Source organism: Lasioglossum baleicum, unplaced genomic scaffold (assembly GCF_051020765.1).
Source record: "Lasioglossum baleicum unplaced genomic scaffold, iyLasBale1 scaffold0120, whole genome shotgun sequence".
Lineage (NCBI taxonomy): Eukaryota > Metazoa > Arthropoda > Insecta > Hymenoptera > Halictidae > Lasioglossum > Lasioglossum baleicum.
The window spans coordinates 80,852-152,940 of NW_027469180.1; the positions used below are offsets into that span (position 1 = coordinate 80,852).

The window sequence follows — 72,089 nt, forward strand, 5'->3', positions numbered from 1 at the left end:
ACAGAATAATTTACATTCAGTGAACCTAACCCGCTGTAACGAGAGTGTAACTTCGTAATAATAGAAACGAATTAGTATACATTAGAGTGACGGACAGTTTAATTTATTGTTTTCATTAAAAGATCGAAAGTCAAACCGTTCGATCACGATACCACCTTCTTTGAGAATCGGACGGCAATGTCAATTGCTTCATCCATCCGGTGATTCCGGGAGCCAAACCAGGAATTTTTGGTGCAAGTCCGCTTAAGAGTTATGGCAATAGACACCTTAATTAACGGTTTGAATATTACAGTAGAGCGTCAAACCATTTGAGAGCGTTACCAATTGGTATAATATGAAACGCTTTACCGATGGTACTACCTCCGCGAATATCACCTGCCTCATCGAGAATATAACTTCGTGTTCAGGGAAAGAAGTTAATATTCATTTTAGTGACGGGCACCGTAACTTCATGTGCGAATTAGGTGATCGACGTTCAAACCATTCGAGATCGTTACCACCTTTTTTGCGACTGGAAGGGCTAAGTCAATAGCTTTTCCTATCCCGTGATTCCGAAAGACAGAGGAAGAATTCCGGGAGTAAATCCGTTATACCGTATTGGCATCGTACACCCTATTTCATAGTATAAATATTAATGTCCAGCGTCAAAGCTTTGTAGGAGGTTACGTATTGATATCGAGTCAGGCATCATAGAAAGGCCTTATCTTCTGAAATGCGAATCCGCTGAATCAAGAGTATATCTTTGTGTTCAGAGGTCAAATTAGTATACATTTTAGTGACGGGCACTTTCATTTCATGTATGAATTAGATGGTCGTGTGTCAAACCTTTCGAGAACGATACCACCATCTTTGGGCGCCGAACAACTAAGTCAATAGCTTAGTCTATCCTATGACTACAAGAGGAAAACCAGTTATTACGGGATTGAATGCACTGTACAGTACTGGAATAGACAATATAATTCACGGTTTGAATTTAAAGTAGGGACTCAAAAATTATGAGAATGTTACCAATTGGTATATATTCAAACGCATTATTGATGGCCCCATCCACCAAAAGCCTATCCCGTTGTATTGAGAGTATAACATCGTATTCGGGAAAACAAATTAATTTACAATTTATTGACGGTCACCTTAATTTCATGTATTAATTAGAAGATCGAGGGTAAAACCGTTCGTGATCATTAGCACCGTAGTTGAGAATCGAACGCCATAGTTATTAGCTTCGCCTATCCAATGATTCCGAGAGTAGAATCAGGTACTCCGGGAGTAAATGCGCCGAAAATTATTGGCATTAGGCACCTGAACTCACCGTATGAGTATTAAAGTACAGAGTCCAACCGCTGGATGAACGTTACCAATTGGTATAAGGTCATACACAATACCGGATACCATACCTTTCGTGAACATAACCCGCTGTATCGAGATTATAACTCAATGCTGAGAGAAGCAAACTAGTACATATTTTAGAGCCGGAAACCTTATTTGCATACATGGATAAAAAAATCATGAGTAAATGCTTTCGAGAATGTTGCCACATTCCTAGAGATTCGAACGGCTAAGTCAATAGCTTCACCTATCGTGTGATTCCGAGAGTCAAACCAGGTACTTCGGGAGTAAATGACCAGTACAGTATTTCCAATAAACGCCTTACTTCACGGTATGAATAATAAAGGAGACCGCCATACTGTTGTGCAATGTTACTTATTCCAATAAAGTCAATCCTTCTACAGAAGGCCTTACCATCCGAGAAGCTGACTCCACATATCGAGGGTATTACTTCTTGTTCAGAGACGCAGATTAGCATACATTATGGTCACATGCTCCTTAATTACAATTATGAATTTGAAGATCGAGTGTCAAACCGCTCGATAACGTTGGCCCCATCTGTTACAGTCAAAAGATTATGGCAAAGCTTGATATATCCAGGCATTGAGAGAGCGAAACCAGGAATTCCTGGTCTAATCCGCTGAACAGTATTGGCAATAGACAGCTTATTTCACGGTAGGAATAATAATGCAGATCATCAAACCGTTGTAGAGCTTTACCTACTCGTATAGAGTCAAACATTTAACCGAAGTCCTTACCTTCCTAGAAGTTAACATGCTGTATGGAGGGTGTGGCTTCGTGTTCAGAGAAGCAAGTTAGTAGCAATTTTAGTGACAGGCACCATAATTTCATCTATTATTTATAAGGTCTAAGGTCAAACCGTTCGGCAACGTTACCACTTTCTTCTAGACACGAACAGCTAAGTCTATAGCGTGACGTATTCAAATATTCTAAGAGTCAAACCATGTATTCCCGGAGTAAATGTTACTAAATTGCTACCTTGAACACTGAGCAATCACACTTGCTGCAGCGGTTTGTGCTTCTCGGAAGGCATAGCCCTCTGTAAAAAGTTTGACTCTAAATTAAAAGATAAACCTCTATAACCGTTGGACGCTCTACCTTCTTATTCATAACGTGAAATATGCTGTCTATTGCCAGTATTGTACAGCGGATGTGCTCCCGGAATACCTGGCTTTACTTTCGGAATCACAGGATAGCAGATGCTATTAGCCGTTCCACTCTCAGGCGAACGTGGCAAAGGACTCAACGGTTTGACCCGAGATCTTCTAATTCATTCACGGATCAGTGGTGCCCGTCTATATTATGTATACTAATGTGCTCCTCTGGTCACAAAGTAATACTCTCGATGCAGCGTGTGATGTTCGCGGAAGGTGAGGCCTTCGGTAAAACGTTTGACTTTACGCTAATTGGTAACGATATTATACGGTTGGCCGCTCTACATTAATATTCAAACCGTCAATTAAGGTGTCTATTGCCAATACTGTTCAGCGGCCTTAGTTCAGGAATACCTGGTTTGTCTCTACCAATCATAGGATAGGTGAAGCCATTGGCGTAGCGGTTAGGGTCTAACAGAAGGTGGCAACGTTCCCGAGCTATTTGATGCACGATCTTCTAATATATACATGAATTTAATGTGCCCGTCACTGAAATTAATACTAACTTCCTTCTCAGAACCCGAAGTTATAGTCTCGATGGCGCCGTTCAGATTCGCGGAAGTAAACACCTCCGGTAAACGTTTGACTTTCTACAAATCGGTATCGTTCTCAAACGGCTTGACAGCCTATTTTAATATTCAAGCCGTGAATTAATGTGTTTTTTGCTAATACCTTTCAGCGGATTTACGCCAGGAACACCTGCTTATACTCATGCTATCACAGGATAGATGATGTTATGTCGAGGTCTTGTAGTTGTGCACGGCAGCTCGAAGCGGCATTACTGTATGGCTTCAGTCAATTCCTTATCCAGGATTTCGTACCATATGCATTCTGTCACAGTTTTCTGTTTATTTATAGATACTGCAATTTACTGTTGTTAAATTTTCGTTCTTGTTCGAAATTTTCAATTTTTATATTGAAAAATAGTATTTCTTAGTAAAAGTGCCTTAGAAATTAGATGAATGTACGTTTGTGACATTATCATGCTGAAAATAATGTTATTTTACATGATTGTCTCCATTCGAACCTACGGTGCCAGTGTAACACGACGGTCGATGCCTTGTAGTTGTGTACGGCAGAGCAGAGCAGCAGTACTGAGTGATCATCGATAATTTCTCTATCTTAGATATTGTACCGCATGCATTTTATCCAGTCTGCATTTATTTATATATTCTGTGATTTGCTGTTACGATATTTTCGATTTTCTTCGATATTTTCAATTTTTCGTCGAAAAAATTGTGTTTGATAGTAAAAGCACCTTTGGAATTTGTTGTGTCTACATGTATGACATTATTATGTTGACCCTATTCGAATTTAATATGACTGTCTGTATACGTACCTACACTGCCGGAGAGACACTAATGGCGATGTCCTGTATTTGCGTACGACAGATCGAAGTGGCACTACTGGAGCGTCGTAGTTAATATAGTTAAACATAATTTTGTATGGTATGCATTTAATCCCGGTGATCCATTTATTTAATCATTCAGTAATTGACTGCTTTCATATCTTCGATTTTTTTTCAAAATTGTCAATTTTCCTATTGACATTGCCGTTCGACTCTCAGAGTGGGTGCTAAAGTTCTCAAACTGTTTGGCTCTCCATTATGTCTTCATTCATGGAAATGTGGTGCCCGTCAGCTACTATGTCTACTAATTTGTTTCCGTGAACAATAACCAAGGCACTCGCTGCAGCGCGTTAGGTTCTCGGAAGTGATGCTATTCTGCTGGAAGTATGACTGCATTCGAATTGGTAATATCCTCCAACGGTTTGACTCCCCATTTTAATGTTCATTCCGTGAATTAAGGTGTCCATTGCCCATATTGCCCAAAGAATTTACTGGCGCAATACCTGAACTGACTCTCGGAATCATAGGATTGGTGAATATATTGACTCTGACGTTCGGTCCCCAACGAGTGCGTTATCGACGCCGAAAAGTTTGGCCATCGATATTCTAATTCATACATGAAGTTAATATGCCAGTCACTAAAATGCATACTAATTTGATTCTCCGAACACGAAGATATAATGACGATACAGCTTGTCAGCTTCTCGGAAGGTATGGCCTCTGGTATACAGTTTGGATCGATATCAATACGAACGTCCTGCAAAGGTTTGCCATTGGACTATAATATTTACACCATAAAATAGCGTGTACGATGCCAATACTGTATAGCGGATTTACTCCCGGAACTCTTGCTTTGACTTTCGGAATCACAGGGTAGCTGAAGCTATTGACGTAGCCGTTCATTTCTCAGAGAGTGTGGTAACGATCTCGAACGGTTTGACCATAGATATTCTAAGGCATTCGGTGAAACGATTGACTTCATAACATTTAACATCGTTCTCACGCGGCGTGACGCTCTATTTTAATATTCAGGGCGAAAATTAAGGTATCTAATGCGAATCCACTTCAGCGTATTTACTCTCGGATTACCTGCTTGACTCCCGGAATCGCAGGATTGGCGAATTATTTGACTTGGCCGTTCGTCTCTCACAGAGAGTGGTAACATTCTCGAACGGTTTGATACTCGATCTTCTAATTCGCACATAAAGTTAAGGGTCCCGTCACTAACATGTGTAGTAATTTGCTTCCGTGAACACGAAATTCTGCTCTCAATGCACCGTGTTCGGTTCTGGGTGGGTAAGGGCTTCGGTAAAAGATTTGACTTTATACCAATAGGTAACGTTCTCAAACGGTTTCACGTTCTACTTTAATATTTAAACCCACAATTAAGGTGTGGATTGCCAATAGTGTACAGCGGATTTACTACAGGAACTCCAGGCTTGATTATCGCAATCACAGTATAGGTAGAGTTACTGACTTAGCCGTTCGACTCTCACCGAAGGTGGTAACGTTATCGAACGGTTTGACCCTCGAACTTTTAATTCATTCACGAAGATGCGGTGCCCCTCACTGAAATGAAGACTAATTTCTTTCGCTGAACACGAAGTTAAACACTCGATACAGTGGGTTTGGCTCGCGGAAGGTAAAACTATCTGCAAAATGTTTGACACTATACCAATAGGTAACGTTCCAACCAGCGTTGACGCTCTACTTTATTGTTCATACCATGAATTAAAGGGTCCATTGGTATTACTTCAGTGTGGATTGTCTCGTGGAATACCTCGTTTGACTGTCGCAGTAACAGGATCGGTGAAGGTACAGACTTAGCGGTTTCACCCTCAAGGAAGTTTGCATCAGTTTCGAACATTTTGAATCAGATTTTCCTGTCCACATATGAAATTGAGGTGCCCGTCACTAAACTGTGTGCTAATTCGTTCCGCTGAACACGCTGCTATACTCACGATGCAGCCGGATATATTCTCGGATGGTTATGTATCCGCTAGAGATTTCGACGTTATAACATTTGGTAACATTCTCATACGGTCTGGCTCCCAATTTTAATACTCACACCGTGAATTAATGTTACCACTGACGATACTATTCAGCTGATTTACTCCTGTAATACCAGGTTTGACTCTCGGAATCACAGGATAGGATTGACTCCGCTGTACGACTCTCATAGATGGTGTTGACGTTCACGAACGGTTTGACACTAGATCTTCCATTTCATATATAAAACTAAGATGCCCGTCATTAATATTTATACTGATGTGTGTCCCTGATCACGAAGTTATAATGTCGATACAGCGGGTTACCTTCCCAGAAAGTTAGGCATTCCGTAATAGGTTTGTCTCTATACTAGTAGGTGACGTTTTACATCGGTATGAAACTGTACATTACTATTTATACTGCGAATTCAGGTCTCTATTGCCAATACCATACTGCGGATATACTCTCGGAATTTCTGGTCCCCCCCTCAGCATAACAGGATAGGTGAAGTTAGTGACATAGCAGCCTTACTCTAAAAGAAGGTGCTAACGATCTCGAAGAGTTTGACTCCCGATTTTGCTATTCATACGCGAAACAGAGGTGTCCGCCTGCTGAAATGTCTACACATTTCTTTCCGTGGACACTAAGCTAGAATCTCGCTACACAGGGTTAGGTTCCCGGAACGTAAGGTATTGTGGAAAAAGTATTACTTTATTTTAATTGATTATGTCTCCGGCGGTTTGACTCAGTACCTTAATATTTATACCGTTAATTATGGTATGTATGGCCAATACGCTTCAGCGGATGTACTCCCGGAATACCTGGTTTCACATTCGCACGCACAGGATAGCTGAAGCTACTGACTTGGCCGTTCGTCTCTCACAGATTGTGGTATCGCTCTCGATCGGTCTAACACCCGATATTCTAATTCATACACAAAGTTAAGGTGCTCGTCACTGAAATGAAGACGAATTGCTTTCCCTGAACTCCAAGGTATAGTCTCGATGCAGAGGGTAAGGTCATCACTAAAACCTTTGACAATATACCAATATGTAACTTTCTACAAGGGATAGACACAGCACCTGAATATTCATACCGTGAATTCAGGTGTCCATTGCCAATAGTGTACAGTTTGTTATCTCTCGGAATGCCTGGATTGTCCTTCGGAATCACTGAACAGGTGAAACTACTCACTTATCCGCTCGACTCTCAAAGACGGCGGTAAAATACACGAACTGTTGGACCCTCGACATTCTAAATCATTCCGGAAATTATGATGCCAGTCATTGAAATGACAGAGCACCATGTTATACTCTCGATCATTGCGTTATGCTTTCGGCGGGTAAAGTTTCCAGTAACACGTTTGTCTTCATACGAATTCGATAACGTTCACAACCGGATTGACGCCCTACCTCCATATTCACACCGTAAATTAAGGTGCCTAATTCCAATAATATTCAGCGGACTTACTCCCGGAATACATGGCTTGTCACTCGGAATCACTGGTGAGGTGCAGCTATTGACTTAGCGACAGTCAAAAGTGGTCAACACGTTCTCGAACGGTTTGACTCTCGATCTTGTTATTCATACATGAAAATAAGGTGTCCGTCTGCCAAAATGTCTTCTAATTTGCATCCGTGAACACTAGGCATGGCACTTCGTCCAGCGGATTAAGTTCTCGGAAGATAATGTATTCGGTTAAAAGAATGACATTATAGCCATTGGTAATGTTCTACGACAATTTGCCTCCCTACTTTAATACCCATGGCGTGTATTAGGGTGTCTATTGCCAACACTATTCAGGGTATTTACGCCAGGAATACCTTGTTTGGCTCTAGAAATCACATGATGTGTCTCGCTCGGTTTGTCACCCGATCTTCCATTTAATTAATGAAATTATGGTGCCCGATGCAAAAATGTATATTCATTTGATCCTCTGAGCACCTTGTTATGCACTCGACACAGAGCGTTATGCTTTCGTACGGTGAGGCCGTCAATATAACGTTTGACATTATACCAACTGCAAACGTTCTCAAACGGTCTTTAGCATTATTTTAGTATCTACCCTTCAATTATGGTGTCCATTGCCAATTCTGTTCTGCGGATTTACTCACGGATTACCTGGTTGGGCTCTTGGAATCGCAGGGTAGGTGAAGCTATTGACGTAGCGGTTTGTCTCTCACAGGCGGTGGTAACGTTCTCGAACAGTTTGAACCTCGATCTTCCTATTCATTTTGAGTTTAAGGTCCTCGCAATTAAAATGTTTCTGATGCGCTTCCCTGAACACGTAGCTATACTCTCGATACAGCGGGTTAGCTTCTCGGACGGTAACCCATTCGGTAGAACGATAGACTTTATTGCAATTAGTAACGTCCTCAATCAGTTTGTCTCCATTTTAATATTCAAACTGTGAATTCAGGTATAAGTTGTCAATACGGTTCAGTGGATTTACTCCCGGGATACCTGGATTGACTCTAGGAATCGGAGGATTGGTGAAGCTGTTGACTTACCTACCGCGAAACAAACCCACCGCATCGAGAGTATAACTTTGTGCTTAGAGAAAAAATTTAGTATTCATTTCAGTAACGGGCACCTTGACTTCATGTATGGACTAGAAGATCGATGGTCAAGCAGTTCGAGAATGTTACCGCCCTCTTTTATGTTCGAAGGGCGAAATCAGTTGCTGCAGCTATGCCGTGTTTCCGAGAGTCAAACCAATTATTCCGGAAGTCATTACGCTCATCAGTATGGACAACAGACACCTTAATTCACGGTCTGAATGATAAGAAAAGGCCGTCAGGCCGTTGTAGAGAATGGCATATACGTGTCAGGTCAAACTTGAATCAGGATGGTTTACCCTCCGAAAAACTAACTCGCTGTACGTGAGTACCACACCGTGTTCAGAGGAACAAGTATTTAATCACTTTAGTCGCGCGCAGCTTAATATCATGTATACGAAGATAAAAAGACATACCGTCTGAGAACGTTGTCACCTTTTCTGTGAGTCGCGCACCTAAGTCAATAGCTTCACATATCCTGTGATTCCGAGAGTCAAACCAGGTATTCCGTGATTTAATACACTGAACAGAATTGGCAATAGACACCTTAATTCACTGCATCAATATTCAGGACGATAGCCAAACCGTGGGACAAAGTTACCAAATGGTGTATAGTCATTCTTTATGCCGAATAACTTGCCTTCCGAGAACCAAACCCGCTGTAGGGAGTGTCATGTCTGCTGTTCAAGCATAAACAAATCAGTAGACATTTTGGCACACGCAGACCTTATTTTCCTGCTTGAGTATCAAAATTGGGAGAGAAACCGTTGAAGAACGTTTCCACCTTCAGTAGCTTCACATATCCTGTTATAGCAACAGTACAAGCAGGTACTCCGGGATTAAATCAGCAGTACAGTATGGGCACTAGACACCCACGTTCACGATATAAATATTAATGTACAAAGTCTACCCGTTGTAGGATGTCACATATTGGTATAGTGTCAAAATATTTTACCGTAGGCCTCACCATTCGAGATCCAAGATCGCTGTATCGAGAGTATCTAGAGTATAGCTTCGTGTTCAGAGAAACACATTAGTAAACAGTTTAGCGAAGGACGTCATAATCTCATGTGTGGCCTAGAAGATCGAAGGTCACACTGCTCTAGTACGTTCACCTACGTTGAGGGTCTCACGGATACGCCAATAGCTTCACCTATACTGAGATTCCTAAAGACAGGACAGGCATTCCGCGACTTATCCCGCAGTGCGTTATTGGAGTTAGACACGCTCTTTCATAATATAAATATTAAAGAAGAGAGTTAAACCATTGTAGAACGCAGCCTATTGCTATATAGTCAAGCTTTTTACCGAAGCCCTTACCTTACGAGAACATATCCCGCTGCATCGGGAGAATAACTTGGTGTTCAAGGAAGAAAATTAATATATACCTTAATGGCGGCACCCTTAACTTCATGTGTCAATTGTTAGATCGAGCATTCGAGACCGTTGCCACCTTCTGGGTGAGCCGAAAGGCTAAGTCAATAGCTTCATCCATCCTGTGATTCCGAGAGCCAAGCCAGGTATTCCGGAAGTAAACGTGCTGAACAGTTTGGGCAATAGACAACAATAATTCACTGTTTGAATATTAAAATCGGGTGTCAAACCATTGTAGTACGTTACATATTGGTGTAGAGTTAAACACTTTGCACATGGCCTTACCTTCGGTGAAGCAAAGCCGCAGCTTCGAAAGTATATTTTCGTGATCAGGGAAGATAACTAGTAAACATTTTAGTGACGGGGATCTTAATTTCATTATGAACAAGATCGAGGGGAAAACCATTCGAGAAAGTTGCCAGCTTCTTTGCGATTAGAACGGCTAAGTCAATAGCTTCAGCTATCTCGTGGTTCCGAGAGGCAAATCTGGTACCCGGAGGTAAACCCGCTGAAGCGAATAGCCAATGCTCACCTTAATTCACGGTATGAATATTAAAGCAGTCCGTCAACCCGTTGAAGATCGGTTCCCACTGGTATTTATACAAACCTCTTATCGAAAGCCTTACTTTCCGAGAAGCTAACAAGCCGTATCGCGAGCTTACCTTCGTGTTCAGAGAAAGACATTAGTATACATTTTACTGATGAGCCGGATAATTTCATGTTTGAGCTAGAAGATCAGGTGTCAAACCGTTCCCGAACGTTACCACTTTCTTAGAGAATCATACAGCAGTGTCAATAACTTCTCCAATCCTGTGGTATCGAGAGTTAAACTAGGTTTTCCGGGAGTAGATGCTCTGTACAGTATTGGCAGTAGACATTTTAATTCAAGGATTTAATATCAAAGCAGACCGACAACCCGTAGCAGAACGCTACTCATTTGGTATACAGACAAACCGTTTACCAAAGGCCTCACCTTCCGAGAAGCCTAGACTGGTGTAGAGAGCGTTTTTCTCATTGTTCTCTGAAAAAGACTAGCACATACTTTATCAGATGAACACATTATTTTCGTGCAAGAATAGCATAATCGAGTGTCAAACTGACCGAAATCGTTACACCCGTCTTTGAGAGTCGTACAGCTGAGCCACTATCATCACCTATCCTGTGATGCCGAGAGTCAAAGCAGATATTGCGGGAGTCATTCTCCTGTGCAGTTTTCGCATCATGCACCTTATTCAACGGTATAAATATTAATGTCCCAAGTTCAAACGTCGTAGAACGTTACGAATTGGTATAGAATCAAACTTTTTGCCGAAGGCCTTACCTTGCGAGAAGGTAACAAGCCGCATAGTGAGTATAACTTCGTGTTCAGAGAAACCAAGTAGTATCCGTTTTAGCGACGAGCACCTTAGTTTCCTGCATGAATTAGATGGCCGAGTATCAAACGCATCGGGAAGCTGACCACCTTCGTTGAGTGTCGAACGGCTGAATCTATAACTTCACCTATCCTGGGTTTCCGAGAATGAAACCAGACATTCCAGGCATGCGCTGGCTGAAAAGTACTGGCAATAGACACATTAATTCGCATTTTGAATATTAGAGTAGAGCGCCAAACCGTTTGAGGGCGTTACCAATTCATATAAGGTCAAACATTTTACCGAAGGCCTAACATTCCGCGAACCACACGGGCTTCATCGAGACAATAACTACGTGTTCAGAGAATAAAGATAGTATTCATTTCAGTGACGAGCACCTTAACTACAACTACATCGAGGGTCAAACCGCTCGAGAGCGCTGCCATCTGCTGTGAGAGACGAATGGTTATGCCAGTAGCGTCACCCATCCTGCAATTCCGACAGTCAATATAGGTATATAGGAGTAACTCGGTTGATCAGTATTGATAATGGACGCCTTCATTCACGGTTTGAATATTAAAATAAAGCGTCATCCCGTTTGAGAACGTTACCAATTGCAATAAAGTCAAACTTATTACTGATGATGTCAGCCTAACCCATTGTATCCGGAGTATAACATCGTGTTCAGACGAAAAAATTAATTTACATTTTACAGGCGATCACCTTAATATCGTGTATGCAATAGAAAATCAGGCGTCAGACAGTTCCAGTTCGTTACCACATGCTATGAGAGTCGAACGGATAGGTCAATTGCTTCACCTATCCTGTGAATCCGAGAGTCAATCTAGGAGGAATGGGAGTCAATCTACTGTGCAGTATTGTCATCATACACCCTATTTAACGGTGTAAATATTATTGTCCCGAGTTAAACCGTCATCGAAAGTTACGAATTGGTATAGAAACAAACACTTTACCTATGGCCTTACCTTCGGAGTAGCAAACTCGCCGTTTCGAGAGTATAGGTTCGTATTCACAGAAAAAAATTCTTACTCATTTCAGTGACGGGCACCTAAATTTCTTGTACGAATTAGAAGATCAAGGAACAAACCGCTCGATAATGCTGTCGCTTTCTGTGAGAGACGAACGGCTAGGTCAATATCTTTCCCCATCATGCAATTCCGTGAGTCAGACCAGGTATTCCGGAGTAAGTCCGCAGATCAGTATTGATAATGGACACCTTGTTTCACGCTTATTTTAATATTCAAACGAATATTAAAATAAACGTGAAACCATATGAAAACATTACCTGTTGCTAGAAGTCAAACGCTTTACAGAAGACTACACCCTTCGAAAAACTAATCCGCCATATCGAGACTATAACTTGGTGTTCAGAGAAAGAAATTAGTCTTCATTTCAGTGACGCGCACGTTAACTTCATGTATGAATGAGAAGATCGATGGTCAATCGGATCGAGAACGATACCACACTCTTTTAGAGTCGGAAGCTAAGGCTACAACTTCACGTGTCCTGCGATTCCGAGAATCAAATCAGGAAATCTGGGAGTAGGAACGCTGAAGTTTCTTTGCAACTGACACCTTAATTCACGGTATGAATAATAATGTAGAGAGTCAAACCTACGTAGAATATTCCAAATAAGCATAAGGTCATTCCATTTACCTAATACCATACCTTCCGAAAACGTAATCCGCTGTAGCGTACGTCCTGCTTAATGTGCACGGAAACAAATTAGTAGAACTGTTGGCGGTAATACACCGATTATATGTGCATAAATATCAACAGAGATGGTGAAACCGTTAGAGGACCTTGCAACCTTCTGTGAGATACGAACGGATAAGTCAATAGCTTAGCCTATCCCGAGATTCTGAGAGCCAAACCAGGTATTGCTGGAGTCAATATGCTGTACATTATTGGTAATGGACACATTAATTCACAGTTTGAATATTGAAGTACAGAATCTAACCCTTGTTGAACGTTACCTATTGGTATAACGACAAAAGTTTCACCGAAGACTCTACCATCCGTGAACCTAACCCGCTGTGCCGAGAGTATATCTACGTGATCAGGGATACAAATTCGCATACATTTGAGTAGCAGGTACCTTAACTTCGGGTAGGAATTGGAAGATCTACTAGCTATCTGCTCGAGATCGTTACCAACTTCTATTAGAGTCGAACGGCTGAGTCAACAGTTTCACCCGTAGTTGTGATTCTAAACGTCAATCCCGGTATTCCAGAAGTGAATCCGCTGCGAAGGCTTGGCGATAGAAACATTAATTTACCGCATGAATATTAAAGTAGAGAGTCAATCTGTCGGTGAACAATAAAGGTAGGTATAAAGTCATTCTTTTTACAGATTACCTTACCTTCCGTCATCATAACTGGCAGCGGGGAGTGTGTTGCTTCGTTTTCGATGAAGCAAATTAGTATTCATATCAGTGAAGGGATTCGTAATTTCATGTATGAATGAGAGGTTCGCGAGACAAAGTGATCCAGAACATTACCAACTTCGTAGAGAATCGCACTAGTATGACAATAGCTTCACCTGCCCTGCGATTCCGAGAGCAATTCCTGGAATCTCACAAGTACATCCTCTGAATATTATTGGCAATGGATACGTTAATTCACAGAATGTATATCAAAGTTGAGCGTCAAGCCCTTTGAGAACGAAATCAATTGATATGAAGTCATACTCCTTACCGTACACATTACCTTCCGAGAACATAGTCCGCTGTATCGACAGATTAACTGCGTGTTCAGAAAAAGAAATTAGTACACATTTTACTGACGAGCAGATTAATTTCTGGTATGAATTAGAATATCGGGTGTCAAACCGTTACAGAACGTTACCACATTCTTTGGGAATCATACAGCAATGCCAATAGCTTCACATATCCAGAGATTTCGAGAGTGAAACCAGTTCAGTCAGTCTGCTGTGCAGTTTTGGCATTAGACACCTTATTTAACGGTATAAATATTAATGTCCCAAGTTAAACCGCCGTAGAACGATACGAATTGGTATAGAATGAAACTTTTGGCCGAAGGCCTTACCTTCCGAAAAGATAACACGCCGCATAGTGAGTATAACTTCGTGTTCAGAGATGCAAGTTAGTATACATTTTAGTAACCAGCACCTTAATGTCATGTGAGAATTCGATGATCCAGTGTAAACCAGTTCGAGAACGTGGCCACCCTCCATGAGATTCGAACAGCTAAAACAATAGCTTCCTTGTGATTCGAACGGCCTTGACAGTAGTTTCTCCCATCGTGTGCTACTGAGAGTCATACCAAGTATTCGGGGACTATATCCGCTGAAGGTTATTGGCCATACACACCATAATTCACGGTATAAATATTGAGGTACTGAGACAATTCGCCGGAAAACATTATCAATTAAAATAAAGTAATACCCTTTCCCAATACCTTACCTGCCGAGAACCTAACCCGCAGTAGCAAGTATCAAGCTAAATGTTCACGGAAATAAATGAGTAGACATTTCAGCAGACGGACAATGTAGTTTTACGAATGGATAGCAAAATCGAGAGACGAACATTTCCAGTGCGATAGCATCTTTTCTGAGAGGCGTAAGTCAATATTCACATATCCTGTTATTCCGAGAGACTGTCAGCAGTATAGTCTTTGCAATGAACACCCCAATTCACAGTGCAAGTAGTACAGTACAGTGTAATAACGTTGTAGAACGTTACCCACTGGCATAGAGTCAAACTTTTTGCAGAAAACCTAACCTGCCGTGAAGCTATCCCGCTGTATCGAGAGCATAACTTCGCTCCCAGAGAAGCAATGTGGAATGGATTTTATGGACGGAAATATTAATATCATGTATGAAATTGGAGGTCGAGGTTCCGACCTTTCGGAAACGTTACAACTTTCCTTTAGAGTCGAACGACTAAGTCAATAACTTCACCCATCCTGCTATTCCGATAGACAAACACAGCAACAATTCAGAGGGTTACCAATTGGTATAAGGTCTAACGTTTAACCTAAGGCCTTACCTTCCCCGAACCTCAGCGGCATCATCGAGAGTGCAAATTCCTGAACACAGAAAAAAATTAGAATTCGTTTCAGTAACCGGCACGTTTACTTCATGTTCAAATTAGATGATCGAGGGCCAAACCGCTCCAAATCGTTGCCAATGGTATTCAAAAAAGGCATGGCTCTATACGAATTGGTAATGATCTCCGACGGTTTGACTTCAAACATTTATATTAATGACGTGAAATGAGGAGTCAATTGCCAGTAACTTTAAGCGGATTTACTCCGGTATTGCCTGATTTGACTCTCGGAGTCGCAGGATATATGGAGCTATAGACCAAGCCGTTTGACACTCCAAGAGGGTGGTAAAGCTCTCCAACGGATTGATCATCGATATTCTAGTTCACGAAGTCAATGTGCCCGTGACTGAAAGGAAGACTAATTTCATTTTCTGAACACGAATTTATACTCTCGATGCGGCGGGATAGCTTCGCCAAATGTAAGGCCATCTGTAAAGTGTTTAACCTTATACCAATTGACAATGCTGTGAAACGGTTTGGCGATCTGTATTAATATTCAAACCGTCAATTATGATATGTATTGAGAAGATTGTTCAGCGGATTTACTCCAGGAATATCAGGTATGGGTCTCGGAATCAGAGGAAAGGCGAAGATATTGACTTAGCCGATCGACTCTCACGGAAGATGGTCAGGTACGCGAATGGTTTGACCCTCGATCTTCTAAATCATGCATGAGGGTATGGTGCCCGTCACTCAAATGTATAATAATTTGTTTCTCGTATCACGAAGTTATACTCTCGATGCTGCGGGATAAGCTCTCGGATCGTAACGTATTTTGTAGAAAGAATGACCTTGGAACAATTGGTAATATTCTCCGCCGATTTGACACCCCACTTTAATGTCGATGCCGAGAATTTTGGTGTCCATTGCCAATGCTATACAGCGGATTTATTCTCGGGTATCTTATTTGTCACTCGGAATCTCAGGATGGGTGAAGCTATTGACTTAGGCGTTCGCCTCTCACAGATGGTGGAAACGTTCTCGAACGGTCTGTCTCCCGATTATATTATACAGACATGAAAAAAATCTGTCCGCCTGCTAAACTGTCTACTAATTTGTCTCCGCGAGCACTAAGCATGATACCCGCTACTGCGGATTAGGCTCTAGGAAGGTAAGGTAATCGGTATGAAGTACGTATTTATTCCAATCGGTTGTGTTCTCGAACGTTTTGACGCTCTACTCTAACATGCAAACCGGGAATTAAGGTGACTATTACCAATACTGTTCAGTGGATTTACTCGAGGATTACTTGGTCTGTCGATCAGAAAGACAGTACGTGAAGCTATTGAATTTGCCGTTCGGATCACAAAGGGGGGGGGGGGATGTCCTCGAACTGTTTGCCCACGGTCTTCTAATACGATGGTGGCCGTCAGAAAAATGTTACTAATGTGTTTCTCTGAACACGACGATATACTCTCGATACGGCGGGTTAGGATCACCGATGGTAACGCTTTCTGCAAAATGTGTGAATCTACACCAATGAGTAATTGTCCACAACGGCTTGACGGTCCGCCTTAATAGTCATTCCGTGAACTAAGGTGTCTATTGACAATACTCTTCAGCGGATTTACACCCAGATTACCCGGTTTGACTTTCGGAATCACGGGGTAGGTGTTGCTATTGACGTAACCACTTGACACTCATAAAGGTGGTAAGGGTCTCGAAATGATTGACCCTCGATCTTCAATTTCATACATGAAATTAAGGTGCCCATCATTGAAACGAAGAGTATCCTCTTTCTCTGAACACGAAGTAATTCCCTCGAAACGGCGAGTCGGCTTCTCCGAAGTTAAGGAAATCGGTAAGGTGTATGATTATATACCAATTGATATTGTTCTATAACGGATTGACCCTCTACCTTAATATTCTAAACGTGAATTAAGGAGACCATTGCCAATACTGCTCAGCTGATTAACTCCCGGGACACCTGGCATAAGTCTCGGAATCTCCGGATAGGTGAAGCTATACACTTAGCCGTTCGTCTTTCGCAGAAGGTGGTAACGTTCTCGATCGCCTTGATTTCCGATATCCTAAATTATGAATGAAATTAAGGCGGTCGTCACTAGAATGTATACTAATATGCTTCTCTGACCTCGCAGTTATACTCTCAATACAGCGAGTTAGCTTCTCGAAAGGTAAGTCATTTGGTAAAACGTTTGACTTTATAGCAATTAGTAAGGTTCCCATACGGTGTGACGCTCTATTTTAATATTTACTCCGCGAATTAAGGTATCTCTTGGCAATACTGTTCAGCGGATTTACTCCAGGAATACCTAGATTGACTCTCCGAATCACTGGCTATGTGAAGCTATTGACTTATCCGTTGGACTCACAAAGAGCGAGGCAACGGTCTCAAACGGTTTGACACTCAACCATCAACCTCATTGATGAAGTTATGGTGCCTGTATTTAAAATGTATTGAAATTTGTTTCAATTAACCCGACGTTATACTCACGATACAGTGGGTTAGCTTTTGGGAAGGTAAGGACGCCCGTAAAATGTATGACATTATACCAATAGGTAACGATCTACAAAGGGTTGACTCTGTACTCTAATATATGTACCGTGAAATAGGGTGTCTAATGCCTATACTCAGGAGCTGATATCTCCCGGAATACCGGGTTTGTCTGTCGACACCACAGGGTGGATAATGCTACTGACTCAGCTGTTGTATTCTCGTAGAATGAGGTAACGTTCTCGAACGGTTGGACTATCGGTTTTGCTATTCATGCATGAAAATACGGTGTCCGGTTGCTGAAATATCCACTAATTTGTTTCCGTCAACAGCGAGCAAGACACTCCATATAGCGGGCTAATGTTCTCGGCAGGTAAGGGATTCGGTAACCAGAATGACTTTATATAACTGGTTATGACCTCCGAGGGTTCGTCGCTCCACTCTAATATTCATACCGTGAATTATGGTTTCCATTGCCAATACTTTTCAGCTAATTCCCACCCGGACAACCTGGTTTGGCTCATAGAATCAAAGGATTGATGAAGCTATTGACTTAGCCGTTCATGTCTCACAGAAGGCGGCAACGTTCTCATGCAGCTTGATTCTCGACATTCTAAATCATACATGAAATTAATGTGCGCGACACTAGAATGTGTCATAGTTTGTTCCTCTGGCCGCGAAGTTATACTTTCGATGGAGCGGGTGAGTTTCTCGGAGAGTTAGGCCATCGGTGAAATGCTTGACTCTATACCAATTGGTATCGTTCTAGAACGAGTGGACTCTGTATATTAGTATGCGGACCGTAAAGAGAGGTGTCTATTTCCAATACAGTTCAGCGGATTTACTGCAGGTATACGTGCTTTGACAGTCGGAATCACAGGATATGTGAAGTTGACGAACTTATCCTTAGGCACTCAAAGGTGGTGGCAACGTTCACGAACGGTTAGACACTCCATCTTCTAATTCATCCATATATCTAAGGTGCCGTCTCTAAATTGTATACTAATGTGTTTCCCGAAAAACGTAGCTATAATCTCGATGCGGTGGATAATCTTCTCGACGGTAAGACATTTGACTCTGTAGCCATCAGTAACGTTTTCTCTCGGTGTGACGCTCTATTTTAACATTCGCTCCGAGAATTAGGGTACATAATGCCAACACTCTTTAGCGGACTGACCTTCGCATTTCCTGGTTTGACTCTCGCGGTCACAGGATAGGTGGAGCTGTTTACTTAGCCGATCGTCTGCCACACAAGGTAGTATCGTTCTGGAACGGTTTGACGCTCCATATCCAATTTATACATGAACGTAAGTTGCCCGTCACTGAAATGCAGACTAATTTCTTCCTCTGAACATGAAGTTATACTCTCGATGGAGCGGGTTATATTCCTGGAAGGTAATGTCATCACTAAAGCTTTTGACAATATTCAAGTAGGTACCGTGCTACAAGGGATGGACTGTGTACCTTGATATTCATGCCGTGAATGAATTTGTCCATTGCGAATAGTTTACAGTTTGCTGACTCCAGGAGTGCCTGGTTTGCCCTTAGCAATCACGGTACAGGTGAAACTACTGACTTATCCGTTCGAATCGCAAAGAAGGCTGTAACGGTCTCTAACGGCTTTCAATCGATCTTCGAATTCATTCACGAAATGAGGGTGCCCGTAGCTAAAATTTATAGTATTATGTTCCACTGAACACGAAGTTATACTCTCGATACGGTGTGCTAGCTTCGCGGAAGGTACGGCGTTCGATGAAAAATTTAACCCAATACCAATAGGTAACGCTGTACAACTGTGTGACTCCCTACTTTGAAACCTATACGAGGAAGTAGGGATTCTGATGCCGATACTGTACAGTGGATTTACTCCCGGAATACCTTGTTTGACTTTCGGAATAACAGGATCGGTGAAAATACAGACATAGATGTGCGAATCCCAAAAAAGGTGGTAACGTTCTCGAGCGGATTGACTGGCGATCTCCTTATTCATCCATTATATTAAGGTGCCCGTCACGAAAATGAAAACAAATTTTCTTCTATGAGACCGTAGTTATACCCTCGATACACCGTGTTTGGTAATCAGAAGGTAAGGCCTTGCGAAAACGTTTGACACCATGACAATAGGTAATGTTCTACAATTGTTTATCGCTCTACTTTAATATTCATACCGTGAACGAAACTGCCGATTGATAATACTGCAATGCGGATTGACTTCCAGATTACCTGGCTTGACCCTCGGAACAGCATGATAATTGTATCTACTGACTAGGCGGCTCGACTCTAAAAAAGGTGATAGCGTTCTCGAAAGGTTTGACCTTCGATCTTCCAGTTTATACATGTCACTAAGGTTCCCGTCGTTAAATTCTATACTAATTGGGTATACTCAGTATGCGGCGGGTTAGCTTCTCGGACGGTAAGGCACTCCGTAAAACGTTTGACTTTATAGAGATTAGTATCGTTATCACACGGTGTGACGCTGTATTTTAATATTCACTCCGCGAATAAAGGTGTCTATTGGGAATACAGTTCAGTAAAATTACTCCAGCATCACCTGGCTTGACTCTCCGAACCACTGGATAGGAAAAGCTATTGACATAGCCGATCGAATCACAAAGAAGGTGGTAACTTTCTCGAAAGGTTTGACCCTCGATTTTCTTATTCGTAATTGGAATTAAGGACCCCATCATTGATATGTTTACTAATATGATCCTCCGAACTCGAAGTCATACTATCGATGAAGCGGGTGAGGTTCGCGAAGGCTTCGGTCTTCGGAAAAACATTTGACTTCATAGCAATTGATAACGTTCACAAATGGTTTGACGCTCCATTTTAATATTAAAGCCGTGAATTAAGGTGCCTTTTGCCAAAACTGTTCCTCCGATTTACACCCAGAATACCTGGGTTTATGTTCGGAATAGCAGGATACGTGAAAGTATTGACTTAGCCGTTCGTCACTCGCAGAAGGTGGCTACGTTCCCGAAGGGTTTGACACTCGATCATCCAATTCATACATGAAGTTAAGGTGCCCGTCACTGAAATGGAGACCAATTTGTTTCTCCGAACACGAAGTTATACTCAAGATACATCTGGTTAGGTTCATGGAGGGTAAGGTCTTCGGTATGACTTTTAACATTACAACCAATATGTAACGGTCTACAAATGGTTGACACTGTACTTTAATAATCAAACAGTGTACTATGGTATCTATTGCCAATAATCTACAGCGGATTGACTCTCGGATTACCTGGTTTGCCTATCGGAATTGCAGGATAGGTGAAGTTATTCACTTAGCCGTTCCAGTCTCAAAGAAGGTGGGATCGCTCTTGACGAATTGACAGCCGATTTCTCTTTTGATACCTGAAATTAAAGCATCCATATGCTAAAATGTCTACTAATTTCATTCCGTGAGCAGAATGGCACTAGCTAAATCGGGTTTTGAACTAGGCCGGTAATGTAATCGGTAAAAAGAACGACTCTATAGAAAATGGTACTGTCCTCCGACGGACTGACCATCTGCTGTAATCTTCGTACCGTGAAATAATGGGTCTATTGCCAGTACTATCCAGCGAACTTACTCCTGGAATTCCACGCTTGACACTCAGATTCACAGGATAGGTGAAGCTGATGACTCAGGCGTCCGACACTCAAAGAAGGTAGAAACGTCCTCGAACGGTTTGACACTGTATCTGTTTATTCATATGTGAATTTAAGGCTACCGTCACTAAAATGTATACTGATTTGTGTCCCTGAACACGAAGTTATACCCATGATACAGGGCGTCATGCTTTTGCACGGTAAAGTCATCAATGGAACGTTTGACTTTATGCCAATTGGTAGCGTTCTTACACGTTGTGACGCACTATTTTAATATTCACTCCGCGAATTCAGGTATCTATTGCCAATACCCTTCAGCGGATTTACTAGCCGATTACCTGGTTTGACTCTCCGAATCACAGGATAGGTGAAGCTAATGACTTAGATGTGCGAATCACAAAGAAAGCGGTAACGAAATGGAACGGTGTGCCTATCGATATTCTTATTCATACAAGAAATGAAGATGTCCGTCCCTAAACGGAATTATAGCTTATTTCCCTGAACACGAATGTAGACCACCGATGCAGCAGTTAATAACTCGGAGGGTAAGGCCTCCCGTAATGTGTTTGACGCTATACCGACAAATATTTGATACTCCACTCGTATATTCGTACCGTTAATTTACGTGTCCATTAGTAATATTGTACTGTGAATTCACTCCCGGAAGACGTGGTCTGACCCTCGGAATCACCGGATTGTTGTATCCACTGATTTAGCAGTTCGACTCTCAAAGAAGGTGGTTACGTTCTCGAGTGGTTTGACTCTCGATTTTGCTATTCACATATAAAAATAAGGTGTCCGTATGCTTAGGTGTCTGCTAATTTGTTTCCATGAACCGGAAGCATGAAGCTCTATACAACGGGCTAGGATTTAAGAAATTAAGGCCTTCGGTATAGGTTAGACACTATATCAATAGGTGACGTTCCACAAAGGTTTGACGCCCTACTTTAATATGCATACCGTGAACTATCGTGTCCATTGACTATATGGCACTGTGGATTGACTCTCGGAATACCTGGTCTGACCCTCGGAATCACAGTACAGGTGTAGCCATTGAATTAGCGTTCGTCTCTATAAGAAGGAGGTAACGTTCTCAAAGGGTTTGGCCCTCGATCTTCTAATATATACATGTAATTATGGTGCACGTTACGAAAATGTCTACTACCTTGCTTCACCGAACACGAAGTAATACCCTCAATATAGCAGGTTAGCTTCTCGGTAGGAATGGTAAAGTGTTTGACTCTACACCAATCGGTAATAATCTACAGCGGCTTGACTGCCTGCATTAATATTCAAACCATGAATTAAGGTGTATACTGCCCGTACCGTCCAGGGGATATACTTTCGTAATACCTGGTTTGCCTCCCCGAATCTCTGGATAGGTCAAGCTATTGTCGTAGCGGTTCCACTCTCATAGATGGTGGCAACGTTTTCAACCGCTTGGACCCCCGATCTACTAATGCATACGTGAAGTTAAGTTGCCCACCACTGGAATGAAGACTAATTACTTTCTCTGAACACGAAGTTATACTCTCGATGACGCCGGTGAGATTCGCGGAAGATAATGCCTTCGGTAAACGTTTGACTTGATACCAATTGGTAACGTTCTTAAACGGCTTGACGCTCTACTTTAGTATTCGAACCATGAATTAAGGTGTCTATTGCTAATAATACTCAGCGTATTTATACCCGGAATACTTCGTTTGTCTTTCGGAATCGCAGCATACGTGAATATATTGACATGGCCGTTCGGCACTCAGGGAAGGTGGTAACTTTCTCGATATGTTTAACACTCAATCTTAGAATTCATGCATGAAATTAATGTGCCTGTGCCTAAAGTATATACTAATATGCTCCTCTAAACACGAAGACATAATCTCGATGTAGCGGGTTAGCTTCTCAGAAAGTAAAGCCTTCGGTAAAAAGTTTGACTATATAGCAACAGGGAACGTTCAACAGCGGTTTGATTCTGTTAATTAATATTCATACCATGAAATTGCGTGCCTAATGCCAATACTGTTCAGCGGGTTCAGATACGGACTACCTGGTTCGACTAAAATTGTGGCGAGTTATTTTTATTGCATATATAATATGAAAATTTGTTCTATTGAAATTTTCTACTGTTGACAAATTCTATTGCGGAAAATTTGCTTCATTGATATTTTAGGCTAGTATTGTGGTGGGCTAACTATATTGCATATATAATAAGAAAATTTGTTGTATAGAAATTTTCTACTGTAGACAAATTTTATTGTGTAAAATTTGCTCTTTTGATATTTTCGACTTGTATATAATAAATTATTCAAATTATTTGATATATATATATATATATACATATATTTATCAATTTAATTAATTGTTCAAAATTCAAAATTTTATATGCTTTTACGTTTAAAAAAAAAAATATATATATAATAACAATATTCGTGAAAAAGGGAATATTTTGTCAGGATATTTATGAAAATTTATTTACTATTATTAGTTACAAAAATTTTAAAATAATTTTTAAAATTATGGTATAATTTAATTATAAATAAATTATGAAAATTAATTTTAAAATATATGATATATCTATTTTATAAATAAATTATAAAAATTATTTAATTATTTTATTTCTATTAATTTTATTAATATATTCAAAATTGCCAATTTTTTTTCTTTTATTATTAAACGATTATTAATTAAAAATGTTATATATATTATTCAATATAATATTTTTATTAGACTTCTAATTTTATTAATTAGAAATATTAATTTATATTGTTATATAAAAATTATTATATTCTTATTTATAAATATAAATTTCTTTTTTTTATTTTTTATAAAGTTTAATTTTAAGTTTAATTTTATAATGCTATTTTATTCAATATTTATTATTAATAGATATAGAAAGTATTATGTCTGATAATAGAAATAAATTGTAAATTTATTAATGAAAATTTTAAAACAAATTTTTAATACTATAAAAATTGAAAGTTAAATTAAAAACAATTAATTTTCAAAATTAAAAATAAATTTTAATTTTAATTTTAATTAAGTGATTAATATCAACAAATCATAAAGGTATTGGCATTTGTTATTTTACATTAACTATACGATCAGGAATAATTGGTTCATCCTTGAGATTTTGAATTCGTGTAGAATTAAGAATTCCTGGAATATTTTTAAATAATGATCAATAATATAATTCTTTAATTACCAGTCATGCATTTTTAATCATTTTTTTTTATAATTATACCTTTTTTAATTGGAGGATTTGGTAATTGATTAATTCCTTTAATATTGATATCATCTGGTATATCATGTCCTCCAATAAATAATATTAGATATTGATTACTACCTCCTTCATTATTATTATTATTAACTAGAAGAATTTTTAATTTTATATCTGGAACTGGTTGAACTGTATGTCTACCTTTATCTAATTATGTTTTTCATTCATCTCCTTCTGTAGATTTTACAACCTTTTGTTTACATATATCTGGTATTTCATCACTTTTAAGAGCTACAAATTTAATGACTACAATTATATTAATACAAAATTTTAGATTAAATTTAGATATAATACCTTTACTTCCTTGATCTCTCTTTATTACAATAATTTTATTACTATTATCTTTACCTGTAGTAGCAGGAGCTATTAAAATATTACTATTTGATCGTAATTTTAATACATCTCTCTTTGATCCTATGGGAGGAGGAGATCCTGTATTATATCAACATTTATTTTGATTTTTTGGTCATCCAGAAGTTTGTATCTTAATTTTACCTGGTTTTGAATTAATTTCTCAAATTATTATAAATGAAAGTGGTAAATAAGAAGTATTTGGTGATTTAGGAATATTTTATGCAATATTAGGGATTGGATTTTTAGATTTTATTGTTTGAGCTCATCATATATTTACTGTTGGATTGGATGTAGATACTCGTGGTTATTTTACTTCAGCAACTATAGCTATTGCTGTTCCTACTGGAATTATAGTTTTTAGATGATTAGCAACTGATTACGGTTCAAAATTTGAAGTAAATAATTCTATTATATGATCTTTAGGTTTCATTTTGCTATTCGCAATTGGAGGATTAACCGGAATTATATTATCTAATTCATCTATTGATATTATTTTACATGATACATATTATGTTGTTGCTCACTTTCATTATGTTTTATCAATAGGAGCTGTTTTTCCTGTTATTTAAAGATTTATTCACTGATATCCTTTAATTACTGGTTTAATATTAAATAAAAAATTATTAGTATATCAATTTTTAATAATATTCATTGGAGTAAATTTAACATTTTTTCCTCTACATTCTTTAGGTTTAATAGGAATTCCTGGTCGTTGTTCTGATTATTCTGATTCTTATTATAGTTGAAATCTATTATTTTCAATTGGTTCTATTATTCCATTAAATAGAATAATATTTTTATTATTTTTAATTTTAGAAAGTTTAATTTATAAACGTTTATTATTATTTAAATATCTTCAATCTTCTTTAGAATGATTAATAAATTTCCCTCCATTAAATTATTCTTTTAATGAGTGTTGAATTTTAGTAACTAAAAAATTTTTACATGGCAGAAATGTGCAATGAATTAAAAATTCAATTATATAAAATTTAATTTTATTATGGAAAAGAGCAACGTGAAATATGTATATTTTTTTTCAAAATTCAAATTCTTTTTACTATGATAATTTAATTTATTAACATAATTTTATTATAATATTTATATTAATAATTATTGTTCTTATTCCATATTTAATTGCTGATATTTTAAATAATAAATTTATTAACTTATATTTATCAAAAAATTATTTAATTGAAGTAATTTGAACAATTATTCTAATAATTACTTTATTATTTATTTGTTTTCAATCTTTAAAGATTTTATAATATATTGATGAATTATTAAATCCTTTTTTTCAATTAAATCAATTGGTCATCAATGAGATTGTTCTTATTAATATTCTGATTTTAATAATATTGAATTTCATTCATACATATTAATATATGAATCAATAAATCAATTTCTATTATTAGATACAGATAATGGAATAGTTTTTCCTATTAAATTACCTTTACGTTTATTAGTTTCATCAATTGATGTAATTCATTCATGAACTGTACCATCTTTAGGTGTTAAAATTGATGCAATTCCAGAACGAATTAAACAATTTAATTTATTTTGTTTACGAGCTGGATTATATTTTGGACAATGTTCTGAAATTTGTATTAATAAATCATAGATTTATGCCTATTACTGTTGAAAGAACATCTATAACTAATTTTATAAAATGAACTAAATAAAGTTTAATTTAAAAATTAGTTAAAATATATAACATTAAATTGTCAATTAAAAATTAATATCCTGTATTATTTTTTAAGTATTTAAATCATTAAGTATCTTAAATTTAAAAGATTTGATCTTTTAAATCAATAACAGTAAAAATTACTTTTAATGAATTCCACGAATAAGATCAATTTTTTTTGTGTGAACTTTATATTATTGTAATTTTTAACTTATTGTATTTAATAATTAATTTAAATTATATATTAATTAACTTAAATTATAATAAAAAAACTTAATTTTAATAAATGAGTATTAATTTTATAAATTAATTTGACATATTTGATCCAATAATTAGAATAAATAATTATAGATATTTTATTTCTAATTGAATATTTATTTATTTTCCTACTATATTTTACATAATTTTATTCAATAATTATTATATTATTTTAAATTGAATTAATATTTTATTTATTAAATTATTATGTAAAGAATTCATTATAAATTATAAATATAATTCAAATATTATTATTCTTATAAGTTTATTAATATTTATTCCTATTACTAATTTTTTAGGATTAATTCCTTATGTACTTACTCCAACAAGACATTTATCATTTAATTTAATATTATAATTAACATTATGAATAGCTTTAATTTTATATGTAATAATTAATTCTTATAAATTATTCTTTATTCATTTAGTACCTTTAAATTCACATTTATATTTAATATATTTTATAGTAATTACTGAATTAATTAGAAGTATTATTCGTCCTTTAGCTTCATCAATTCGATTATGTGCTAATTTAATTTCTAGTCATTTAATTTTAACATTATTAGGCAATTTTATTTTAAATTTTCTAAATTTAACCTTTATTTCTTTTTGAATTCAAAATATATTAATAATTTTAGAAATTTTTATTTCACTTATTCAAGCTTATGTATTTTCAATATTAATAATTTTATATTATTCTGAATATTAATATTTTATGACAAAAAATAATTTTCCTTATCATTTAGTTACATTAAGACCTTGACCTTTATTAATATCATTAAATGTAATAAATTGAATAAATGATTTAATTAATTTAATATATTTCAAATTTAATTATCAATTATTAATAATAATTTTTAATATCATTTTAGTTTTTACTTTATGACTACGAGGTATTATTCGTGTAAGTACTTATCACGGACATAATACAAATTATGTAATAAATTTTTTAAAATTTTGTTTAATTTTAATTAGTTTATCTGGATTATTTTCTTTCGTTTCATTTTTTTGAAGTGATTTTCATATATATATATATATATATATATATATATATATATATATATATATATATATATATATATATATATTTCCTCCTCAATGGAAATTATAAATATATGATCTCCTAAGGGTGTTGTCATATTTAATTATTTAGAAATTGCATTATTGAAGTCAATTATTTTAATCCATTCAGGATTTACTCTTTCAATGTGTTATAATTATATATTAGAACATAATTTTAAAAAATCAATTATATATTTAATTTATACATTAATTTTAGGTTTATTATTTATAATAATTCAATTATTTGAATATATTTATTCATATTTTACAATTAATGGTAGAGTTTTTGGTTCATTATATTTTTTAATAACTGGATTTCATGGATTTCATGTATTAATTGGATTAATTATATTATTTTATACATTTTTACGATTACAATTTAATCATTTTCCAAAATCTCATCATATTATATTTGAATTTTCAATTTGATATTGACATTTTGTAGATTTACTATGTTTATGTTTATATTTTAATTTATATTTATTAGACTTAATTTATTATATACAGTACAAATAAATACATTTAATTTCCAGTTAAATAATTATTATATAATTAATATATATAAAATACTTATTACAATAAATTTTATATATTTATATTTATTAGTAATATTAGTTTCATTAATTTTATTTTCTCTAAATTTTTTATTTCCTATAATATTCAAAAATAAATTAGAAAAAGAGTTATCCCCTGAATGTGGATTCAATATAATTTCTAAAGCAATTTTACCATTTTCTTTTCCTATTTATATAATATCCTTAATATTTTTAATTTTTCATGCCGAAATTATTGTATTAGTACCAATTATTTTTATATTAAATAATATAGATGAATATTATACAGAATTATTAATTTCTTTTTTCAATTTCCTTTATTTATTATTTTATTAATTAAATGAATAACTAAATATTTTAATTGATAATATTATTAAAATTTAAATAGTTTAAAAAAAAAATATTGATTTGTGAAATCAAAGATATAGGAAATTATGTTAAATTAGGAATTATTTTGAACATAAAAAAAATATTTAGAAAATTAAAATTTTTCTTTAATATTTTCAACATTATACTCCTTTTATTAGCTATTTAAATATTTAGTGAAATAAAAATAAGTAAAGCTTCTAACTTCATAATTAAAGTTAATAATACTATTGTTTCTAATATATATATATACAATTTAATTTAAAAAATGAATGATAAAAATATAAAAATATAAATATTATCAATATTATAAATTTTAAAATTAAAATAAAAATTGATTTTACTTAATAATAATATGAATTTACTTGTAATTAATTTTATACTAATTTTTTCAAATATAACTTCATATAAATAAATATATTGTAATGATTTTAAATAAGATTTTTTATAAATTAAACTTAAATTTATAAAGTTATAATAAAATATTATAATATTTTTTTTAATATTAATTTATTTAAAATTCTATTTAAAAAAGTCTTAATTTAAGTATTTTAAAAATTAATATTTTTACATTAAAGTTTAAAATTATAATTTCTAATATAAATATTAGATTAAAAATAATTTTACTTTATAAAATTCTAAAAATGATTATAATTAAAGAGCAAAAATTTATTGAACTATCATCTTTAATGTGAATAAAATTTAAATTAAAATTTTTATTTAATAAATTTATTATAATTCGGAAGGAATATATAATGGTTAATATTGTTCTAATAATTAAGTTTGAATTTCTAAATAAATTTATTTTTGAAATAATATAATTAGCAATTATTAAATCCTTAGACCAAAATCCAACTGAGAAATGAAAACGTATTAAACTAAATAAAGAAAATCTAAAAATTAATCTTTTTATTGTATAAATATAAAATATTCCAGTATAAAATTTTAAATTTTGATTATTAATTAAATAACGAATATATCTTCCTACACATATAAATATTAAAGATTTAAGTATTGAATTAATAAATAAATGTATAAAGGATAAATCCTTTAATTTGGAGATATAATTCTTATTATAAAACATAATTGACTTAAAGTTGAAAATGCAACAATTTTTTCAATATCTTATTCAAAATTTGCAGAAATACCTGAATATAATATTGTTAATCTAGAAATTAATAAAATAAAATTTTTATAATTTATTTCTAATAATTCTAAATATCGAAATAATTAATATACACCTGCCGTTATTAATGTTGAAGAATGAACTAAAGAGGAAACAGGTGTTGGAGCTATTATAGCTATTGGTAATCATGTACATAACGGAATTTGTGCTCTTTTACTAAAAATTAATATAATACATAAAATTGCTATTAAAATATTAAATTTACATAATAATGAATTTCATCTACCAAATATTATTATTATAGAAATTAATATTAATAAAGAACAAACACCTAAACGATTTCAAATAATTGTTAATATTCCGGAATTAAGGGTATTATTTTTTTGATAACTAAATAAACAAAAAGAGATTAATCCTAATCCATCTCAACCAAATATAATAGTTAATGTATTAAAACTAATAATTAACAAATATATAGAAATTGAGAATAATGTTACTAAATAATTGAATAATTTTCTAAATTTATATAACTAATTCTATATAATAAAATTATTGATCTAATTAATGATACTAAAAAAAAAATATTATTCTTTTTGAATCGAAATAAAATATAAAATTAAATTCTATAGAATTTAATAAAAAAATATTTCATTCTACAATATTAATATTACTAATTAATAAATAATAAAAATTTAAAGTTTAAACAAACAAACTTTAAAAGAAATAAAAATTCTATTAATATATAATTTAATTATAATTTAAAATTAAAATTTTATTAATAAAACTAAATTTTAAAATTATTATTTTATAACTATTTAAATTAAAATTAAAATTAAATTAAATACTAAACTATTTAAAGGAATTCAATGTATCATTAAAGTAAAATAATTAATTAATTTACAATTTAATAAGTTAAATTTAAAATAATAATTACCATGATTAATAAATGAAAATAAGTAACTTGAATAAAAAAATCTTAATAAATAATATTATAATAATATTAATAATAAAACTTTATATTTATAAATTAAACTTACTAATAAAAAAATTTCTCTAATTAAATTTATTGAAAAAAGAGCAGATCTCTTTGAAGAACATAGTATAAATTACATTAAAGATATTGAGGATATTAAATTAATTAAACCTTCATTAATAAACGCTTATTCGTTTGTTTATAAATCATTTCAATTAAATAAAATAAACCAGATGATCTTAATCCATGAGAAATTATTATTACATATCTACCATAAATACCTAATTTAGTAAAAGTTATTATTCCTATTAATATTATTCCCATAAGAATAATAGAAGAAATAGCAACATTTAATTTTATATCTAACTGACGAAAATATATAATTCTTAAAATTAAAATACCTGAAATTCTAATTATTAAAATATAATTATTTATTTTAAAAGAATAATATTTAAAAATAAATATTAATCATAATAATCCATGACTTCCTAATTTTAAGATAATTGATGCTAAAATTATTGAACCAAAAAAAGATGCTTCTACATGAGCTTCTAATAACCAAGAATGTATCACATATATAGGAATTTTAACTAAAAATGATAATAATATATAAACAAATATAAATTTTGAAATATAATTACCAGCTAATTCTATTAACCTAAAATTTAAATTATTATTTTTTATGTATAAACTTAAAGGAATAAATAATAATGGCAATGAAAAAGATAAAGTATAAGATATTAAATAAAATCTTGTTAAAATTCGATTTATAGAATTGCCTCAATTTATTAATAATAAAAAAATAATTAATAATCTAGCTACAAATATTAGATAAAAAAATAAGTAATTCAAAGAAATCAAAAAATATATACAAATATGATTATTATATAATTAATTAATAAACATAATTTATAATCTTTATTTAAATTTTAAAAAATTAAAGAAAAAATTCATAAAGTTAAAATTAATAAATTAAAAGAATAAAATCTTAATCTTAAATTTATAATAATAAAATCTAATAATAAAATCTAATCAAATTAATTTTATCATTATAAAAAAAGTTACAAAAAATAATAAATTAGAATTTGAAATTAAATTAATTTTAAATAAAAAAAATTATTAATAATAAAATGAATAATTCATTCATTAAAAAATTTTAATCAATTAATCTAATTAGTTTAATTTTTTGATGACCATATATATAATTTAATCTTACTATTATAGATAATCCTAAAACTGCTTCCTTTACTGAATAAATTAAATATATTAAATATATTCATCTATTGTTATTACAAATTAAATATATTAAAATAGTAAAAGAAACGTATTCAATTAAAATAAAAAATATTAATAAATAATTATTAAAATAAAATAATATAATAAATTTAAACACTAAAATAATAATTATGATTTCAACAGTTAATATAGTCTAATAAAAACATTAATTCTGTAAATTAATAATAATAATTAATTATTTAAAGCTAAATTATATTTTTATATTAATAAAATTCAAAAAAATTTTTAAATAAAATTTTTAAATACAATTATTATAGAATCCAAAACTATTGTTTCTAATAAACAACTTTTTGGAAATTAAACTAAATATTATAATATACATATACATATATATATATATATATATATATATATATATATATATATATATACATATGTATAATTTATAATAATATTAAATATAATAATTATAAATTTAACATCATTAATTATATCACTTTTAATTATAAATTTAATATTAGAAATTAATAATTTTTATTCTCCTATAACAAATTTATTATTTTTTTTAATTTATTCCATAAGAACAAATTTGTTTAAATTATTGTTTTAATTGTAATATATTTTTTATATATAAATTAATTACATCTATAAATATTTACATTTCAGGTATTATAATTATTTTTTCTTATATTATTACTTTATTAAATTTACCAAAATTTAAATGTAAAATAGTTAATATTCTATGATTATTTATTAATTAATAAATAATTTATATATATGCATTAATTTTTATTTAAAAATTATTTATTTAATAATTTAAATTTAAATTTAAATATTAATTTATTATTAAAAATTCAAATAAAACAAATTTATTCAAATATTAATATATTATTTTTTATAATTATAATATTACTTATTACTTTATATTTTCCAGTTAAAATAATATCCATTATAAAAAAATGTTTACAATAAAAAATATAAATTAATATGAATAAATATATGAAATTAAAAAGTAATAAAACCGTAAATAAATAAAACTAAAAATGAATTTTAATGTTTTATAACTTTTTAATTTTTTATATAAATATTAATATTACATATTTTATATAATATATAAAATTATTAATATTTTACATAAATATTAATATTATTATTCCTATAAATATTAATATTATAAGAAACTTTGGATCAATTCTTGGTTTATATTTATTAATTCAAATTATTTCAGGATTTATTTTATCATTAAGTTATTGTCCAAATATTAATTTTGCATTTATAGGAATTTCTCATATTATAAAAAATGTAAATTCTGGATTACTAATTTGATTAATTTATATAAATGGAGGATCTTTTTATTTTATGATAATATATTTACATATTGCACGAAATTTATTTTATTAATCATTTAAATTATATATAGTTTGAAATATTGGAATTATAATTTTTTTACTATCAATAATAACAGCACTTATATGTTATGTTTTACCATGAAGACAAATATCCTTTTGAGGAGCTATAGTAATTACAAATTTAGTATCAGCCGTTCCCTATATTGGTCAATTATTAGTAGAATGAACTTCAGGAGGATTTTCAATTAATAATTCAACATTAAATCGATTTTTTTCATTACATTTTATTTTACCATTAATTAATATAATAATAATAATAATATTACATTTAATTATTTTACAAATTACAGGATCAACAAATCCTGAAGGAACAAATAGAAATATTTATAAAATTCATTTTTCTCCTTATTTTATAATTTAAGATTTAATAGGATTCATTATTATTCAAACATTATTGATGCTTATTAACTACCAATATCCTTATTATTTTGGAGATCCTGACAATTTTGAAATAGCTAATTCAGTAATTACACCAATTCAGATTAAACCAGAATGATATTTTTTACTTGCTTATTCAATTTTACGACCGATTCCTAATACATTTGGAGGAGTAATTAGATTAATATTTTCAATTTTAATCCTATTTGCATTACCTGTAATAAATAATAATTAAATAATAAATTTTCAAAATTGTCCTAATAGACAATTCTATTATTGATATTTTATTAATAATTTTTTAATATCAACATGACTCGAAGGACAAATTATTGAATATCCTTATATTAATTTAAATATTTTTTTTACATTATTATATTTTTTATTCTACAATATTTCATTTAAATTAAATAAATTTATAGATTATTTAATTTATTAAAGTTAATAAACTTGAATAAGTATATATTTTGAAAATATATTATAAAAATTAAATTTTTTATTAACTTAAAAAAAATTTTAATTTTTTTTATTGAATATATTAATATTAAACAATTTAAAATAGTAATTAATATATCAGTTCATCAAAAACTTATTAACTGATCAAATCGAATACGTGATAATAATGCACGAATTCAAATTAATAAAATTAAATTTAATATATAAATAACAAAAAATATTAATGATTAATAATTATAATTAAAAATGTAATTACCAATATTAATATTACAAATATAATACTCAAGTATTCCGATAAAAAAATTATTGTAAATATTCTTCTATAATATTCAATATTAAAACCTAAAACTAATTCTGATTCTCCTTCAATTAAATCAAAAGTTAGTCGATTTAGATCAACTAATTAACTAATAAAAAATACATAATATAAAGGATTTAATAAAACAAAAAATATAATATTTAATTGATTTAATTTTAAATCCATTAAAGAAAATCTTTCAATTAGAATAAAAAAAAATTATAGTTATAGAAAATATTCTAATCTCAAATGAAATTATTTGAGAAACTGATCGAATAGTACCTAATATTGCATAATTATTATATGAGAATCAACCAATTGAAAGAACTGGAAAAATTATTAATATTATTATAAAAAAGTAAAAATTATTGAATATTTAAATTCAATAAATATATTTAAATTAATTCAAGGATAAATTAATCATAAAACAAAAGAAAAAATAAATATAATTATTGGACTAATAATAAATATCAAACTATAATTAAAAATAAATCATTCCATAGTTAATGATATTAAAGCATCACTAAAAGGTTGTAGTAAACCTAAAAATCCAATCTTATTTGGTCCTTTTCGATATTTAATATATGATAATAATTTACGTTCAAAGAAAGTTAAGAAGGAAACCCAATTAATAAAAGAATTATCATAATTAAAAAATTTAATATTCAAAAATAATTATAATTTTAATAAAATAAAGTTATTATTAATTATATATCTAATGCAATTTATTTAAGCTCTACATTTAACACACTTTAATTTGTTAAATGAATTATATTAATTTTAATTTTAAAATATTTATTATTTACAAAAAAATTATTTCTCAATGAAAGTCCTTTCGTACAATTAATTCATCAAATTATTATACATAGAAACCTATCTGACTTACGTCGATCTGAACTCAAATCATGTAAGACTTCAAAAGTCGGAGAGACATAACTTTTAAATTTCTGCATTTAAAATTTATCTTTATTCAACATCAAGGTCGCAATCATCTTTATTAATTTGTTCTTTAAGAAGTTATTACGCTATTATCCCTAAAGTAATTTATTCTTTTAATTAGTATTATTATACCAAATTTAAATATTTCCTTAAATCAAAGTTTAATAAACATTATAATATAAAGTTTAATAAATTTATAAATCCTCCCAATTAAATATTAATTTAATAATATTAATTAAATATATTATCAGTTATTATTAAATTAATATAAAATTCTATAGGGTCTTATCGTCCCATAATTTAATTTTAGCATTTTAACAAAAAATTTATATTATTCAATTATAATTGAGACAGTATATATTTCATTCATACTTTCATTCCATTCTTTAATTAAAAGACAAATGATTATGCTATCTTAGTTCAGTCAATATACCGCATCTATTTAAAAATTCATTCAGCAGATTTGACTTTAAATTAAATTCTAAAAGACATGTTTTTGATAAACAGGTGAATATATATATATATATTATTATTTAATTAAATTTATGTTAATAAATAATTACTAATTTAATCATTATAATAAATTTTTATTAATTTAAAATCTTTTTTGAAAATTATTATATAAATTATTAAATTCTTGTAATATTAAATTTAAATTATTATATATTTTTTATTAATAATTATTTTTAAATTAATAAAAATATAGAATAATAAATTTAAATTATAATTTATAAATTTATAGTTTATCCCATAAATTTATAAAATTAAAATTTTAATTATATATTAATTATATAATAAAAAAAATTATATTTAAATTAAATTCAATTTTTCAAAAACTAGATATCAATAAATTCGAATAACATTTAATTTCTAAATATAAATCTATAATTTTTTTCTACAAAAAGTTATTTATATTTGGCTCATTTATTTTCGAAATAATTAAATATAATTAAATTAAATTAATTAACCCAGATACAAAAGGTACATAATAAATATAATTTTATATTATATAAATTAAATTTCAATTCCTTCACTTACTATATATATAAATTTAATTAATTCTAAATAAATACTTAAACATTAAATATTAATTATAATTTTAATTCTTATAAATCTATTTATAAATTAAAAAATAATTTATAAATTCAATAATTTTAAAAGAAAAATATTTATTTTATAAAAATTTAATTTATAAAAATAAATATTAATTTAAAAAATTAATAATTATTAAGTATAAAATTTTAAGATCTAAAGACACTTTCCAGTATATTTACTATGTTACGACTTATTCAATTTATAATGAAATTCACGGGCAATTTGTACATGTTTTTTACTACATTCAATATAAATAATTATTTACATTTGCAATTAAATCCTCCTTCAAATTAATATTAAAACTAAATTATTCAAAATTAAATATTATTCTAACTCATTTTACCTTAAATTTCCTATATTCTGATTGGAATTTATATTATATTAAATTTTATTAAATTTATAATTTATTATTTACAATAAATCTAAAAACAACAATACATATGGAAAATATTTAGGTATACCTTACCGTGGATTATCAAATTGAGAAACAAGTTTCCCTAAACAAATAAAAGGACTGGAATATTATTTAATTTTAATGATTTACATTTAATTATTGAATAATTAATTATTTTTTATAACAGGGTACCTAATCCTGGCTTAAGTTTCCCTAAATAAATAAAAAGACTGGAATGTTATTTAATTTTAATGATTTACATTTAATTATTGAATAATTAATTATTTTTTATAACAGGGTATCAAATCCTGGCTTTTAATAAAATTTTTAAAATCTATTTATTTAAAAATTAAATTTAAATATAATTTAAAAATTTCACCTACAAATTATTTATTTCATTAATTGATAAATATAAAATAAACAATTTCAATTGATATAATTAATTTTTAAAAATAGTTTAACCGCTACTGCTGGCACTAAATTTGTCTTTATTAAAATTAATTTTCAAATCCGATTTTCATTAATTGTTATAGAAATTAAATACTAAAATAAATATTTATTTTGAATATTTTGAATATTTTTATATATTATATTAATTTTTAATATAAATTGAATACATAATTTACTAGTTTAACTAATTATTAAAACTATAATAAAATTTTCATATATTTTATTTAAAATTAATTGAAATTTAGATTTAAAACTTGAACTTTAACTTAAAATAGCAAATTTTATATTATAAATTGTAACTATAATCCTATTTAATATTATAAATTTAATTTTATTCCTCTCTATGTAAATAAATATTTTATTTATAAACTAAAATTTTGTAATAATTATTATACTAGTAATAAATTTTATTAATATACACACACATATATATATATATATATATATATATATATATATATATATACAAATTACTATAAAATAATTAATAAACCTATAATAATTAAATAAGGTATATTTATTAATATTTATACATTTTAATGAAATTACTATAAATAATTGAATAGCCATTAATATTAAAAAATTATTAATATTTATATCCTTAAATAATTTTTTGCAAAAAAATAATTAATAAACCTATAAATAAATAATATTAATAAAACTATAGAATAATAAAATAAATTATAATTTATATATTTTATATTTTTAATCAAATTAAATAATTAATATACCTGTAAATATTAATAAACTATATTCATTTAATATTTATAGGTTTTCTATCCCAAAATAAATCAAGTAAATAATAAACCTTTAATATTAAAAATTTTTTAATATTTATATCCTTAAATAAATTATTATGAAATAATTAATAAACCTATAAGTAATATTAATAAAACTACGAAATATTAAAATAAATTATAATATTTATAGATTTTATATTCTTAAATAAATTAAATAATTAATGAACATACAAATATTAACTATATTAATTTAATATATATAGGTTTTGTATTCATAAATAAATTAATACATATATTTAATACACCTATAAAATATTAATAAACCATATTCATTTAATATTTATAGGTTTTATATTCTTATTAAATTAATAAACCTATAAAATATTAAAATAAATAATTTTTAATATTTTATAGGTTTTGTATCCGTAAATAAACTAAATAATTAATAAACCTATAAATATTAACAAACTATATTCATTTAATATTTATAGGTTTTATATTCTTATTAACTTAATAATCGTATATAATATTAAAATAAATAATTTTTAATATTTATAGGTTTTGTATCCTAAAATAAATTAAATAATTAATAAACCTATTAATATTAAAAAAATTTTTATTATTTACAGGTTCTGTTTCCTTAAATAAATGAAATAATTAATAAACTGTATGGAATAAATATTTATTTAATATTCATAGATTTAAATAAATTATTACAACATAAGTAATAAACATATAAATAATAAATAAATTGTATTTCAAATTATAATTATTTAATAAACTAATATTATAATTATATATAATTATTTTCTACTCAACTAAAATAATATAAAATTAATTATTTATACTACTCGACTGAAATAGTATAAAATTATTTATAATAGATTGATTTATAATACTCTACTAAAATAGTATAAAATTACTTTCCTATAATAAATTAATTTATACTACTCGTCTAAAATAATATAAGATTAATTATTTATACTGCATAAATAGTATACAATTAATTGTAAAACATAAATTTCATATAAAATACTATTTTATAATATATCGATAGATTATCAATCTATAAGGATAATAATTTGCTTATTTATATTTTAAATTTAATAAAATTTGTCAACAGTAGAAAATTTCAATGGAACAAATTTCCACATTATATATGCAATAAAATTAGCCCACCACAATACTAGTTGAAAATATCAATTGAGCAAATTTTACACAATAAAATTTGTCAACATTAGAAAATTTCAATAAAACAAATTTTCATATTATATATGCAATAAAATTAGCTCACCACAATACCAGTCGAAAATATCAATAGAACAAATTTTACACAAAAATATTTGTCAGCAGTAAAAAATTTCAATGCAACTAATTTTCATATTACACATGCAATAAAATTATCTCACAGCAATACTAGTTGAAAATATAAATAGAGCAAATTTTACTCAATATAATTTGACAACAGTAGATAATTTCATTAGAACAAATTTTCATATTATATGTACAATAAAATTAGCTCATCACGAAACCAGTCGAAAATATCAATGCAGCAAACTTTACACAATAATATTTGTCAACAGTAGATAATTCTAATTAATTCTCGCTATGAATATTAAAGTAGCAGGTCAAACCGTCGGAGAATATTACCAACTGGTATAGAGTCATTCTTATTACCGAAAACGTACCCTCCCTAGAACCTAACACGCTGTAGCCTGTGTCATGCTTAGTTCTCGCGGAAACAAATGAGAAGACATTTTATCTGATGCACACCATATTTTCTAATATGAATTAGTGGATTGAGAGTCAAACCGTTCTAGATCGTTACGACCTTATTTGAGAGTCGAACGGCTGAGGCAGAATCTTTATATGTAGTTGTGATTCCGAGCGTCAAGCCTGGTATTCCTGGAGTAATTTCGTTGAAAAGTATTGGTACTTGTCACCTTAATTCACGGTTTGAATATTAAAGTAGAGTGTCAAACCGTTCTAGATCGTTACATATGGGTATGAATTAAACCTCTTTATCGAAGGCCTTTCCTTCCGATAAGCAAACCCGCTATATCTAGAGTACAGCTTCCTGTTTAGTGAAACACATTAGTATACATTTTAGTGATGTGGGCTTCAATTTCATGAATTGCGTAGAAGACCGAGGGACAAACCGATCTAGAACGTACCCACCTTCTTTGCGAGTCGCTCAGATACGCCTATAGCTTCACCTATCCTGCGATTCCTAGAGACAGACCACGTATTACGCGGCTTATCCCACAGTGCAGTATTCGAATTAGACACGATATTTCACAATATAATTATTAAGGAACAGAGATAGCCATTGCAGAACGCTTATTGCAATACAGTCAAACTTTATACCGAAAGCCTTACCTTGCGATAACCTATCCACCCGTATCGAGCGTATAACTTCGTGTTCAAGGAAGCATAGTATTATGTATCTTAGTGACTGTAACCTAAGCTTCATGTGTGAGTTCCCAGATCGAGTGTCAAACATTTCGTGAACGTTACAAGCTACATTCAGAATCGAACAGCTATGTCAACAGCTTCACCTATCCTCTGATTCAGGGAGCTAAATGAGGTATTCCGTGAGTAAGCATGGTCATTAGACACCGTGGTTGCACGTTACGCCTTGGTATAATGCCAAAAGTTTTACCGCAGTTTGACCCTTCAAGAATATAGCCTGCTCCATCGAGAGTGTAACTTGGTGATCAGTGATACGCATTAGCATATATTTTAGTGGCAGGCACCTTTACTTCATGTATGAATTAGAAGGCCAGGTGTCAATCCGTTCAAGACCGTTAGTATCCTCTTAGAGATTCGAACTGCTGAGTCAATAGCAGCACCTATCCTGCGATTCCTAGAGTCATAACCGGTATTCCGGGAATATATCAGCCGTATATTGTAGGCAATGGACGCCATAATTCACGGATTGGATATTACAGTGGAGCATCAAAACGATTAAGAACGCATGAAGGCAAATTTAATTTTAATTTAACGAAGTTAAATTCGTATAAAGTCAATCGTCCTACCGAAGAGGTTAACTTCCCCGAATCTAAGCGGCATCATCGAGAGTATAACTTCTAGTGCACAGAAAGGAATTACAATACATTTTAATAACGCGCACCTCAATTTCATGTACGAATTAGATGGTCGAAGGTCAATCTTCTCGAAAACGTTATCACGTTCTGTGAGAGGCAATCGGATACGCCAATAGCTTCACCGCGATTCCGAGAGTGAAACCAGGTATTCCTGGTGCAAATCCGCTGAACAGTATTGGCAGTAAATACCTTAGTAAACGGCATGAACATTAAAGTAGAGCGTCAGACCTTTTGATTGCGTTACCGATTGATATAAAGTCAAACGTTTTACCGATAGCCTTACCTTCCGCGATCCTCAGTGGCGTCGTTTAGTGTATACTTCGTCCGAAGAACAGGAAGGCAGTATTCATTTCAGCTACGGAAACCTTGACTTCATGTATGAATTAGGAGATCGAGTGTCAAGCATTTCGAGAACGTTACCGCACTACTTGATATTCGAAAGGATAGGTCAATAGCTTGAGCTATCCTGTTATTCCGAGAATTAGATCCTCTGTCACGGGAGTAAATCTGCCAAACGAATATTGGCAATTGACACCTATTTTCACGGTTTGAATACTAATGTAGAGAGTGAAACTGTCGGAGTACACTAACAATTCGAATAAAGTCATTCCTTTTACCGAATACTAACCTCAGAAGAACCTAACCCCATTTATCCGGTGCCTTGCTTAATGATCACGAACGCAAATTAGTCGAAATTTTAGCAGACGGACACGCTATTTCCATGTTTGAGAAGCAAAAGGGAGAGTCTAGCAGATCGAGAACGTTACTACCTTCTCTGAGAGTCGAACGGCTACGTCTATTGCTACTCTCATCCTGTGTTTCGGAGAGCCAAACCAGGTATTCCGGGAGTAAGTTCGCTGAACAGTAATGAGAATAAACACCTGAATGCACGGTTTGAATATTAATGCAGACCGTCAATCCGTGGTACATCGTTACCAATTCTTATAAAGCTAACGTTTCACCCAAGATCTTAACACCCGAAAATCTAACCCACTGTATCGAGAGCAAAACATCGTGTTCAGAGAAAAAAGTTAGTCCCCATTTCAGTGCCGGGCACCTTATCTTTATGTGTGAATTAGAAGGCCGGTGCTTAAACCGTTCGAGAACGTTTCTATCCTCCTTGAGCGTTGAACGGATGAGTCAATAGCTCCATCTATCCTGCGATTCCGAGTGTCGAACCTGGTACACTGGGAGTAAATCCGCTTGAAGAATATTGGCAATTGACACCTTAGTACGTGGACTGAATATTAAAGTAAACCGTCAAAACGTTTTAGAGCATTGCCAATTGGTATAAAGTGAAATATTTTACCAATGGCCTTACCTTTGGGAAAGATAATCCGCCGTTTCGAGAGTATATCTTCGTGTTCCGAGAAAGAAATTGGTCATCATTTCAGTGTTCGGCACCTCAAATTCATGTATCAGTTAGAAAGACGAGGGCCAATCCGCTCGAGAACGTTGCCACCATGTGTGAGAGGCAATCGGATACGTCAATAGCTTCATCTATCCTGAGATTCCGAGCATCAAGCCAGCTATTCCGGGAGTAAGTCCGCCTGAAGAGTTTTCGAAATTGACTCCTCATTTCCGGTTTTGAATATTAACGCAGAGCGACAAATCGCCTTAGAACATCACCAGTTGGTATAAAGTCAAACGTTTTTCCGATAGCCGTACCTTCCGCGATCCTCAGTAGCTTCATCTAGAGTATAAGTTCGAATTCACTACAGGAAATAAGTCTCCATTTCGGAGACGGACGCCTTAACTTCATGTTTGAATTAGGAGAGCGGCTGTCAAGCATTCCGAGGACGTTACCGCATTCTTTGGTGTCCGGAAGGGTAGGTCTATAGCTTGAGTTATCCTGTTATTCCGTGAATTAGATTCTGCAATAAGGGAGTAAATCCGCTGAACAAATATTGGCAATTGCCTCCTATGTTCATGGTTTGAATAATAATGTAGGGAGTCAGACGGACGGTGTAAATTACCAATTAGAATAAAGTCATTCCTTCAACCGAATACTAACCTTAGGAGAACCTAACCCCCTCTAGCGGGTGCCATGCTTAATGTTCACAGACGCAAAATAGTCGAAACTTTAGCAGACAGACACGTTATTTTCGTGTATGAGTAGTAAAATGGAGAGTCAAACCGTTCGAGATCATTACCACCTTCTTTGAGTACCGAAAGGTTAAGTCAGTTTCACCTGTCCTGCCATTCTGAGGTCTAGCCGGATATATCTGTAGTAAATTCTCTGTACAGTATCGGTAATAGTCACCCTAATTGGCAGTATAAGTATTAAAGAATGGAGTCAAACCGACGTACAATGTTACCTATTGTTACATAGTCAAACTTTTTACCGATGGTCTTACCTTCCGCGATCCCAACCCACTGTATCGATAGTATCACTTCGTGCGCCTGTGAACAAATTGGTACACACATTCGTGACGGTCGCCCTTATTTCACGTATGAATTAGAAGATCGAGCGTCAATCCGTTGTAGGACGATTCAAACTTCTTCGAGACACGAACGCCTAAGTCAATAGCTTCTCCATCCTGTTATTCCGAGAGTAAAACCAGGTATTGATGGTGTTAATTCACTGAACAGCATTGGCCATAAGTACCTCAATTCACGGTATGAATATTAAAGTACACAGTCAAACCGTTGTAGAACGTTACCCACTGGTATGCAGTCATACTTCCTGCCGAAAGCATTACCTTCCGAGCAACAGACCCGCGCTATCGAGAGTATAACTTCCTGTTGAGAGAAGCATATTTGTAAACACATTAGTGATGGCAGGTTAACTTAATGTACGAATTAGGAGATCGAGTCTCAAACCGGTAACTAACGGTACCACCTTCATTGAGAGTCCGGCGGCTTAGTGACTAGCTTTACCTATCCTGTGATTCCGAGACTTAAACAAGATATTCCGAGAGTCAATCCGCTGTAGACTATTGCCAATGGACACCTTAATTCACGGTATAGATATTAAAGTAGTGAGCCAAACCGATTGACAACGTTCCCAATTGGTATAACGTCATACACTTTATCGCATACCTTACCTTCCGAGGTCATAAGCCGCTGTAGCCAATGTCATGCTTAGTGCTCACGGAAACAAATGCGTGGCCTTAATAGTACACGCACACCTTATTTTTAAATATGCACTAGATGATCGAGTGTCAAACCCTTCCCGATCGTTGTCACCTTCCTTGTAAAATCGCACATATATCACAATAGCTTCACCTATCCTGTGATTCCGAGAGTCATACCAGGTAGTCCGGGAGAAAATCTTCCGAGCAGTACAGGAAACAGATACCATAAATCACGGATTGAAGATTGAAGTAGAGCGTAAATCCAATTGTGATCGTTACCAGTTGCTATAATGTGACACGTATTACCGAAACCTTACCCTCCGGGAACCTAATCCGCTGTATCGACAGTATGACTTCGTGATCAGCGATATAAATTAGTATACTTTATAGTAACCGGCACATTAATTCCATTTACCAATTTGAAGGTCTTGTGGCAAATCGTTCGAGAACGCTACAACCTTCTTTGACACGCGAACGGCTGAGTCAATAGCGTCAGCTTTCCTTGTGATTCCGAGAGCCAAACCTGGAATTCTGCTCGTAAATCTGCTGTTCAGTATGAGCATCATCCACGCAATTTCACGGCATAAATGTTAAAGTACACTGTCAAACCGATGTGGCACGTCACGTATTGGTATTGAGTCAAACTTCTATCCGAATGGGTTACCTTCTGAGAAGATAACCCTCCGTATTGAGAGTAAAACTTCGTGTTCAGCGGAACAAATTAGTATACATGTTAGTCATGCGCACCTCAATTTCGTGTATGAATATGAAGATCGAGCGTCAGACTGTTTGGTGACGTTACCACTTCTACTGAGAGACGCACGGCTAACTCAATAGCTTCATCTATAATGTGATTCCGTGTATCAAATCAGGTATTCCACGCCGGTGCCGCACGTTACCCATTGGTGCAAAGCCAAACTTCTAACCGATGGCCTTACCTTCCGAGAAATAAAGCCGCTGTACAGAGAGTATAACTTCGTGCCCAGAGATGAAAATTAGTATACATTTCAGTGGCGGGCACAGTAACTTTATGTATAAATTTGAAGATCCAATGTCAAGCAGTTCGCGAACATTGCCACCTACTGTGAGAGACTAACGGCCACATGAATAGCTTCACCTACCCCGAAATTCCAAAAGTCAAACCAGAGATATTCCCGGAGTAAGTCCACAGAACAGTATGGGCAATAGACACCTTAATGAACTGTACGAATGTTTCAATAGAAGGACAATCCGTCGGAAGTCATTAACAATTGGTATAGGGTAATCATTTTTCCGTTTACATTACCGTCCTAGAACAAAACCCGCCTTTGCGAGTGTAATTATTAGTGTTCGCGGGAAAAAGTTGGACGAAATATTAGAATACGGATGCCTTATTTTCATGCATCAATAGAAAAATCGATGGCCAAATATTTCGAGAGCCATCCCACCTTCTTTGAGAGTCGAACGGCTTAGACAGTAACTCCGCCTATCCTTGTGATTCCAAGAGTAACACCAGTTATATCAGGAGTAAATCCTCTGCATATTATCGGCATTGATTACCTTAATTGGCGATCTGAATATTAAAGTAGAGCATGAAACCGTTTGAAAGCTTTACCAGATGGAATAGAGTCAAACGTTTTACCAAATTCCTTGCCGTCAGAGAAGCTATCCCGCCGTATCTATAAGCTTCGTGTTTAGGGAATCACATTAGTAACCATTTTAGCGACGGAGTCCTTAAATTCATTATGAATAAGATGATCGATGATCGAACCGATAGAGAACTATTCTGTGATTCCGAGAGCGATGCCATATACTCTGGGAGTAAACGCCCCGCACAGATTTTGGAAAAGGACATCATAATGGACAGAATAAATAAGAAAGTAGAGAGTCAAACCGTGGAGGAAAAATAAAAATTCATATAAAGTCATTCTTTTTACCGAACACCTTACCTTCCGAGAACCTAACCCGCAGTAGCGTGTGTCTCGCTTTATGTGCACGGATACAAATTTGTTGACATGTTAGCAGACAGACACTGCATTTTCATGTATAAATATCAAAATCGAGAGTCAAATTGTTAGTGAAAGTTACCAGCTTCTTTGGGTGTCGAAACGCTTAGACAATAGCTTCTCCTATCCTGTGACTCGGTATATAATAAAGTAGAAAAAGGTCAATCCGTCGGAGAACATTACCAATTGGTATAGACTCATTCTTTTACCGAATACATAACCTTCCTAGAACCTAACCCGGCTTATCGTGTTTCATGCTTACTGTTCATGGAAACAAACGAGTATACGTTATAGCAGAAGCACACATTATTTTCAAATATGAATTAGCAGATCGGGTGTCAAACCCTTCGAGATCGTTACCAACTTCTTTGAGAATCGTACGTCTGAGTCAGTAGCTTCACTTACCCTTGTGGTACAGAGAGTCAAGCCCAGAATGCCAGGAGTAAACACACTGAAAGTATTGTTAGTAGACGACCGTAATTGACGGTTTGAATATTAAAATAGAGCGTCAAACCGTTCCAGAACGATATCAATCGCTATAAAGCCAATCGTTTTGCCGAAGACCTTACCCTTCGAAAAACAAACCGGCTGCATGAGGGGAAAAGGGGGGTATAATTTCGTGTTCCGAGAAAGAAATTAGTATTCGTTGCAGTGTCGAGCACCTTAACTGCACGTACGAAATAGAAGATCGAGATTCAGACCGCTCGAAAACGATGTCACCTTCTGTGAGGGACGAACGGCTGCGTCAATATCTTCACCAATTGTTCTGATTCCGAGAGTCAAGCCTGGTATTCCAGGAGTAAATCCGTTGAACAGTATTGGCAATAGACACACTGCTTCAATTGTATGGATATTAATGTAGAGCGTCAAACCGTTCGAGAACGTTACCAACTGGTGTAAAGTCAAACCTTTTTTCGAAAAATTTGTCGTTCTAGTACGGATACCGAACGAGCTAGTGTCTTGCTTAGTGCTCACGGAAACAAAATAGTAGTCATTATAGCTGACGGAGACCTTATTTTCATGTCTGAATAGCAAAATCGAGAGTCAAACTACTCTAGAACGTTACCACATTCTTTGGGATTCGAACGGATAAGTTAATAGCTTCACGTATTCCAGGTTTCCGAGAGTCTAGATAGGCACTCTGGGAGTAAGTGCCCCGTACGGTGTTGGCAATAGACAGCTTAATTCTCGGAATGAATATTAAGGCAGACATACATACCGTTGTAGATCGTTACCTATTTGTATATGTTTTAACCTTTTGCCGAAAGCCACACCTGCCGAGAATGTAAACCTCCGTTTCGAGAGTATAAATTCGTGTTCAGAGAAACACATTAGTATGCATTTTAATGATGGGCACCATAATTTCACGAATGACTTTGGAGTTCGAGTGTCAGCGTTCGGGAATGTCTCCACCTTCCTTGAGAGTCGAACGGCTAGGTCAATATCTTCACGTATTCTGTGATTCCGAGAATAAAATCAGCCATACCGGGAGTAAATCCGCCGTACAGTATTGGCCGTACATATATCACGGTATTGATATTAATATACAGTGTCAAAACGTTATAAACCGTCACCTGATGGTATAGGGTCAATCATTTTATCGAAGGCCTTACCTTCCTAGATGCTAACCTGCTGTACAGAGGGTGTCGCCTCGTGTTCAGAGAAGCAAGTTAGTATGAATTTTAGTGACAGGCACCATAATTTCATGCGTTATTTATAAGATCGAGGGTCAATCCATTCGAGAACGTTACCAATTTCTTGGAGAGACGAACGGCTATGTCCATAGCTTGACGTATTCCAATATTCTAAAAGCCAAACCATGTATTCCCGGAGTAAATGTTACTAATTTGCTACCTTGAACACTGGATAAGACAGTTGCTGCAGCGGGTTGGGTTTATCGGAAGGAATTGCCTTCGGTAAAAAGATTGACGCTATACGAATAAATATCGTTCTACAAAGATTTGTCGTGCGACTTTAATATTATAACCGTCAATTAATATGTCTATTGACAATACATTTCAGCGGATTTAATCCTGGAGTGCCTGGTTTTAAACCCGGAATCTCAAGATAGGTGAAGCTCTTGACTTAGCAGATCGACTCTCAACGAAAAGTCACGTTCCCGTTCCATTTGACAACCGACCTTCTAATTGATACAGGAAATTTAGGGGCCCGTCACTGAAATGGATACTAATTTCTTTCTCTGAGGACGAAGTCATACAATCTATACAGCGGATTATGTTCTCGGAAGGTAAGCACTTCCGTAAAAAGAGTTACTCTATACCAATTGATAATGATCTCCGTCAGTATGACTCTCTACTTTAATGCTCATTCCGTGAATTATCGTATCAATTGCCTTTCTAGTTCGGCGGGTTTACTCCGAAATGATTTGTTTCACTCTCGGAATCACATCGTGGTTTAAGCCACTGACTTCACCGGATTTGTTCTCGAGGATGGTGGTAACGCTCTCGAACGGTTTTACTCTCGTATTTTCTCTTCATGCATGCAAATAAGGCGTCCGTCTACTAAAATTTCCTCTAATTTGATTCCGCCAACTCCAAGCAAGACACTTTCAATGGCGTGATACGCTTCTCGGTATGGCCTTCGGTCGAAGGTATGACTCTAAACCAAGAGATAAAGCTCTATAACCATTTGACGCTCTGCCATACCATTCATACCGCGAAATAAGCTGTCTTTTGCCAATATTGTCCAGCGAATGTGCTCCCGGAATACCTGGATCGACTATAGGAATCACAGCATAGCAGAAGCTATTTCCTTAGCAGTTCGACTCTCAGCGAACGTGGTAAAGCTCTGCAACGGTTTGACCCGAGATCTTCTAATTCATGCACGGAATAATAGTCCCCGTCTAAATTATGTATATTAATGTGTTTCTCTAGACGCGAATTAATACTCTCGATGCTGCTGGTGATATTCGCGGAAGGTGAGGCCTTCGGTAAAACGTTTGACTTTACCCTATTTGGTATCGATATCAAACGGTTTGATGCTATACCTTAATATTCAAACCGTGAACTACGGATTCGATTGGCAATGTTGTTCATTCGATTCACGCCCGGAATTCCTGGTTTGATGCACGGAAACACAGGATATATGAAGCTACTGACTTAGCCGTCCGTCCCTCACAGAAGGTTTGACACAAGAGCTGTTTGACCCTCGATCTTCTAATTCGTACATAATGTTATGGTGCTCATCATTGAAATGCATAATTATTTGTTTCTCCGAGCCCTATGGTATACTCTGGATGCAGCGGGTGAGGTACTCGGAAGGTAAGCCCTTCTGTAGAATGTTTGACTCTATCCGAATAGGTAACGATCTAGAACTGTTTGACGCTTTACGTTAGTATATACACCGTGAATTAAGTGTGCTGCTAATACTGGTTAGCTGATTTGCTCTCGGTATCCCTGGTTTTACTCTCTGTAGCACAGGATAGGTGAAGCTGTAGTCCTGCCCTTTCTTCTCTCACTGATAATCGCAACGATCTCGAGAGCTTTGGCACTCGATCTACTAAGCCATATTTGAAATTAAGTTAATCGTCACTAAAATCTCGACTATTTTGCTTCTCTGACTTCGAAGTTATACCCCTAATACAGCGGGTTAGTTTCTCGGATGGTACAGCCTCCGGTGAAAAAGTAGACTCGATACCAATAGGTAACGTTGCACAATTGTGTGATCCTGTACTTTAATATTTATACCAGGAAGTAGGATAATAATGCCGATACTGTACAGCTGATTTTCTCCCAGGATACCTGGTTTGACTCTCGAAATCAAAGGATATGTGAAAATATTGACTTAGCCGTTCGACTCTCAAAGAAGGTGGATAAGCTCCCGATCGGTTTGATGTTAGACATTCTAATTGACAGCTGAAATTGTGGTTTCCGTCACTAAAATGGATACCAATTGTCTTGTATGAACGCGTAGATATACTCGTCATACGGCGGGTTTGCTTCTCGGAAGGTGAGACCTTCGGTAAAAAGTTTGGCTCAATACTAATTCGTGACTTTCTACAACGGTTTGACTCTGAAGTTTAATATTTATACCGTGCATTAAGGTGCCTAATACCAATGCCGTCCAGCGGAATTACTAACGGAATACCTGGTGTGACTTTCGGAATTTCAGGGTAGGTCAAGCTATTCACTTTGCCGTTCGTCTCTTACAGAATCTGGCATCGTCCTCGGACGGTTTGACCGTCGATCTTTTAATTCATACATGAATATAAGATGCTCGACACTCAAATGAAGAATATGTCCCTTCTCTGAACACGAAGTTATACTATCGATGAAGGCGGTGAGAATCGCGGAAGTTAACGCCATCAGTAAACATTTGATTTTACAGCAATTGGTATCGTTGTATAACGTTTCGACGCTCTGCGTTGGTAATCAAACCATGAATAAAGGTGACTATTGCCGATACTCTTCAGCGTATGTTCTCCCGGAAAACTTGTTATGGCTCTCGGAATCGCAGGATAGGTGAAGCTACTGACATAGCCGTCGGACTCCAAAAGAGGGTGGAAAATTCCCGTACGGATTTATTCCCGAATATTTTATTCGTACACGAAAATAAGCTGTCCGCTTGTTAAAATGTCTACTAATTTTTTTCCGTGTGCACTAAGCATGGCACTCGCTACATCGTGTTTGGTTCTAGGAGGGTAATACATTCTATAAAAGGAATGACTATATACCAGTTTGTAACATACTCAAATGGTTTGACGCTCGACATTAATATTCAAGCCGAGAAATAAGTTGCATAATGCCAACACTGTATAGCGGATTTACTCCGGGAATACCTGACATGACTCTCTGAATCAGAGAATATGTGACGCTGTGGACCTAGCCGTTCGATCATCAAAAATGGTGGTTAAGTTCTCGAACAGATTGACCCTCGACCTTCTGGTTCATAGATGATATTAAGGTGCCCGTTAATAAACTTTATACTATTTTGCTTCGCAGAGCACGAAGTTATACTCTCGGTACAGCGGGTTACCTTCTTCCATGGTACGGCCTTCTGCAAAGAGTTAGACTCTGTTGTTGAAATTTCCAGTTTTTCAATTCCAAAACTGAATCTTTTAGTAATAGTACCTGCTGAATTAGTTGAGTTTACTTTTATGACATTATTTTGTTACACTTATTGCTATTTAAATGATTGCCTTTATGCGCACCTTTGCTTCCGGATCGACACGTCCGGCGCGGTCTTGTAGTTGTGTACGCCAGAACGGAGCGGCACTACTGGATCGCCATCGTTAATCTAATTAACCGTGATTTTGTACCGCGAGCATTTCTCACGCGTTTTCTCTTTATTTATACAAACTCTAACTTACGGCTATGGTATTTCCGATTTTTTTCAAAATTTTCAATTTTTACGTTAAAGAAATAAATTCGTTATCTAAATCTTTATCTTCGTTTGAATTAGTTGAGCGCAGCAGCGTGAATAACCAGATGGAGCTAAACGCGACAGAGAAACACGCAGTGTCGGTAATTTTTTCTGGAGCTTCCTGCTTTACACACAAAAGAGTGAAAATTTTTGCCAGAAAAATGGCCATTTGCGGTATCTGGGAGCAAAAACAAATCGATATTGTGCACAAACGGTAGCTCCGAAATACCCAGAATCGGAGATTCTTCCTCGTGCTGCCAATTTTCCAAATGGAAATGAATATCTTTCATTGAAAAATAAACTTTGCAGTATCAACGTGAACAGTTAAATCAAGATAAGCACGATCGTAACGCCCAGACACACCGAATCAAGAATTTTTTTCGAGCTGCCAGCTTTGCAAAAAACAAGGAAACAATTTTTTATTCAAAGATGGTTTTTTGTGGCATCAGCGTGTACGGATAGATCGAGAACAACGTGACTATAACGCCGATAGACCCAGATTCCGTGATTCTTTCTCGAGCTGCAAACTTTACACACAAAAAAGAGAACAACTTTTGTTTCAAAAATAGTCTTTCGCCGTATCAGCGTGAGTAACTAGATTGAGATAAACGACCCGGTAACGTGGAACCAGCCATAAATGATGATTTTTCCTCGAGGTGCCAACATTACAAATAAATATTTTTGGATGAAGAATGGACATTTGCGTCCTGTGAGTGAACAAACAGATCGAGAAATATCGATGGTTATGCCGAAAGACGCAGAATCTGTGATTTTTACTCGTGCTGCCAAATTTACACACAACGAAAATAAAAACATTTATTTGAAAAATGGACGTTTGCGGTATCAGCGTGAACAATTAGATCGGAATAAAAGTGACGGTGCCGCCGAAGCACCCAGAATCTGTGACTTCTTCTATAGCGGTCAAAGCTTCAAAAATGGAAAAAGAATTTGTGTTTGAAAAGTGGACTTCTTCTGTATCAGACTAAGCAATTAGATTTATATAAACATGACTGTAACGCCGAAATACACGGAATCGGTGACGTTCCTTGATGCGCCAACATGAATGAAAAGTAGGAATAGTTTGTGTTCACAAAAGTGCTTTCTGGATTATCAGCGTCAGTAACTAGATCGAGATGAACTGAACGGTAACGCCCAAGCAGCAGGAATGGGTGATATATTCTGGAGGTGCCAACTTATAAATAAATATTGATGATTGATAAACTGTCTTTTGCGTCATCAGCGTGAACAAGTAGACCTAGAAAAACGCATTGGTATCACCGAAACAACCAAAATCAATGAATTAGTATCCGTTATTTTTCCTGGAGCTGCCAACTTTACACACACAAAAAATAAAACTTTTGTTGGAAAAATGGACTTTTGCGGTATCAGCGTGAACCATTACATCGACAAAAACGTGACGGTCGCGCTGAATTACCCGAAATCGGTATATCTTTCGCGAGTTGCCAACTTTGAAAAAATATATTCCTATTTGAAAAATGAACATTCGCGCTATCAGCGTGAACAATTACATCGAGAAAAACGAGACAGTAACGTTGCAGGATCCAGAATTCATGACTTTTCAAACAAATCAATACAAAAACGACGGTTTCGCCGAAACGCCCGGAATCGGTGATTTCGTCTGCAGCTGCCAACATTACAAATAAATACATTTGATTGAAAAATGGACTTATGGGGTAGCAGCGTGATCAAATAGATTTGATCTAAACACTACGGCAGCGCTGAAACGCCAGAATCGGTGATGTTTTCTCCAGGTGCCAACTATAAAAAAAAAACATTTTTTGTTCGAAATATAGCCTTTGGCGGTCTCTGCAGGAACAAATAGATCCAAATAAACATGACGCTAGCGGCGATAAACACGGAATCAGAGACTTTTCCTCGAGCTTCAAAATTTACATACACAGAAATAAAAATTTTGATTTGAAAAATGGAGCTTCTCGGTTTCAGCGGGAACGCGCTGATCGTCAAATTACGACAGAAAAGCTGAAACACGCAGAATCGCTGATTTTTTCTCATACTGTCAACATTGCACACACAAAGAATAATAATTCTGATTAAAAAGTGGTCGTTTGCGGTATCTGCTTGACAAATTATATAGAGAGTGAACAACAAGTATATTTAGAGTAAACACCTCAATTATTTATGCATACTGAAATTTACTGTTGTGATATTTTGGATTTATTTTACGTAATATTATAATTTTTGTTTAAAAAACTGTTTTTCTTAACAAAAGTGTCATTGGAATAATTTGTGTGTACGTTTATGGCATTTTTATGGTAAGAACATTGATATGTGATATGATTATCACAGTACGTGCCCACGTTGTCGGAGCGATACGACTGGAGTGGTCCGGCAGTGACATAACTAGTACTGTTCAGCGTATTTACAACCGGAACACCTGGACTGATTCTCGGAATCGCAGGATAGGTGAAGCTACTTTCGTAGCCGTTCGTCTCGCACAGAAACTGGCATCGTTCTCGAGCGGTTTGATCACCGATCTTATAATTCATACCCGATGTTAAGGCAACCGTCACAGAAACGGAGTCCAATTTCTTTCTCTGAACACGAACTTATACTGTAGAAACGGCTGGTTTGCGTCTCCGAAGATAAGGACATCGGCATAGTATTTGACTTTATACAAATTGGCAACGACCTATAACGCTTTGACGCCTTACTTTAATATTCAAATCATGAACTAAGTTGTCAGTTGCAAATTCTGTTCAGAGGACTTACCCCGGATTACCTGTCTTGACTCTCGGATCCACAGGGTAGGCGAACTCATTGACTTAGCCGTTCGTCTCTCGCAGAAGTTGGACATTAGATGACGCGACACTAGAATGTATACCAACTTCTGTCTCTTTAGGTGAAGTTAAACTTTTGGTGCAATGGGTGATATTCTCGGAGGGTAAGGCCATCGTTGAAATGTTTGACTCCATACCAATTAGTATAGTTCTACAACTGGTCGTCTATCTACATTGATATTCGAACCTTAAATGGAGGTGTCTGTTGCCAATGCTGTTCAGCGAATTTACTCCACGAATACCAGGTATGACTCTCGGAATCACAGGATATGTGAAACTATTGACATAGCTTTCCGAATCTAAAAGACAGTGGAAACAATCTCGAACGGTTCGACACTCGATCTTCTATTTCATATTCGATAACATGGTATGCTTCTGATATAATGACAACTCAATTGATTCCGTGAACACTCAGCTACACACTCGATATTGCGGACAGGTTCTCGGAAGGTAAGGAATGGGGTTAAACGAATGACTTTATTTTAATTGATAATATTCTCCGGCGGTTTGACTCAGTACCTAAATGTTTATATCCTGAATCGATATCTATAATGCCAATACTCATCAGCGGATGTACTCTCGGAATTCCTGGTTTGACTCCGCAAACACGAGATAGCAGATAGCCGATAGCCTATCGAATATCACAGAACGTGGTAACGTTGTCGATCGGTTTAGCCCTCGATCTTCTAACTCTTACGCGAGGATAAGGTGCGCGTCTCTGAAATGAATACAAATTTAATTTTCTGCACACGAAGGTATGCTCTCCATACAGGGGGTTAGGCTTTCGACTTGTAAGGTCTCCAGAAAAACGTCTGACTTCATACAAATTGGCAACGCACTCAAACAGTCTGAGGATCCACTTTAACATTCGAACAGCAAATTAAAGTGTCTATTGCCAATACAATTCAGCAGATTTACATCCGAAATTCCTGTTTTTACTCGAGGAATCACAGGATAAGTGAAGCTTTCACTTAGCCGTTCCTCTCTCACAGGAGTTGGTAACGATCTCGAACGGTTTGACACTCGATTATCAAATTCACACATGAAATTATGGGTGCCGTCACTAAAGTGTATACTATTTTGCTTCCTAGAACACGAAGTTACACTCTAGATACAGCGGGTTAGCTTAACGGATGGTATGGCCTTCGATAAGGAGGATGTGATCATATCAATATGTAACGTTCTACAACGTGTCGACACTGTACTTTAATATTCATACAATGAATTCAGGTGTCTTATGTCAATACTGATTAGCGCATTTCCCCAGAGATACCTTGCGGAAATATCGGAATCACAGGATGGGTTATGCTATTGACAAGGGTGTGCGGTTAGCAAAGAAGGTTGAACCGTTCTCGAACGGTTAGATTCTGGATTTTGCTATTAATACACGTAAATGAGGTGTCTGTCTGGTATAATGTTTACTAATTTAATTCCGTGACGACTTAGCAGAACACTCCCTACAGTGGGTTAGGCTTCTCGAAAGTTAAGGTCTTGGGTAAAAAGTTTGACTCTAAACGAATAGGCAACGTTCTACAGCGGTCTGGAACTCTACTGTAATATTGAAACCGTGAATTAAGGTGACATATGTCAATACACTTCAGCGGATTTATTCCTGCAATTCCAGGTTTGACTCTCGGAGTCACATGATAGGTGAAGCTATATACTTATCTGCGCGACTCTCAGAGAAGGTGGTAACTTTCTGGAAGAGTTTGCCCCGCGACCTTCTAATTCATTCATGAAATTTAGGTGCCAGTCACTGAAATGTATACTCTTTTCTTTCTCTGGCCACGAAGATATTCTCTCGATACCGCCTTTTTGTGTCTCGGAAGGTGAAGTCTTCGGTAAAACGGTTGAACTTATTGCAATTAGTAACGTTCCACAACGGCATGAGGGCCTATTTTAATATTCAAACCGTGAATTGAGGTGTCTATTGCCAATGCTGCTTACCATATTTACCCTAGGAATACGTGGTATGACCCTTTGAATCACAGGTTAGGTGTAGCTATTGATTTAGCCGTTCTAATCTCAAAGATTGCGGTAACATTCTAGAATTGCTTGGCCCGCGATATTACTAATTCATGTATGAAGTCAAGGTGCCCGCCACAGAAATGAATTCTTCTTTCTATCTCTAAACACGAACTTACACTCTCGATGATGCCGGTGATGTTCGCAGATGGTAAGGCCTACTGTAAAACGATTGAATTTATACCTATTGGTAACGCTCTCAAACGGTTTGAGGCTCAACTGTAATATTCAAAACGTGGCTTAAGGTGTCAATTGCCAATACCCTTCTGCGGATTTAATCTTGGATTACTTGGTTGGAATCTCAGAATTCGAGGACCTGTGGAACTAGTGACTTTTCCGTCCGACTAGCAAAGGGAGCGGTAATGTTCTCGAACGGTCTGACCTACCATCTTCTAATACATACATGAACTACAGGTACCTGTCACTAAAATGTTTACTAATTTGCTTCTGGGGACACAAAGTTATTGTCTCGTGGAAGCGGGTGAAGTTTGCGGATGGTATGGCCTTCGTTAAAGCGTTTGACTTTATAGCAATTAGTAACGTTCTCATACGGTGTGACGTTATATTTTAATATTCACTCCGCGAATTATGGTTTCTATTACCAATACTGTTCAGTAGACTTTCTCCCGGCATACGTGTGCACCTCTGAAAGAAGGTGGTTTCGATCTGGAAAGATTTGGCTCTCAACCATATAATCCCTACATGAAAATATGATGCACATCACTAACATCTATACTAACGTCTTTCACTGAACGCGACGTCAATCTCTCGATACGGCGGGATAGCTTCTTGGAAAGTAAGGCTTTCGGTAATAGGCTTGTCTCTATAGCAATGTGTAGCGTTCTACAACGGGTTGTCGGTCTGATTTAGTATTCATACCGTGAAGTAATGTGTCTATTGGTAAATTTGTTGTGTCGATTTACGCCTGGAATACCTGGTTTGACTCTCGGAATCATGGGATACCTGAAGTTATTGAAACAGCTGTTCGTCTCTCACATAGGGTTGTATCGTTCTCGATCAGTTTGACCACCGATCTTTTTATTCCTGCATGAAGTTAAGGTGCTCGTCATTAAAATGTAGTCTAGTTCTTACCTCTGAGCACGGTGTTAGACTCTCGATACAGCTGGTCAGTTTTTCGGACGATAAGGCATCCTGTAAGAAGTTTAACCCTACACGAATAGATCATCCTTTACATCGGCCTATCAACCTGCTTTAATGTTCAAACCGTGAATAGAGGTGTCTACTGCCATTAGTTTACAGTGCATGTACACCCGGCAAATCGGGATTAACTTTCTGAATCATAGGATATGTGAAGCTATTGACTCTTTCACAGAAAGTGGTCACGTTCCCGAACAGTATGGCCCTAGATCTCCTAATTCATTTATGAAATTAAGGCGCCCGTCACTAATATGGTTACAAATTAGCTTCTCTGAACACGAAGTTACACTGAATATACGTTGGGTTAGCTTCCCGGCAGGTAAGGCCATCGGTAAAAAGTTTGAATCAGTACCAATTCGTAACGTTTTATAACGGTTTGACTCTGGAGTTTAATATTTGTACCGTGAAATAAGGTGCATGATGCCAATACTTTTCAACGGATGTAGTCCTGGAGTGCCTGGTTTTTCTCTCGGAATCCCCGGATAGGTGGCCCTATTGACTTATCCGATAGACTATCAAAGATTGTCGAATAGTTCGGCCATCGATCTCCTAATTCATACACGTATTTATGGCGCCGTCACTAAAATGTATGCTAATGTATTTCTCTACCGTGTATTTCTCAACCCGTGAAGTAAGGTGTCCATTTACAATACCGCTCAGCGGATTCACTATCGATTTTCCTGGTCTGAATTTCGGATTCAAAGGATAGGTGAAGGTAATGACTTCTCCGCTGAACACTCAAAGAGGGTTCTCTAACGGTTCGATCATCGGTCTTCTAACTCATACACGATGTTACGGTTCCCGACACTGAAATAAATACAAATTTCTTTCTCAGAACACGAAGACATACTCCCGATACAGCTGGTTGGAATTTCGGAGGGCAAGGTCTCCGGTAAAACGTTTGACCTTATAGCAATAGATTACGTTCTCAAACAGTTTGACGTTCTACTTTACTATTTAATCCGTGAATTAAGAGTTCTATTGGCAATACCCTTCCAGAACTTTATAGCGAAGGCCTTACCTTCAGAAAGGCTAACCCGATATATCGAGAGAGTAACATCGTGCTTAGATAAGAAAATGAGTATTCATTTCAGTGGACGGGGACTATAACCTCATGTATGAATTAAAAAATCGAGGGTCAAACCGTTCGAGATCGAAACGACCTTCTGTGTGAGACGAACGGCTAAGTCAATAGCGTCACCCATTCCGGGATTCCGAGAGTCAATCAATGTACTCCGGGCGTAAATCCGCTGAGAAGTATTGGAAATACAAGCCGTATATCACAGATTGAATATTAAAGCAGAGCTTCAAACCGTTGTAGAACTATAACTATCCGTATTGATTCAAATCTTTTACTGCAGACCGTATTTCCCGTGAAGTTATCCCGCAGTATCGCGAGTGTAACTTCGTGTTCAGAGAAGCAAGTTAGTGCACATTTTAGTGACGGGCTACTTGATATCATGTGTGAATTCGAATATCCAGGGACAGACCGTTGGAGAACGTAACCACCTTCCTTGATATTCGAACGGCTAACACAATAGCTCCTTTGAGAGTCGAATGGCCAAGTCAGTAGCTACACTGGTCCTGTTCTAGCGAGAGTCAAACCAGGTATTTCGGGTGAAATCAGCTAATAAGTGTTGGAATTAGACACAGTATTTCACGGTATAAATATTAGAGTACATTGTCCAACCGCTGTAGAACGTTACCTATTTGTATAGATTCAAACTTTTTACTGAATACTTTACTTTCCTAAATGCTACCGCTCTGTATCGGCAGCATTACTTCGTGCTCAAAGACGCAATACAGTGTGCATCTTAGTGACGGACACATTAGTTTCACTTAGAAATTAGAAGATCCAGTGCCAAACCATTAGAGAACGATACGACCTTCATCGGAAGTCGAACGGCTGAGTGAATAGTTTCTCCTGTTCCTTATTCCAAACGAAGTATTCTGGTAGTAACTCCGCTGAACGGATTTGCAACACACACCTAAATTCACGGTATGAATATTAAAGTAAGGAGTGAAACCGTCGGAGAAATTTACCTATTCGTATAAAGTCAGTATACTAACCGAATACATTACCTTGAGGGAACAGATTCCGCTGTATCGAGTGTCTTACTTATTGTTGACGGAAGCAAGTTAGTAGTCTCTTTTGCTGTCGTACAACACATTCTCATGTATAAATACTAATATCAACAGTCGACCTGTTCGAAAGCGGTCCCACCTTCTTTAAGCATCGAATGGCTAAGTCACTAGCTTCGCCTATCTTGCTATTCCGATAGTCAAACCAGGTATTCCAGGAGTCATTCCTGGTAATCCATTCAGATCGTAACCTATTGATATAATGCCAAACGTTCAACCGAAGACATTACCCTCCAAGAACCGAACCCGCTGTACCGAGAATACAACTTCGTGTTCAGAGTATCAAATTAGTAAACATTTTAATGACGTGGACCTTAATTTCATTATGAACATGAAGAACAATAGTCAAACGGTTCGAGAAAGTAATAACCTTTTTTGAGAATCGAACGGATCAGTCAATAGCTCCACCTACCCTGTGACTCCGTGAGGCAATCCAGGTATTCTTGGACTAAATCTTCTGAACAGTATTGCCAATAGACACCATAATTCACGGTTTGAAAGTTAAAGTAGAGCGTCAATCTGTTTCCGAACAATACCAATTGATATAAAGTAAACCGCCCTACCGATAGCCTTACCCACTGAAAATCTAACCGGCTGTATAGAGATTATTACATCGCGTTCAGAGGTACGAACTAGTACACATTTACTGCCGAGCACCTTAATTTCATTCATGACATAGATGATCGATGGTCAAGCCGTACAAGAACGTTGCCACATTCTGTACGAGAAGAACGGTCAAGTGAATAGCTTCACGTACCCTGAGATTCCGTGATTCAAACCAGGTATTCCGGGAGTAAATCCGCTGAACAGTACTACCAATAGACACCATAATTTACGGGTTGAATAGTAAGGAAGAGCGTTAAATCGTTTGAGAGCATAGCCAGTTGGTATTAACTCGAACACTTTACGGATGCCATTACCTACGGAGAAGCAAACTCGCCGTTTCGAGAGTATAACCGGGTGTTCAGAGATAGAAATTTGTCTTCATATTAATGATGGGCACCTAAACTTCATGCATGAATTAGAAGATCGCGTGGCAAACTCTTCCAGAACGTCGTCACCTTCTTTGGGAGTCGCAAAGCTAAGTCAATAGCTCTACCCATCCTGTGATGCCGAGAGTCAAACAAGGTATACCGGGTGCAAATTCGCTAAACAGTATTGGCAATGGACACCCTAATTCGTGGTATAAAGATTAAAGTATAGAGTCAAACTGTCGTTGATCATTACCTATATGTATATAGTTAAACTTTTTTACCGAAGGCCTTACCTTCCGACAAAGGATCCCGCTGTATTGAAAGTACAACTTTGTGTTTAGAGGTATAAATTAGTACACATTTTCGTGTGTGACACCTTTATTTAATGCACGAATAAGAAGTTCGAGGGTCAAACCGTTTGAGAACGTTACCTTCTCCTTTGTGAGTGGCACAGCCAAATCAATAGCTACACTTCTCCTGTAATTCCGAGAGGCAAACCAGGTATTCCAGGAGTAAATCCGCTGTAGAGTATTGTCAATTGGTATCCCATGTCGCGAAGTGAATATTAAAATCGAGCGTAACACCCTGCGAGATCGATGCCAACAGCTGTATACTCTATCGTTTCACCGAATGCCCTACCATCGGAGAAGCAAACTCGCAGGATAGGGGGGGGGGGCAACATCGTGGTCAGAGGATGAAATTAGTCTTCATTTCAGTAGACTCGCACCTGAATTTCATTATGAACAAAAATATCGAGGGCCACGCCTCTCGAGAACGTTACGACCACCTGTGAGAGACAAACGGCTGAGTCAATAGCTTCACCTGTCCTGGGATTCTGGAAGTCACATTAGCTGTTCCGGGAGTAAATCCAATGAAAAGTGATGGCAATAGACACCTTAGTTCACGGTTTGAATATTAATGCAAACAGTCATACTGTTGTAGAACTATACCTATTTGTATTGTCTCAAACTTTCTACTGATGGCATTAGCTTCCGAGAAGCTAACCCGCTGCACCGAGATTATAACTTCGTGTTGATAGAAGCAAATTAATACACCTTTTAGTGACGGGCAGTTTAATATCGTGTGTGAGTTCGGATATCCACAGACTAGCTTCTTTGAGAGGCGAACGGCTGAGTCAGTAGCTTCAACTATCCCGTGATTCCGAAATTCCAACCAGGTCTTCCTGTAGTAAATTCGCACCCCGCAGGGGCTGCGGTGGGCCTTCTGGTCCATTTGCAGTATGGGTATGACGAACCCACGGTGCCCGAGTTGGCCGAACATAGGCCGAGGTTGAGCAAGGACCTCATTCAGGAAGTAAGGTGTCCTTACGAGGGGTATGACCGGTACGGCCCTGCATTCACTGGTACCTCGGGAACCGGTTCGAGCCCTGGGGCGGGCGGGCCGATCCGTCCTCCCCGCCGGTTGCTTGGGTTGGCCTCGAGGGGGCAGTGTTAAGCCCATATCGCCAGAGTCGGTAGGGATTTAGAAAGGTCCCGGCCTACCACAGGTTGGCTCGTAGGGCTTGCAGTCTACGAGCTGACTGGTAGGTGTGTGGTAAGGTGCGCCACACACTGCGCTGATTGGGTGTATCCCAATTCCGCGCCCATGGGGGCCGTGTGGATTAAGCCATCTTGGCAGGAGCCGCACGTTAAATCACCGACACTCGTAGTAGTAAATTCGCTGAACAGTATTGACATAAGACACCTGAATTCATTGTATGAATATTAAAGTACAGTGTCGACACGTTGTAGAACGTTACATATTGATATGATCACATCCTCCTTATCGAAGGCCATACCATCCGTTAAGCTAACCCGCTGTATCTAGAGTGTAACTTCGTGTTCTAGGAAGCAAAATAGTATACACTTTAGTGACGGCACCCATAATTTCATGTGTGAATTTGATAATCGAGTGTCAAACCGTTCGAGATCGTTACCAACTTCTGTGAGAGAGGAACGGCTAAGTGAAAGCTTCACTTATCCTGTGATTCCATGAGTAAAAACAGGAATTTCGGATGTAAATCTGCTGAATTGTATTGGCAAAAGACACTTTAATTTGCTGTTCGAATGTTAAAGTGGATCGTCGGACTGTTTGAGTGCGTTGCCAATTTGTATGAAGTCAAACGTTTTTCTGGAGACCTTACAAGTCGAAAGCCTAACCCCCTGTATGGAGAGCATACCTTCGTGTGCAGAAAATTAAATTTGTATTCAATTCAGAGACGGGCACCTTATCCTCGCGTAAGAGTTAGAAGATCGAGGGTTAAACCGATCGACAACGTTACCACGTTCTGTGATATTCGATAGGCTATCGGCTATCTGCTATCTCGTGTTTGCGGAGTCAAACCAGGAATTCCGAGAGTACATCCGCTGATGAGTATTGGCATTATAGATATCGATTCAGGATATAAACATTTAGGTACTGAGTCAAACCGCCGGAGAATATTATCAATTAAGATAAAGTCATTCTTTTTACCCCATTCCTTACCTTCCGGGAACCTGTCCGCAATATCGAGTGTGTAACTGAGTGTTCACGGAATCAATTGAGTTGTCATTATATCAGAAGCATACCAGGTTATCGAATATGAAATAGTAGATCGAGTGTCGAACCGTTCGAGATTGTTTCCACCGCCTTTTAGATTCGGAAAGCAATGTCAATAGTTTCACATATCCTGTGATTCCGAGAGTCATACCTGGTATTCGTGGAGTAAATTCGCTGAACAGCATTGGCAACAGACACCTCCATTTAAGGCTCGAATATCAATATAGATAGACGACCAGTTGTAGAACTATACTAATTGGTATGGAGTCAAACATTTCAACGATGGCCTTACCCTCCGAGAATATCACCCATTGCACCAAAAGTTTAACTTCACCTAAAGAGACAGAAGTTGGTATACATTCTAGTGTCGCGTCGCTTAATTTTATGTATGAATTAGAAGATCGAGCGTCAAACCGCATGAGAACGATACCACCTTCCGTGAGAGGCGAACGGCTAAGTCAATAGCTCCACCTACCCTGTGATTTCGTGAGTCATATCAGGTAATACGGGAGTAAATCCGCTGAATTGTATGAGCAGGAGACAAGTTACTTCACGGTTTGCATTATCAAAACAGGCCATCCAGCCGTTGTATATCATTACCTGTTGGGGTAGGTCAAACTTCTTACAAAATGCTTTGGCCTCCAAAAATCTAACCCGCTGAATCGAAACTATAACGTCGTATTCAGAGAAAGAAATTCGTATTCATTTGAGTATCGAGCACCTTAACTTTATGATTGAATTAGAAGACTAACGGCCAAACCGCACGAGGACGTTGCCAACTTCTGCGAGAGAAGAACGGCTAAGTCAATGAATTCGCCTATCCTGTGGATCCGAGAGTCAAGACAGGTAATCCGGGGTAAGTCCGCTGAGCAGTATTTGCAACTGACATCTTAGTTCATGGTTTGAATATTAAAGTAAGGCGTCAAAGCGTTTTAGGTCGTTGCCAATTTGTATAAAGTCAAATACTATGCCGATGTCCTTATCTTCGGAGAAGCAAAACCAGCCGTTTCTACAGTATAAGTTCGTGTTCAGAGAAAGAAATTGGACTCCATTTCTGTGACGGATCCTTTAACATCGGGTATGAATTATAAGATCGGTGATCAAATCGCTCGAGAACGATGCCAGCTTCTGTGGGAGACGAACGGCTACGCAAGTAGCTTCACCTATCCTGCGATCCCGAGAATCAGTACAGGTATTCCAGGTGTAAATACGCTGAACAGTACTAGTAATGTCACTGCCGGACCACTCCAGTCGTATCGCTGTGGATGCGTAGATACCGTATGCAATCAATCATATATGATAACAAAGAATTTAGCATAATATTGTCATAAGCGTACACACAAACAATTCCAAAGACATTTTTACTTAGAAATACAATTCTTGCAGTTCAAAATTAGAAATTTTCAAGAAAACCGAGAGTATCATGACAGTAAATTGCAGTGGCTAGAAATAAATGGAACACTGCTTGAGATTGCTTAGGCTACATTATTCTGGGTATAGGAGTTAACGAAAACCATCCAGTATGACGCTCCGATCTGCCGTACGCAACTTCAAGCGCACCCTAGGCGTAACGCTCCGGAAGCGTCGCTATGTATACAGACAATCATTCAGTACAGCAACAAATTCAAGATGATATTGTCATAAACGTAGACTTAACTGATACAAGAGAAGCTTTTACTAAGAAGTACAATTTTTTACACTAACAATTGAAAGTATTGAAAAATCGATGATACCATAACAATAAATTGCAGCATGCAGAAATAAATAGAAAACTGCGAATGAACTCTTACGGTACAATATTAAGGATAAAGAAACTAACAATGCCCATATAGTATTGTCGCTCCGCTCAACTGATTGCAACTGCAAGACCACCCTATCCGTGACGCTCCGGAAGCATAGATACGTATACAGACCATCGAATAAAAAGGAATTAGTTTAATAAAGTATTGACATAAACGTACACTCAGCAAATGCCAAATACACTATTACGAAGAAATAAAATCCTGTAAACTAATAATTGAAAATTCTGAGTAACATTGAATATTTCATATCAGTAAATTAGAGTAAGTTAAAATACAAGAAAGACGACAAAAGGGTATCTACAGTATAATATCCAGGTTAGAGAAGTTATCGAAGACCATACAGTAAAATCGCATCAATCTACCGAACATAACTACGAGGTCATTCCAGTCGTGTAGCACTGGACTCGTAGGTACGTATAGAGACAATCATACAAAGTAACAAAGAATTTAACAAAATATTGTTATAAACGTACACGCAACTATTCCCAAAGACACTTTTCCTATTAAGCCCAATTTTTTAAATTAAAAATTGGATATTTGGAAAATAATCGAAAAATCATAACAGTATATTACCGTATGTAGAAATAAGTAGAAAACTGTGAAAGAATGCACATAGTAGGATATAGTGGTTAATGAAGTTAACGAATATCATCCAGCAGTGCCGCTCGTATATATGATACTCAATTATACGAACACCCCAGTGGTGTCGCTCCTGCAGGGTAGGTGTCTATACAGACAATGATATACCATAACATTAAGCATGACATAATATTTTCATAAAGATAATTCAACTAATTGAAAGGACACATTTCCTAAAAAATACAATTTTGGAAATTAGAAATTGGATATTACGAAGAAAATCCAAATTATCGTAACCGTTAATTACACTATGTAGAAATATATAGAAAACTGCCAAAGTATACATACCGTACAGTGCCAGGGTGAAAAAAATTAACCAAGATCATACGGTCATGCCGGTTCGATGTGTCGTGCGCAACTACCAGACCACGGCAGTCGTGTTGCTTTGACAGCGTAGATACATATACAGACAATCATATAAAATAACAATGTGTTTAACCAAATTTCGCAATAAACGTACACTCAACTAATTCCAGAGATAATTTTGTTAAGAAATACAATTTTTTGAGCCAAAAGTTGAAAATTTAGAAAAAAATCTCAAGCACCATAACAGAAAATTACAGTAGGTATAAATAAATGAAAAACTGGGAAAAATTGCATACGGTACAAAATCATGGTTAAATTAATTAACGAAGACCATCCAGTTGTTCCAATCTGATCTACAAACGCAACTTCAAGGTCACTCAAAGTCCTGTCGCCCTGGCAGCGTAGGTACGTGTACACAGAATTGAATAATACACCAGCAAATTCTACAAAATATTGTCATAATTTTCTCAACCAAAATATGAAGATTTTGAAGAACATTGAAAATGCCGTAACGTTAAATTGCGTTATGTATAAGTAAATAAAAAACTGGGAACTAATGCGTACGGTACAATATTAAGGATAAAGGAATTAACGAAAGCCATACAGGAGTGCCGCTCTGATATTCCGTACGCAACATGGGAAGTGGACTATTGCGGTATCTGCGTGAACAATCATACCATGGAAAACACAACGATAACATCGAAACACCCAGAGTCGGCGATTTTTTCTTGAGGTGCCAACTTTAAAAAGGAAAAAATTTTTGTTTGAAAAACTGACTTTTGCAGTATCAGCGTTCAGAATGAGGTCGAAATATTCAAGACTGTAGCTCCGAAACACACAGAATCGGTGATGTTTTCTCGGGTGTCAGCTTTAGAAAAATAATTTTTGCTTGAAGAATGGACTTCTGAGGTATCACCGTGAACGAAAAGATCGAAATGAGCAGGACCTTAACGCCAAAACACACACAATAGGGGATTTTTCTCGAGCTGCCATCTTCACAGAGAAAAATAGAGTTCATTTTGAACAATAGACTTTTACGGTATCAGCGTGAGCAATTAGATGGAGATAAACTCCTGGGAAACGCTGCAACAAACAGTATCGGTGATTTCTTCTAGAGCTGCTAACTTTCGGACAAAAAAATATTTTTCGTTGAAAAAGGGACCTTCGCGGTATATGCGTGAACACGCAGATCGAGAAAAACACGCCGGTAACACCGAAACACCCAGACGGGGTTATCTTTTCCCTAGCAGACATCATTGCAAAAAAAATGTTTATTTGACAAATGGACTTCTGTGATACCAGCGTGAGCAATGGTATTCAGACAAACAAGGCGGTAATGCATAAACACTCAGATACGGCGATTGCTACTGGGCTGACATCTTTACAACGAGAATGAAAATTTTTGTTTGAAAAATGGACTTTCGCTGTATCGTCGTGAACAATTACATCGAGATAAACGGGACAGTATCGCTGCAGGATCCAGAATCCATGGCTTTTCCTCGAGCTACCAACCTTACACACAAAAAATAATAATTCTTGATTGAAAAGTGGTCCTTTGTGGAATCTGCGTGAACAATTATATAGATAGTGAACAACAATTATATTCTGAGTAAGCCACACATTTATTTATGCATGCTGTAACTCACTGTTCAGATATTTTGGATTCTTTTTTACATAATTTTATATTTCTAGTTTAAAAAACAGTATTTCTTAACAAAAATTCCTTTGGAATTGGTTCTGTGTACGTTCATGCCAATACTTATTGAAATATATCGGTATTTTATATGTGCGTCTATATAGGTTCCAACGCTGCCGGAGCGACACGACTGGCGAGGTCTTGTAGTTGCGTTCGACAAGCCGAAGTGGCACTACCAGATGGTACTCGTTAATTTCTGCTATAACCATGATTTTGAGCAGTATGCATGTTTTCCCATTCTACGATTTATTTGTACATACTGTAACTTACTGTCATGATATTTTCGATTTTTTTTTCACAGTTTGGAATTCTTTACATTCAAAAATTATATTTCTTAGTAATAGTGTCTTTGGAGTAAGTTGAGAGTACGTATATGACAATATATTGATTAATTTGTTTTTATGTTATGCGATTGTGTGTATACCTACCTACGCTGCCTAAGCGACACGTCTATAGTGGCCTTGAAAATGCGTACAGTATATCGCCTTGCCTCTATTCGTTACTGTATGTGCACCGGCTGAAAGCAGAGACATGTCGGAAGTCGAGATGTAGCTGCGTACGGTATATCGGAGCAGCACTACTGGATTGTCTTTGTTAATTTCGTCAACCTTAACATTGTAGCGTATTCATTTTAACTATTTCCCTTTTTATTTCTACGTACTGTATTTTATTCTTATGTTATTTTCAGTTTCTTGCAGAATTTCCAATTTTTAATTTTTAAAATTGTACGCTTTCAGCAAAAGCGCCCTTGGAATTGAATGGCAATATCTTTTCAGAACGATTTTGTTGAAATTGTTGATATTGTATATGATCTTCTGTACACGTGCCTACGTTCCCGGTGGTTCACGACTGGAGTTCACGCGCAGTTGCGCACGGAACATCGGACTGACTCCACCCTGTTCGTCACCGTATGTGTATCGGCTTAGGGGAGCAATACGAACGGAGCGTCGTTGTAGTTGCGTACGGTATATCGGAGCGCACACTACTGCTTAGCCTTCCTTAATTTCTATAACCATGATATTGTAACGTATGCATTTTTCAGCTTTCTATCTGATTCGACATGTTGTAATTTATTGTTCTGATATTTCCAATTTTTTACAACATTTTCTTTATTTAATTTAAAAAATTGCACCTTTTAGTAAAGGTGTCACTGAAATTAGCTGAGTGTATGTTTATGACAACATCATGTAAAATATGTTGATACCTTATGTGATTGCCTGTACACGTACGTACGCTTTCGGTGCGACAAGACTGAAGTGGACATGTAGTAGCGGTAGGTAGTTCGTAAGAAAATACGGAAAAAATTTAAATATCATTACAGTTAGTTACTTTGTGTAGAATTAAATTGTAAACTGTGATGGAATGCACACGGTGCACAATCAAGGTTGATGAAGTTAATGAAGACCATGCAGTAGCGCCGCTTGTATCTACCATAAGCAACTACGGGGCTACGACAAAAAATCCAATATATCGGATGAATAAATTACAGTCTGTATAAATAAATAGAAAACTGGGGATAAACTGCGTACGGTATAAAATGAAGGTTAAAGAAACAAACGAAGGCCATCCACTAGTGCTCTTTGATATAACATACGCAACTACAGGGCCACTACAGTGTGATGAAAACTTGTAGAGATTGAAATATACTTTACTACCACGGATTGCAATTTAATATATGAGAACCGAAATATGGAGAGGCAATGTCTGCCTTGGTCGATCTTTGCTGTTCTTTTAAATGTTTACGGTTTTGTGGTAGGGATTGGACCTTGGGGATGATATTTATTTGAGCTGAGGCGTTATTTGTCGTCCTGGGCCTGCTGGATGGTGATAAGACCGGATATCTTCTAATATCCTAACTCCTTGAGTCATATGATGTCAGTTGAGGCGATGCCGAAGACCATGTCTTGCCTTGGCTTGTCTTTCTGCGAGATGTGACATACCCCCATCCTTAGATTGAAGTTGGTCCCTCAAGTTCGCCTCCATAGACTCTTGTGGAATCGTACTTGCCTAGGGTTGATTATTACTGCCGGTTCCCCTAATTCTTCGTCTTGATATGGTACTACTGCTATATATATTGGTTACCGGTGGTTGCGAGGTCTGTGTGTATTTGCAATGGTACTGGGTTGGTGATCGTAGTTTCGTCGTGACGTCAGAATAGGTATATATATCGGTTGTTCGGGAGGCATTTCTTTATACAATTCAAGACACCGGTTTTACTTAGCGCATAGATTTCTGTTAATCCTATAGATACATACCCTATTATTTGTTATGTGGAAATCCCGTATGTTTGTTGTGTTTTAATACGGTGCTCGAATTTCTGTTTCCCGATTTAGTCATTGAGATGGTCTAATGTGGTTCGCTATCTTTGTAGATGATTTAAGGTCTTCGGGGCTGATTCTATTTTGTCTAAAATGTATGAGACACTATCATTTGTTTCAATTCTCAGACCTCTAATCATTATGTCGTATTCTGTATCTGTTTGTTTACCTATTCGCGTGTCATCATTTTTGTATATAATGTCGCAGGTCTTATTGGCTTTTATTATCGTGGTCTGATATAATTTTTGTCTGGTGCATTTAGTGTTCGAAATTGTCTCAATTTCAAATGGTTCGGCTGGTATTGCTACATAGCTATTGCTACTTCTTAAGGGTATGGAGCTGGTGTCGCCAATTTTAAATATAGCTAAATGACAGTGCTCAGTTTGCGGTTTAAAGTTTATGATTTTGCTGAGACAGTCGGTGCGAAAGCTCCTGTCATGTATCGGTTGTGTTTGTTTGCATATTGTGGTTCCAGCTTTGGTTTTATATAATTTGTCTAGATAGTCGGTGACAGTGTACATAAATGCTAATCCTGGTGCAGTATATATCTGATGGCCCACTATGGGTGCCATGAATATGCCGTTCCTATACTAGGTATGGGATACTCCTGCAGTATGTCTCATTCCGATTCTGAGACTAATGGTACTGAGATTTTGAAAAAGTGCATATACGTTACGCTAAAGACTCAAATCAGTAATATCGCGTATATATCGGAAATGTTCTGTCTTTGCGGAAATTGCCGGGTTGTATACTTGCCTTCCGACTGATTTTGCGTAGTATGTTAGAAACTCGTCGTGTCCTAGGATTTCAGGGCAAAGGGTTCCATGTTTCCCTAGTATGATTACGTTTAATAGTTCGCCTAGTTGGAAGTGAAACACGTTGGAATTGCTGTATCTATTTATTGTATCATTTCTGGGAATACCATATCAGATGCGGCCGATTGTTGCTGTTTAGTCAGACTATTGTAATTTCTTTCGAGTCTGTCTTAATTTTCTGAGTTTACCATTTTCTTAGTTAGTGTAGTTTGATTTGTTATGACAGGTTTTAATTTATTATTGTCGTCTTACTATTTGACGATATTTCCGTTAATTAAATTTAGATCTTTTGGATTATACATGAGTCAATGTTTTATAAGTTTCTGGTTAGTCTCTTTAGAGTTTTTATTCGCGATTGCATAATTTCGAATTCATCTGTATATACAATTTTAGTTGAATAGTTGTTAAGTACTTATTCGTTATTTTCTATAGCATTAACATGTTCGTATACGTTGCTTGTATCTATCCCTATTATAATATTAACGGTATTACTAAATAAATATCCTTTCTCTGTCTTCTTTTTTCTACGAAAACTGTATTACTTTCTAGCAGGATTATTTCGAGTTGCGCAGTGGCTATTCTGGCAATGAGTATCGTCTCCCTGGAAAATATGGTTTTAATCTATTACCATGTATCCTCTCCCGTCTAATTCGTAATATGGCGCATATGCATTATCAATCCTGTATGGTACCAACCATTCCACATAGAGTATATGATCCCTGCGTTCGTTATGTACTAGTACAGAGTCTCCTTCTTTACATACCAACTGTGGACGAATAATTTTCCGCCCTAAATTTCGTTGGTACCTCCTTTAACTTTTCAACAGTGTTTCGCGAGCCTGATGGAGCTTCGAGTCCCATTACTTTTCTCCTGAAGGTTATTTCGTCAGAAAATCTGTGTTGTGAATTTTTGGAGATGGTAGATAGGAGATTGGCCTGATGTCCGAATGCGAGCTCAAATGGTGTGTATCCCGTGGCGTCATGTATCATTGTGTTATAGGCGAGA

At 35.2% G+C, this 72,089-nt stretch overlaps 2 pseudogenes; both read left to right on the plus strand.

Annotated features, from left to right (window-relative positions):
* The first annotated feature begins 24,308 nt into the window (after positions 1 to 24,308).
* Positions 24,309 to 25,764, plus strand: LOC143219987 (cytochrome c oxidase subunit 1 pseudogene; annotated as a pseudogene).
* Positions 25,765 to 33,291: 7,527 nt separating this feature from the next.
* LOC143219989 (cytochrome b pseudogene) lies at positions 33,292 to 34,368 on the plus strand (annotated as a pseudogene).
* Positions 34,369 to 72,089: the final 37,721 nt, after the last annotated feature.